Source organism: Pan paniscus, chromosome 4 (assembly GCF_029289425.2).
Source record: "Pan paniscus chromosome 4, NHGRI_mPanPan1-v2.0_pri, whole genome shotgun sequence".
Taxonomy (NCBI): domain Eukaryota; kingdom Metazoa; phylum Chordata; class Mammalia; order Primates; family Hominidae; genus Pan; species Pan paniscus.
Genome location: NC_073253.2, coordinates 152,215,418 through 152,269,060, shown reverse-complemented (window position 1 = coordinate 152,269,060; position 53,643 = coordinate 152,215,418). Strand labels below are relative to the sequence as shown.

Genomic DNA, 53,643 nt, shown 5'->3' with positions numbered 1-53,643 from the left:
GATGTCTTTAAATAAAAATTTGAAGACATTTAAATTTTATTTAAATAAAAAAATAAAAATTTAAAGACATTAAAGGACATTAAAGGACATAAAAGACATTAAAGGACCAAAAAGCCCTTTTCTGTATCATTCAGAATAAAAATTTCTGGAAATACAAATCCTTAGCTTTACCACTTGCCTAACTTAACTCTGTAAAACTCCAAATGAGTCTCATAGAATAAGGTTGCCTGGCACATAGCAAGTGCTCAGTAAATATAAATGGGCGAATGCATAAAGTGACAGAAGTGACGCAGATTCTAACAGCAGTCCCTCAAATAAATATATATAGTTGACTCTTGAACAATATGGGGGCTAGTGGCACTGATCCCCTGTGCAGTTGAAAATATGCATATAACTTTTCTCTCTCTCTCTCTTTTTTTTTTTTTTTCTTTTTTTGAGACGGTCTCACTCTGTTGCTCAGGCTGGAGTGTGGTGGCATGATCACTGCTTACTGCAGGCTTGACCTTCTGTAAGCAATTTTCCCATCTCACCCTCTTTAGTAGCTGGAACTATACGTGTGTGCCACTATGCCTGGCTAATTTTAGCATTTTTTGTAGAGATAGGGTTTTGCCATGTTGCTGAGGCTGGTGTTAAAACACCTAGGCTCAAGTGATCCTCCTGCCTTGGCCTCCCAAAGTGCTGGGACTACAGGCATGAACCATCGTGCCCGGGCTGCATATAATTTTTGACTCTCCAAAAAATTTGCTAACAGCCTACTGTTGACAGGAAGCCTTACTGATAATGTGAACAGTCTATTAAAACACATTTTTGTATACTATATATATATGCTATATTCTTAAAGTAAGCTGGAGAAAAGAAAATGTTACTAAGAAATCCTATGGAAGACAAAATATATTTACTGCTCATTATAAGGATCATCCTCATCGTCTTTCCATTGAGTGAGCTCAATGTGAAGGAGGAGGAGGGAGAGGAGGGGTTGGTCTTGCTGTCCCAGGGGGAGTAGAGGTGAAAGAAGTGGAGATGGAGGTGAGGCAGGAAAAGCAGGCACACTTGGTATAACTTTTACTGAAAAAAATCTGCGAATAAGTGGACCCTTGCAGTTCAAAGCCATGTTGTTCAAGGGTGAACTATAGTGACCAGATGTATTTTCTTCGTAGAAGAACATGTGCTTTGTGGTGTAGCGCTTTTACGTTTATTAAAGCATTATTTCATAATCTTCCATCTTTCTAGATGCTTGGTGATGTCCGAGTCTAGCTTTTGGCAACTTCAGTTGCTATCTTTTCTCTCTGTCTTTCTGGGTTAAAGAAAAGGATGATTGTAATTAGGCTGTGAAAAATGAAGTACATTATGTGAATGTAAAAGAACTTCCACTTATGGCTGGGCGAGGTAGCTCACACCTGTAATCCCAGCACTTTAGGAAGCCAAGACAGGAGGACTTCTTGAGCCCGGGAGTTTCAGAACAGCCTGGGCAACATAGTGGGACCTTGTCTCCACAAAATATAAAAAATATTAGCAGGGTGTGGTGGCTGGTGGCATGTGCCTGTCGTTCCACCTACTCAGGAGGTTGAGGTGGGAGAATTGATTGAGCCCAGGAGGTCGAGGTTACAGTGAGTCATGTTTGTGTCACTGCACTCCACCCTGGGTGACAGACAAACACTCTGTCTCAAAATAAAAAAAAAAAAAAGAACTTTACTTTTGCAAGAATGTACAGTTTTGGGATTGGGTTTTGCTTTTTGTCGTTGTTGTTAAAACACTTTGCGTGCATTATGTTATGTAAACAGTATATTGGTACATTCTTGTAAAATACTGAAATGATACATAAATGGCTGGGCACAGTGGCTCACACCTGTAATCCCAGCACTTTGAGAAGCCAAGGTGGGCAGATCACCTGAGGTCGGGAGTTCGAGACCAGCCTGACCATATGGAGAAACCCCGTCTCTACTAAAAATACAAAATTAGCCAGGCGTGGCGGTGCATGCCTGTAATCCCAGCTACTCGGGAGGCTGAGGCTGGAGAATCGCTTGAACCTGGGAGGCAGAGGTTGCGGTGAGGTGAGATAATGCTATTGCACTCCAGTCTAGGCAACAGGAGCGAAACTCCCTCTCAAAACAAACAAACAGACAAATGATACATAAATATATAGCCTCAAACTGAAAGTTCCTCTTGTCTCAGCTGGCTTCGCTACCAGGTAGGATACTCTGACCTGACTAGTTTCGTAGATTCTTTCCTGTAACTTTTCCGTATAGGTACATATGCATATATACATACATATGTGTCATTTTGTTGTAGTGTTTTTGCAAAAATGGATTCCTATAAACTAGGTGGTGGTTGTTGTTGTGTGTGTGTGTGTGTGTGTGTGTTTTAAATTGTGTTTTCCTCTCACCTCAGCCTCTCAAGTATCTGGGACTATAGGCACACGCCACCACACTCAGCTATTTTTGTTTGTTGTTCGTAGATGCAAGGTCTCACTGCATTGCCCCGGTTGGTCTCAAACTCCTGGACTCAGTGATCTTCCCACCTCAGCCTCCTAAAGTGCTGAGATAACAGGCATGAGCCACCGTGGTGTTGTTTTTTTGATCTAATATTTCTTTTTTGTTTGTTTTTGTATTTTTTTGAGACAGCGTCTCCCTCTGTCACCCAGGCTGGAGTGCAGTGTTGCAATCACAGCTCACTGCAGCCTCGACCTCTGGGCTCAAGCGATCCTCCTGCCTCAGCCTCTCTAGTAGCTGGGACTACAGACACCTGCCACCATGCCTGGCCTAATTTAATATTTCCTGGAAATACTTCTTTTCTTTTTATTTTTAAACAGAGTCTCATTCTGTCACCCAGGCTGTAGTGCAGTGGTGCCGTCTTGGCTCATTGCAACCTCTGCCTCCTGGGTTCAAGCAATTCTTGTGGCTCAGCGTTCAGAGTAACTGGAATTACAGGCATGTGCTACAACTGCCAGTTAATTTTTTTCTTTTTTTAGTAGTGTCTAAAATACTAAATGCTGGCCGGGCCCAGTGGCTCACACTTGTAATCCCAGCACTTTGGGAGGCTGAGGTGGGTGGAACACTTGAGGTTAGGAATTAGAGACCAGCCTGGCCAACATGGTGAAACCCCATCTCTACTAAAAATATAAAAATTAGCCGGGTGTGGTGGCAAAAGCCTGTAGTTCTAGCTACTAGGGAGGCTGAGGCAGGAGAATCACTTGAACCTGGGAGGCGGAGGTTGCAGTGAGCCGAAATTGTGTCACTGCACTCCAGCCTAGGCAACAGAGCGAGACTTTGTCTCAAGAATAAATAAAATACAATAAAATACTAAATACTAAGTTCACCATGTCGGCCAGGCTGGACTAGAACTCTTGGCTTCCAGTGATCCTCCCACCTCAGCCTCCAAAGTTCTGGGATTATAGGTGTGAACCACCACACCCAGCCATCCCAGCCATATTTCTTGAAAATATTTCCATGTCATAGTTCCCAATAAAAAGTTGGCATTTTATCAACATATATCATTATTAAGCAGAGTCAACATTTTTTAAAGCCACAATGCCCACCACTAGCACAACGTTTTGATAAAGGTTTTGATAGAACTCAGCATACGTTTTACATAGTCGTTACTTACTGTCATGAGCAGTTCAATTTGGTGTCCAGGTCCTGTGGTGGTCTTGGTTTGGGAGTGTACAGAGTTCTTTAAAAACTTCTCTAATCCCATCTGGTAAAAGCCCCATGCCACACCTATGGTGAACTCATTTTCGACAAAGGTGCCAAGAACGTACACCTTGTTCTTGGGGGTGAGAATGCTTAATGGGTTAAAAAAAAAAAAATAGAAAGAATGAATAAGAAGGCTGGGCATAGTGGCTCACATGCATAATCCCAGAACTTTAGCAGGCCAAGGCGGGATGAGTGCTTGAGCTACTCAGGAGGCTGAGGCAGAAGGATTGCTTGAACCCAGGAAGTCAAGGCTGCAGTGAACCATGAATGTGCTACTGCACTCCAGCCTGGGCAACAGAACAAGACCTTGTCTTAAAAAAAAAAGAAAGAAAGAAAGAAAGAAAAATCTAAGTGTTCCATTCTTAGCATGGGGTGCTCAATAAATATTTATTGAAGTAATGTTTGTTGCGTAACAAGAACAGTGGAATAGGAAAAGTTAACCTGGCTTTTATTTCTGCCTCTGCCCCCAGTGGCTTCTGTGGGTCCCACACTCTATTCCACTGTTTGGACCCTGGTTTATTCACTATAAATTGAGAAACTTGGCCCCAGGTATTTTAAAGTCCTTTCCGGCACCAGCGTTCACAAAGTCTGTATAGTTTTTCAAGCCTGGAGTCTGACCTAACATCCAGATCTTGGCTGAATCTTTAAAAATAGCCCAGCAGAGCGTGGTGTCTCCCGCCTGTAATCACAGCACTTTAGGAGGTCAGGGAGGGGTGGATCACTGGAGGTCAGGAGTTAGAGACCAGCCTGGCCAACATGGTGAAACCCCGACTCTACTAAAAATACAAAAATTAGCCAGGCATGGTAGCGAGTGCTTTAGTTCCAGCTACTCAGGAGGCTGAGGCAGGAGAATCGCTTAAACGCGGGAGGCGGAGGTTGCAGTGAGCCGAGATTGGGCCACTGCACTCCAACCTGGGCGACGGAGCAGGACTCCATCTCAAAACAAAAACAAAAACAAAACAAAACAAAACAAATGCCCAGTAGAGAACAAGTACTGTAACAATCTCCCTGTAATCTGTTTAAATTTGTAAGTGGATCAAATCCAGTAAAAAGATCAGCCAACTGGAGAAATGTAATGTTCAAACGTGCTTCCCCGTATTCTTATGTAAAGGTGTGGCAAAGAGATAAAGAATGGAATTCTGGGAGAAAGTAGTCTTAATCTATAAAGATCTTTGGAGGAGGGCTACAAACAGACCAGGAGGAGGGAGGAGAAGCTGGAAAACCACCTTCTAACTAGCCGGTAAGTGCGGTCCTCTGGAAACTTATGACAAAGAGAAAATCAGGATATAGTTGCTTGGACTTTCGTAGTTTTATATGAGATATAAGGACAATAATGATTGAGCCAAGAAATTTAGGGGAAATTTACATAAAACAGAGTTTTTTGGATTTCCTGAGAAATTGGCTTTTATTTAAACGGAATCATGGACTGCCATAGTGGCCTTATTTAAACTTTGCCTGGGCAAGTTTAGTGTGAGAAATAGGAGGAAAAACTAAAACTGCAGAAAATTGTGTGGTACATTTGTGTTAAGCCGTATTTATTCAGGCTGGCTTGAAACTGTGACTTTAGGCGCAATACATACTTTTGGTGAGCTTCTCCTTATCTGTAAGATGGGTATTGTGTAATAATATGGAAATGTGTTGAGGGCATAGCTCTGTTAGTAGTTTTATGATTTGTAAAGTAAAAATATTAGGGGGCGTGGTGGCTCATGCCTATAATCCCAATGCTCTGGGAGTCTGAAGCAGGGGGATTGCTTGAGCCCAGGAATCTGAGACCAGCCTAGGCGACATAGTGAGATCCGCCTGAAAAATAATAGAAAAATTTGCTGAGTGTGGTGGCACATGCTTGCAGTCTCAGTTACTGGGGAGGCTGAGGCAGGAGGACGGATTGAGCCTGGGAGGTGGAGGATGAAGTGAGCCAGAAAACTCTGTCTCAAAAAAAAAAAAAATGTAAAAAAAAAGCCCATATAAAGATAATGTGCAGTAAAGCAGAAGCCTAGTACTGGCTGCTGACTTTTATGACAGAGTCTTGCTTTGTTACACAGGCTGGAGTGCAGTGGCTCAATCATAGCTCACTGTAACCTTGAACTCCTGGGCCCAAGCGATCCTCCCACCCCAGCCTCCTGAGTAGCTGGGACTACAGGAGTGCATCACCATGCCCGGCTAATTAAAAAAATTTTTTTTGTAGAGATACGGTTTCGCTATGTTGCCCAGGCTGGTCTCAAACTTCTGGGCTCAAGCAATCCACTTGCATCGGCCTCCCAAAGGGCTGGGCCTACAGGTATAAGCCACAGCACCCAGCCTTGCTGCTGACTTTTTGTTTTGTTTTTTTTTGAGACAGAATCTTGCTCTGTCACCCAGGCTGGGGTGCAGTGGCTCCATCTCAGCTCACTGCAACCTCCACCTCCTGAGTTCAAGCAATTCTCCTGCCTCAGCCTCCTGAGTAGTTGGGACTAGAAGCACCCGCAACCATGCCTGGCTAATTTTTTTGTATTTTTAGTACAGTTGGGGTTTCACCATGTTGGCCAGGCTGGTCTGGAACTCCTGACCTCAAGTGATCTGTCTACCTTGGCCTCCCAAAGTGCTGGGATTATACATCCGGCTGTTTTGTTTTGAGAACGGGTCTTGCTCACCGGGAGTGGTGGCTCACGCTTGTAATCCCAGCACTTTGGGAGGCCGAGGCAGGCAGATCACCTCAGGTTGGGAGATGGAGACCATCCTTGCTAACATGGTGAAACCCTGTCTCTACTAAAAATACAAAAAATTAGCTGGGTGTGGTGGCATATGCCTGTAATTCCAGCTGACACAGGAGAATCGCTTTAACCCGGGAGGCGGAGGTTGCAGTGGGCCGAGATCGAGCCATTGCACTCCAGCCTGGGCAACAAAAGTGAAACTTTGTCTCAAAAAATAAAAATAAAAATAAAGAAAGAGAGAGAGAGAGAGAGAGAGAAAGGGTCTGGTTTTGCTGCCCAGGCTGGAATGCAGGGGTGCAATCACAGCTCCTTGCAGCCTTGACCCCTGCTCAATTGATCCTTCAACCTCAGCCTTCCAGGTAGTTGGGACCACACACTTGTGCAACCATGCACAGCTAATTTTTTTATTTTTATTTTTTGTAGAGATGGGGACTCACTCTGTTGCTCAGGCTGGGCTGCTGATTTTTGAAGGTTTGTAGTAGTCTCGTGTTAGAAATTATTGAGCTTGCAAAGATTAGTGAGTATAAGCAATTTGGTTTGTTTGGAACTTTGTGAAGCTTAGAGTGATAGGGTGTGACCAGCCTGGGAAGGTGGGCAGCTTTTAGAGTTTGGACTTTGCCTTAAAGGCACTGGCAAGCCATTAAATGCCTTTGAAGTGGAAATGATTTTAGAGAAATACATGGGAAGATTAAGAAGTTATCTGCTGATGTGAGTCCTCTTCCTCCCCCATAGCCTGCACCTGCAGGTAGCTGCAGAGCATCAACCTCATGACCTCCTACTTCCAGTGATACCTGAGTGCTGCCAGATGGTGGAACATTTGTCCTTCCTTCATTTGCTCTCCTAAAGCTCTCTTCAAATTCCCCAAACCTCTTCCCCATCCTTACTGCTAACCACAATCTCCGCCTCCCAGGTTCAAGTGATTCTCATGCCTCAGCCTCCCGAGTAGCTGGGATTACAGGCATGTACCACCACGCCCGGCTAATTTTGTATTTTTAGTACAGACAGGGTTTCTCTGTGTTGGTCAGGCTGGTCTCGAACTCCCGACCTCCAGTGATCCGCCTGCCTCAGCCTCCCAAAGTGCTGGGATTACAGGCATGAGCCACCGTGCCCGGCCCTTACTGCTAACTTTTAACTGTTTCCTTTTTCACTGAGGAAGCAATCAACCTGGAGTTTCCCCAGACATATGTGCTCACTTAGTGTTTGCACCAACAGGCTATCCCTGGTTGTGAATTAGAACCTTCTACTTGGGCAAAGGATCACACTCCTCTGTTTACTTGTTGCCCCAGCAAATTTTCCCTTTCTTCCCCTTGATTGTCTCCAGATCATACAAACATGCTGTTATTTTTATCACTTAAAAAAAAAACACCCAGGATTTTCTCCTTCCATTTTGCAAAACTTTTTTTTTTTTTGGAAGATGGGGACTCACTCTGTCACCCAGGCTGGAATGCAGTAGTACTACCATATCTCACTGCAGCCTCAAACTCCTGGGCTCAAGTGATCCCTCCCCCTTAGCCTCCCAAATGGCTGGTACTATAGGCACTCAAGTCCAACTACTTTTCTCCATGCAAACTCCTTGAAAGTGTTTCCTGTATTCAATTATCTCCTGATTTTCCTCCTTGTAAACTTTTTACTGCAGTATAAAGTACTGGGCTCACTGATAATCTCCAGCTTGCTCAGTCTATGACAAATCTTATTCCTTTCCTTTGCAGCATTTGACTCATGATTGCTGCCTGTTCTTTGATGCGTTTGCTTCACTTGGCTTCTAGGACCTTTTTGCTTTTTCTCTTACCTCCTTGGGCTGCTTCCATTTCTGTGTTGGTGTCTCTTCCACCTCAGCATTTTTTTTTTTTTTTTTTTTTTTTTTTTTTTTTTTTTAAGACGGAGTCTCGCTCTCTCGCCCAGGCTGGAGTGCAGTGGTGCGATCTCGGCTCACTGCAAGCTCCGCCTCCCAGGTTCACGCCATTCTCCTGCCTCAGCCTCCTGAGTAGCTGGGACTATAGGTGCCCGCCACCACGCCCGGCTAATTTCCACCTCAGCTTTAACAAATTTTTTTAAAATTAATTAATTTTTTTTTTTTTTTGAGACGGAGTCTTGCTCTGTCACTCAAGCTGGAGTGCAGTGGCATGATCTCGGCTCACTGCGACCTCTGCCTCCCAGGTTCAAGCAATTCTCCTGCCTCAGCCTCCTGAGTAGCTGGGATTACAGGCATGCGCCATCACACCTGGCCAATTTTTGTGTTTTTAGTAGAGACGGGGTTTCACCATGTTGGCCAGGCTGGCCTGGAACTCCTGACCTCAAGTGATCAGCCTGCCTTGGTCTCCTAAAGTGCTAAGACTGCAGGTGTGAGTCGCCACACCCAGCCTTAAAATTTATTCTTATGTAGAGATGGTGTTTCACCATGTTGGCCAGGCTGACCTGGAACTCCTGACCTTAAGTTATCAGCCTGCCCCGGTCTCCCAAAGTGTTGGGATTACCTGCATGAGTCAACATGCTTGTCCCCATTTTAACCTTTTGATGCTGGAAGGCCCCAGGACCTAGTCCTTAGCATCAGGCATTCCTTTGAATCACATCCTTTGAATTCCTACCTCATTCAGGCTCCTGGCTTTAAAATACCATTTCTTTTTTTTTTTTTTTTTTTTTTTTGAGGCGGAGTCTCGCTCTGTCGCACAGTGGCGCGATCTCAACTCACTGCAAGCTCCGCCTCCCAGGTTCACACTATTCTCCTGCCTCAGCCTCCCGAGTAGCTGGGACTACAGGCACCTGCCACCACGCCCGGCTAATTTTTTGTATTTTCAGTAGAGACGGGGTTTCATCGTGTTACCCAGCACAGTCTCGATCTCGTGATCCGCCCACCTCGGCCTCCCAAAGTGCTGGAATTACAGGCGTGAGCCACCGCACCCAGCCAATACCATTTCTAAGCCAGTAACTTGTAACTGTATCTTTAGCTCAGACCTCCCTCCTGAACTCCAGCAGTCTCCACACGAGTCTAAGACATGTCAAACTCAACATACTTAAAACCCTGAATATTTCCTCTAAAACCTGTGGTCATGCAGGTTTTTGTTTTTTGTTTTTTGTTTTTTTTGAGATGGAGTCTTGCTCTGTTGCCCAGACTAGAGTGCAGTGTCACGATCTTGGCTCACTCCAACCTCTGCCTCCTGGGTTCAAGCAATTCTCCTGGCTCAGCCTCCTGAGTAGCTCAGATTACAGGCACCCACGACCATGCCTGGCTAAATTTTTGTATTTTTAGTAGAGACAGGGTTTTGCCATGTTGGCCAGGTTGGTCTTGGACTCCTGACCTCAGGTGATCCACCCGCCTTGGCTTCCCAAGGTGTTAGGATTACAGGTGTGAGCCACTGAGCCCAGCCTTTGCAGCTCTCCTTGTCTTAATTGGCTGGAACCTCCAGCTCTTCCCGTGGCTCAGGCCGAAATCCTTGGAGTCATCTTAGGCCCTTTCTCCTCATATCCTACAGGAAATCCTGTTTACTCCACCTTCTCCACCTCCTTGTCTCAAGCCATTCTCCTGCCTCAGCCTCTTTAGTAGCTGGGACTACAAGTTGCATGCCAGCATGCCTGGCTAATTTTTCTTTTTCTTTCTTTCTTTTTTTTTTTTTTTTTTGTAGAGACAGGGTCTCACTATGTTGCCCTGAGCTCCTGGGCTCAAGCAGTCCTCCCGCCTTGGCCTCCCAAAGTCCAGGGATTACAGCTGTGAGCCATCACATCTGGCTACTCTAGGTTGAGTGAGGAAAGTTCATTGACCACTTCCACTGCTAACCCATCTCTTCTGGAATCTTTCCATAGTCTCCTGACAGGTCTCCCTGCTTCTCAATCTAGCAGCCACAGTGGTCCTTCTCAAAGGAAGTTAGATACTATCACCCTATGCCCTTGCAGTGGTGCTTCTTTTCATGTGGGGTGAAAGCCTATGTCCTCAGAATATGGCTCCTAAGCCCCATGTGTCTGTCCTCTGCCCTCACTCCTCTGTGATCCCTGTCCCTCGCTCTGTTGCAGTCACGCTGGCCTCTCTTGCCCTGTAAACACACCAGGCACCCTCCTGCCTTAGGGCCTTTGCCCTTCCTGTCTGTCTCCATGGAAAGCTTTTGCTGTCTTGGCTAACTTCCTTGTCCTTTTTCTTAGTTCAAATAATCACCTTCTTGGTGAAAGTAATAGAGACTATTCAAACCTGACCACCGTGTTTAAAATTGCAACTCAGTGCCTCCTCAACCCTCCACTCCCAGCCGCCTTCACCCTGCTCTTGCGTATCCTTTTGCTTTTTTTGCATTAGCATTCCTCAACTTGTAATATGCTGATAAATTACATTTTAGTGATGTTTTAAAAATCTGTATATTTATTTTTCAGTTAAATGTTAGTTACATGAGGCCAGGCGTGGTGGCTCACGCCTATAATCCCAGCACTTTGGGAGGCCAAGGCGGGCAGATCACTTGAGGTCAGGAGTTCGTGACCAGCCTAACCAACATGGTGAAACCCCGTCTCTGCTAAAATTACAAAAATTAGCCGGTGTGGTGATGCATGCCTGTAATCCCAGCTTCTTGGGAGGCTGAGGTAGGAGAATCGCTTGAACCCAGGAGGCAGAGGTTGCAGTGAGCTGAGATCGTGCCATTGCCCTCCAGCCTGGGCAAAAAAAGCGAAGCTCCATCTCAAAAAAAAAAAAAAAAATGTAAGTTACATGAGGCCAGGGGTCTTTGGTTCATTGGTACATTCCAGATGAATAGGATCATTTCTAACATATTGCAGATCATCAACAAATAATTGTTAAATGAGTACACTTTTGGTATTTTTATATATTTTCTTTTTTTTTTTTTTTGAGACAGAATCTCACTCTGTCACCCAGGCTGGAGTGCAGTGGTGTGTGATCTCAGCTCACTGCAACCTCCACCTCCCAGGTTCAAGCGATTCTCTTGCCTCAGCCTCCCTAGTATCTGAGACTACAGGCACGCGCCACCACGCCTGGCTAATTTTTGTAGTTTTAGTAGAGACAGGGGTTTGCCATATTGGCCAGGCTGGTCTTGAACTCCTAACCTCAAGTGATCCTCCTGCCTTGGCCTCCCAAAGTGCTGGGATTACAGGTGTGAGCCACCATACTTGGGCTTTTATGTATTTTCTATGGTAAACATAGGTGGTACCCTGTAATTTTTATATCTTTGTAAAAGATATAAAAAAAGAAGCATTATATTACTTGTTATGAAATCAGAGGAGTAAGTGAAGGAAAATAACTAGCTTAGGGCAGTGGGCAGGGCAGGAAGAGAACTGAAAGGTAGGAAGACAGTTTTGGAGGGAATTGCAGAAGTCTGGATTATAGAGGCCTAATATAAAGTGATGGGGATGAGGGAGAGACTGACAGGTACAATGATGTGGAGTTGGTGAGTCCCTAGTTGTGGAGGGGGCCTAAGAAGATCTTGCTGTGGTGAAAGCATGGGGAATATGAACAGCTGAACTGTTTTGCAGGAGGCTGGAGCTGGAGGTATGATGTGCGCTGAGATAGCAGGGAAGTAAGTGGTGATTGCAAGAAAGAACAGTGAATTATTTTCTTTTCTGAATTCTTTCTTTTTTTTGAGACAGGGTGTCAGTCTGTTGTCCAGGCTGGAGTGCAGTGGCATGATCTCAGCTCACTGCAACCTCCACCTCCCGGGTTCGAGCAATTCTCCTGCCTCAGCCTCCCAAGTAGCTGGGATTACAGGCACCCACCACCGTGCCCGGCCCATGTTCTGAATCATTTCAATTCACTGCCGTTAATCTTGGTTTATACAGATGCAGCTCCCTAGTGAGCAGCTGGAAATTCAGCTTTGGTGCCCAAGTATTGTCACTTCCAGCTTTACCCCACAACCGGGATGCATCCTTCAGGGGGTCATGAAGTTTGCCCTAAAGAGTAGTGATCCATGGAGGTTGTATAGCTCATTAAAAAAATTCACTGTGCTATATTGTTTGGGAGTCTTTAGAACACAGGCGTCTCTCATGGGAGATGGTCCTGTGTCAGAAAATTCAACCCTATGGAATTGTACAGTTATGTAACATCTCAGAGCCTTGGCTCCACGTCCCTGTCTTGGCTCTCTCTGGCTCATCATTTCCTCCACTTGAAACACCCTCCACTCATTCTTCTCACGTGTCACTTTTTAAGAAATTCTTCCCACCCCCCACATTCCGTCATCAAAATGAATGGTCTTTCCCTATGGGTTTGTGTTTCCATTTGTTTATTCAATTAATAACTTTTTTTTTTTTTTTGAGAAGTCTCACTCTGTGGCCCAGGCCAGAGTGCAGTGGCATGATCTCGGCTCAGGGTAAATTCTGCCTCCTGGGTTCAGGCGATTCTCTTGCCTCAGCCTCCTGAGTAGCTGGTGTTACAGGCACCTGCCACCACGCCTGGCTAATTTTTGCATTTTTGGTAGAGTTGGGTTTCACCATGTTGTCCAGGCTGGTTTGGAACCCCTGACCTCAAGTGATCCTCCCACCTCGGCCTCCTTTGGATTACAGGTGTGAGCAACCATGCCTGGCTTCAACACTTAAATTGCCTTAAAGGAGTTTATGGTCTGGAGTTGGGTGCCACACAACACAGTCGCTATGTGTGACAATTTAAATTTTATTTTTTTATATTTAATTTATTTTTTTGAAAGCTCTGTCATCTAAGGCTTGAGTGCAGTGGTGCCATCTCAACTCCCCGAAGACTGTCTCCTGGGCTCAAGCAATCTGAAATTTTAATTAAAATGAAATTAAATAAAAATTTTTAGGCCAGGCATGGTGGCTCACACCTGTAATTCCAGCACTTTTGGAAGTTGGGATGAGCGCATCACTTGAGGCCAGGAGTTCCAGCCCAGTCTGGCCAACATGGAGAAACTCTGCCTCTGCTAAAAATACAAAAATTATCCAGGCATGGTGGCGCGTGTCTGTAGTCCCAGCTACTCAGGAGACTGCGGCAAGAGAATCACTTAAACCCAGGAGATGGAGGTTGCACTGAGCTGAGATTGTGACACTGCACTCCAGCCTGGGTGACAGAGTCAGGCTCTGTCTTGGAAAAAAAAAAAAATTAAAAATGCCTTGGTTGCCCTAGCCACATTTCAAGTGCTCAATAGTCATATGTGGCTAGTGGCTGCTGTAGTGCACGACACTCACACAGAATAACTCCGTAACCAATATTCTACTGGAGACAGAATCGATCCTATGGAATTCAAATTCAAATCCTATGGAATTGTGCAGTTATGTAACATCTCAGAGCACTGGCTCCACATCCCTGTCTTGGCTCTCTCTGGCTCATCAGTTCCAGAATAACTCCGTTACCAGAATAACTCCGTTACCAGAATAACTCCATTACTAAAATTCTACCGGGCAGCACTCTATAGGAGGGAATAGAGACAGACACCACATATATTGCACACACAGATAAAATGGATTAAGGAAAACAAGATAATAATATTGAGAGGGACTGGTTGGCTACTTTAGATTGAAGGACCAGTGAAAAATGTCCAGGGAGGTAATATTTAAGCCAGGATAAAAATGAAAAGGAAAAAAGTGAAAATGGTGGGGCTGGGGAGCTAGATGGAGAACACAGCCACGGAAAAGGCCTTAGGGTTGAGGCAAGTTGGAAAGAAAGCTCTAGTAGCTGGGGCTGAGTCAGCAGGGGAGAGAGTGGTAGAAGAAATCTATGGGGTAGGTCAGGGCCAGATCACCAGGGCTTCAGTAATTTGAGTAAAGATTTAGGAATTATTATTATTATTATTATTATTTTTCTGAGAGAGTTATGAGAGGGTTATAAGTGGGGGAATGACGTAGTCTGATTATATATTTACCTTTACCTCACTTATCCTGATTTCATTAGTTGCTTACTTACCCATGTCCCTGCCCAATTGCACAATTCTGGATTTTTGACGTCCTTAGTATATTGAGTCATGTCCCATCAGCTCAATATGTTAGTAATAACTGGTTGAATTGAATTAGCTTTTTTTTTTCAATCTTTTTTTTCCTTAAGAAACAGGGTCTTGCTCTGTCACCCAGGCTGGTGTGCAGTGGCACAATCATAGCCTCCAACTGCTGGGCTCAAGCAACACTCCTGCCTCAGCCTCCTGAGTAGCTGGGACTACAGTCAGGTACACAAGGCCTGACTATTTTTTTTGTTCGTTTTTTTGCAGAGAGGGAGTCTTGCTATGTTGCCCAGGTTGGTCTCAAACTCCTTACCTCAGGTGATCCACTTGCCTTGGCCTCCCAAAGTGTTGGGATTACAGGCGTGAGCCACTGTGCCTGGCAAGAAATGAATTTTTATTTTTATTTTTGAGATGGAGTTTTGCTCTTGTTGTCCAGGCTAGAGTGCAATGGCTTGATCTCGGCTCACTGCAACCTCCACCTTCCAGGTTCAAGCAATTCTTCTGCCTCAGCCTCCTAAGTAACTGGGATTACAGGCGCCCGCCACCACCCCCAGCTAATTTTTGTATTTTTAGTAGAGTCGGGGTTTCACCATGTTAGCCAGGCTGGTCTTGAACTCCCGACCTCAGGTGACTGGCCTACTCGGCCTCCAAAAGTGCTGGGGTTACAGGCACGAGCCACCACGCCCGGTCAAGAAATGAATTTTTAAACGCTGCCATACAAAACACTATGCTAAGATCATCCACTTCCCCATGAACCCTGTCATGAGCTGCAAGATACAGACCACCACTGCCTCCTTGGAAGTTACTGAATTCTTAGATCGGAAGAGGAGTTAATGAAGTACTAGGCAAGCTTACTCATGTTTGCATGGTTTAATGATTAAGAGCAGAAGTCAACAGCCCGATTTAACGCATGTGGGTGCTTGACACAGAGCCTGCTATATAGTATTCTCCAAAAACCTTAGCTAGTGCTATTAGTGCATATGATGTAGGTTTAGTTTTCCAAGTTCTTCCGTGGCCCTTTTTGCTTATTATATCAATCCTTGGTGGGAGATAGAGGAAGCATTTTTAGTGCTATTTTACAACTGAGGAAATAGAGGTTTGAAGAGAACTCAGGAACTCTCAGGGTTACCCGGCATTGTGAGTGACAGAGCTTGGATCTGAACGTAAGTCTGCTCCAGACTTCTGTTTCCTGAAGCATTCTCTTGAAATCCCTTGGTAAGGAGGTATAGTCTGAAGCATGTTGTCCAGGAGCATGAAAGGTTAGGCACAGTGATTCACATTCACTCTCAATTTCTCTTGCTAATGGCAAACTTGGCAATATGACTGTTAAGGCTAGGGATAAGTCGTTGTGGCCACTGAGTAGGAAAAGCTCCACGTCCACCAGAGGCCCAGTTTACTCTGAAAAGCAAGTGCATCTCTGCCACTGGAATGCTGGCATTTGCTCTCGTGCTGCCATTGAGCCACGCTGGTTCTCTGCTTCCAGTTTCCTTTTCTTTTTTTTTTTTGTTTTGTTTTTTGAGACGGAGTCTTGCTCTGTCGCCCAGGCTGGAGTGCAGTGGCGCGATCTCGGCTCACTGCAAGGTCCGCCTCCCACGGGTTCACGCCATTCTCCTGCCTCAGCCTCCCGAGTAGCTGGGACTACAGGCGCCAGTGACCACGCCCGGCTAATTTTTTGTATTTTTAGTAGAGACGGGGTTTCACCCTTTTAGCCAGGATGGTCTCGATCTCCTGACTTCGTGATCTGCCCGCCTTGGCCTCCCAAAGTGCTAGGATTACAGGTGTGAGCCACCGCGCCCGGCCCTGTTTCCTTTTTGTTTGTTCCCTGATACCCTGTATCAGGACCAGGAGTCAGTTTGGCGGCTATGTGTGGGGAAGAAGCTGGGAAGTCAGGGGCTGTTTCTGTGGACAGCTTTCCCTGTCCTTTGGAAGGCACAGAGCTCTCAGCTGCAGGGAACTAACAGAGCTCTGAAGCCGTTATATGTGGTCTTCTCTCATTTCCAGCAGAGCAGGCTCATATGAATCAACCAACTGGGTGAAAAGATAAGTTGCAATCTGAGATTTAAGACTTGATCAGATACCATCTGGTGGAGGGTACCAACCAGCCTGTCTGCTCATTTTCCTTCAGGCTGATCCCATAATGCATCCTCAAGTGGTCATCTTAAGCCTCATCCTACATCTGGCAGGTAAGTGAGTAGGTGCCCTGGGCGGGAAGAAGGGAGTAGAGGGGGGTTAGAAGCCAGAGAATGGGGTAGGGGAAGGGGAGGGGATGGTGGTGGTGGATTAATGTAGATGTTCTTTGGGCACCGTTGTATGGCTATGAGTTAACTAGTGAGCAGGACCAGAATAAAGTTTTAGGCCAAAGAAATTGCTTAACTGCTGTGAATTACAACATTCATGGCTAAATGAACAAGGCAAGATGCAGCACAGTGTGTCACATGCTGCCGTTTGTGTTTAAACAAAAAGGGAGTGGTTAGATGTATATGCATAGACACATGTATATAGGAAATAGTGACAGTGGGTAATGTGGGATGGGGGCAGAGGGTGGGAGGTGGAGGGAGGGTTAATCCTTATTGTATTTTTTTGTGCCTTCCAATTTTTTTCAGCCACATTCAATTCTCTTTCTTTCTTTCTTTCCTTCTTTCTTTCTTTCTTTCTTTCTTTCTTTCTTTCTTTCTTTCTTTCTTTTCTTTCTCTCTCTCTCTCTCTCTCTCTTCATGAGGTCTCACTCTGGAGTGCAGTAGGGCAATCTTTTTTTTTTTGAGACAGAGTCTCACTCTGTCGCCCAGGCTAGAGTTCAGTGGTGTGATCTCGGCTCACTGCAGCCTCCGCCTCCTGGGTTCAAGCAATTCTCTGCCTCAGTCTCCCAAATAGCTGGGATTACAGGTACCTGCCACCACTACCAGCTAATTTTTTTGTATTTTTAGTAGAGACAAGGTTTCCCCATCTTGGCCAAGCTGATCTTGAACTCCTGACCTTGTGATCCACCTGCCTTGGCCTCCCAAAGTGCTGGAATTATAGGCGTGAGTCACCGCGCCTGGCCTAGTTGGGCAATCTTGATTCACTGCAACCTAGACCTCCTGGGCTCAAGTGATCCTCCCACCTCAGTCTCCCAAAGTGCTGGGATTATAGGCGTTAGCCACCACACCTGGCCTAAGTATTTTATTTTGAAATAAACACTTTAATTCAAAACATTCTATGAGATAAGGAAAGAGTAAAATAGACATATCCTAATTTTTAAACACAAATTTCTGGAGTGATATATGCCTTTGGGATTATGGGGGAAAAATAATCTCTCATTATATACTTCTATAACCAAATTGTAATAGCATGCATTATATGTGTAATCCAAAAAAATGATACTAGTATTAGGCAAAATTAAACAAGAATTTCTTGGTGGCCGGGCGTGGTGGCTCACACCTGTAATCCCAGCACTTTGGGAGGCCAAGGCGGGCAGATCACGAGGTCAGGAAATCGAGACCATCCTGGCTAACATGGTGAAACCCCGTCTCTACTAAAAATACAAAAAAATTAGCCGGGCGTGGCGGCGTGTGCCTATAGTCTCAGCTGCTGGGGAGGCTGAGGCGGGACAATGGCGTGAACCTGGGAGGCGGAGCTTGCAGTGAGCCGAGATCACACCACTGCACTCCAGCCTGGGCGACAGAGCGAGACTCTGTCTCAAAAAAAAAAAAAGAAGAAATTCTTTTTAGAAAGACTTTGTCTAAAAAAAAAAATTAAAAGAATGCTAGCATAGAAAAATGCTTATAATCTCAAATTTTAAAGATTCCAGCTATATCAGCTAACTTGGAAAAAGGGGAAAAACCTTCCAGCTATAATGTCTATTTACAAGGCCGGGCATGGTGGCTCATGCCTGTAATCCCAGCACTTTGGGATGCTCAGGTGGGTGGATCCCTTGAGGTCAGGAGTTCAAGACCAGCCTGTCTCTACTAAAAATACAAAAATTAGCCGGGCGTGGTGGCATGTGCCTGTAATCCCAGCTACTTGGGAGGCTGATGCATGAGAATTGCTTGAACCCAGGAGGCGGGGGTAGCAGTGAGCCAAGATCTTTGCACCACTGCACTACAGCCTGGGTGACAGAGCAAGACTCTGTCTCAAAAAAATAAAAAATAAACAATTAAAAAATGAATAACATATTTTTTTAAAGAAAGTAAAACAAGTAAAAAAAATTAAAAGAATTTTTTTTGGGGGGAGGGGGAGACAGAGTCTGCTCTGTCACCCAGGCTGGAGTGTAGTGGCACGAGCTCAGCTTGCTGCAACCTCCGCCTCCCAGATTCAAGCACTTCTCCCTGCCTTAGCCTCCTGAGTAGCTGGGATTACACCACTACACCCCGCTAATTTTTGTATTTTTTTTTTTAGTAGAGATCGGGTTTTGCCATGTTGGCTAGGCTGGTCTTGAACTCCTGACCTGGGTTGATCTGCCTGCCTTGGTCTCCCAAAGTTCTTGGATTACAGGTGTGAGCCACTGTGCCCAGCCAAGATGAAATAGTGAGGGCTCATTCTCAGTTTGTCTTTTCTTCTTTGCAGATTCTGTAGCTGGTTCTGTAAAGGTTGGTGGAGAGGCAGGTCCGTCTGTCACACTACCCTGCCACTACAGTGGAGCTGTCACATCCATGTGCTGGAATAGAGGCTCATGTTCTCTATTCACATGCCAAAATGGCATTGTCTGGACCAATGGAACCCACGTCACCTATCGGAAGGACACACGCTATAAGCTATTGGGGGACCTTTCAAGAAGGGATGTCTCTTTGACCATAGAAAATACAGCTGTGTCTGACAGTGGCGTATATTGTTGCCGTGTTGAGCACCGTGGGTGGTTCAATGACATGAAAATCACCGTATCATTGGAGATTGTGCCACGTAAGTTTTTCTTTGATATTTCTTGCTAGTTAATTGAATTTTCTGTTTGGTAGTAATTTTCTTTTTTCTTAATAGGGAAAGAGGAGGTTCCCGTAAGTCCTGTTTTTAAATAAACTCTTGTTCTTGGGAAATAGAATAACTTTTGTGTAGATGAAGTTACAAGGCCAAGCATAATTCAAGGTCAGGCTAGAATCAGCAAACTAGCTCCTACAGCAGTACAATTGTTCCTTGATATCCATGGGAAATTGTTTCCAGGACCCCCTTGATACCAAAATCTGCAGATGCTCAAGTCCCTTATATAAAATGGTGTAGTATTTGCATGTAAACTATGCACATAGTCCCATATGCTTTAAATCATCTCTAGATTACTTATAACACCGAATACAATGTAAATACTATGCAATTGGTTGTTTTACTGAAATATTTAGGGAATAATGACAAACAAAAAAGTCTGTATTTGTTCAGTACAGCAGACAACATATCCTTCTTTTTCCACCATACATTTTCCATCCAAAATCTTGGTTATATCTACAGATATAGAACCCACAAATATGGAGGGCCAATGTACTTCAAACATAGTAGTTGGCCCAAGAAATAGCATTTACTGTTCCATAGTAAAATACAGTGAATATTTTTATCAAGCTGAATGTATTCACCTTGAGGAACTGTCGTTTTTTATTTTTTTATTTACTTTTTTTGAGACAGAGTCTCGCTGTTGCCCAGGCTGAAGTGCAATGGCACAATTGTGGCTCACTGCAACCCTCTGCCTCCCAGGTTCAAGCAATTCTCCTGCCTCAGCCTCCCGAGTAGCTGGAACTATAGGCAGGCGCCACCATACCCAGCTAGTTTTTGTATTTTGTGTTAGTAGAGATGGGGTTTCACCATGTTGGCCAGGCTGGTCTTGAACTCCTGACCTCAGATGATCTGCCTGCCTCAGTCTCCCAAAGTGCTGGGATTACAGGTGTAAGCCACCACGCAGGGCCTTTTTTTTTTTTTTTTTTTTTTTTTGAGATGGAGTCTCACTCCGTTGCCCAGGTAGCAGGCTGGAGTGCGGTGGTGTGATTGCTACTCACTGCAACCCCTGCCTCCTGGGTTCAAGTGATTGTCCTGCCTCAACCTCCTGAGTAGCTGGGACTACAGGAGTGCATCACCATGCCCGGCTAATTTTTAAAATTTTTTTTGTAGAGATATGGTTTCGCTATGTTGCCCAGGCTGGTCTCAAACTTCTGGGCTCAAGTGATCCACTTGCCTCGGCCTCCCAAAGGGCTTGGCCTACAGACATGAGCCACAGCACCCAGCCTTGCTGCTGACTTTTTGTTTTGTTTTTTTGAGACAGAGTCTTTCTCTGTAGCCCAGGCTGGGGTGCAGTGATGCGATCTCAGCTCACTGCAACCTCTGCCTCCTGGGTTCAAGCAATTCTCCTGCCTCGGCCTCCTGAGTAGCTGGGACTACAGGTGCGCACCACCATGCCTGGCTAATTTTTGTATTTTTAGTAAAGATGGGGTTTCATCATGTTGGCCAAGCTGGTCTCAAACTCCTGACCTCAGGCAGTCTACCCGCCTCGGCCTCCCAAAGTGCTGGGATTATAGGCGTGAGCTGCCGCGCCCGGCCGTTGCTGTTTCTTAATGAATCTTCTTCCACTAAGGTCTTACAATGATAACAGAACCCAATACCTATGACCTTAATAAGCTATGTCTCTATTTTCGTTTTAATTAAGAGGAATTTTAATTTGCAGTCTCTTAGCTTTTGGACTTGGATTGTTTCCCTTATAAGGGTGAGCAAGATTAGGTCAATTCTTTTTTTTTTTTTTTTTTAAGACAGGGTCTCGCTCTGTTTCTCAGGCTGGAGTGCAGTGGCCCAGTCTCTACTCACTGCAACCTCCACCTCTGGGGTTCATCAATCCTTATGCCTCAGCCTTTCAAGTAGCTGAGATTTCAGGCATGTGTCATCACACTTGACTATTTTTTGTAGAGATGGGGTTTCGCCCTGTTGCCCAGGCTGGTCTCGAACTCTGAACTCCTGAGCTGAAGTAGTCCACCCACCTTGGCCCCATAAAGTGCTGGGATTACAGGCGTGAGCCACCACGCCCAGTCTCTACAAAAAACGTTTTTTTAAAAATTAGCCAGGTGTGGTGATGCCTGCATGTAGTCCCAGCTACTTGGGAAGCTGACACAGGAGGATTGCTTGAGCCTGGGAGTTCGAGGCAGCAGTGAGTTGATCATGCCACTGCAGTCCGGCCTGGATGACAGAGTGAGACCCTGACCCCAAAAAAGTGCTTCAGTGCAAATATGAGGCATCTGTTCTTATTTGCTGAATATGCATGCACCTTTCAATACATCTGCTTTTCTTTTGGAAGGAGGGGTATGTCTCCAAGGCCCTCTCCTGTCACAGTTTCTAGCTGGGCAATGACCAAGATTGACAGTTCAGGAAGTTAACTCCACCTAGGGACAGTCTGTCATTGGTGTGCTAGGGTACAGTTCCAGCCTGAGGCTCTTGTTTCTTGTTTGACTTATGCTCACTCTCATGTTGATTTCTGACTCCAGCCAAGGTCACGACTACTCCAATTGTCACAACTGTTCCAACCGTCATGACTGTTCGAACGAGCACCACTGTTCCAATGACAACGACTGTTCCAACGACAACTGTTCCAACGACAATGAGCATTCCAACGACAACGACTGTTCCGACGACAATGACTGTTTCAACGACAACGAGCGTTCCAACGACAACGAGCATTCCAACAACAAGTGTTCCAGTGACAACAACGGTTGTTCCGCCAATGCCTTTGCCCAGGCAGAACCATGAACCAGGTAAAACAGATGTGTTTGGAAGCCCAAAGGCCTTCTAATGAGGAGCTGCAGACCATCCAGGGCATTGTATCAAGGTAGAAGGACAGTCTAGAGTGAGGGGTCTTACCTGAGTTTCAATCAGGGTCTCCTCAGGGTTTGTGATCCTCCCCAACTCCCAAGTTATATGCATCTTTTGCACCAATAAGCATTTTTGGAGTGAGGGGACCCATTGCTTTTTGTCAGATTCTCAAAGAAATTGATTATTAACCAAAAATAGCTGGACCACTGATGTAGAACATCTAACAGGGATACTGTGGATCTGACTCAGCTAGGTATGACTTTATGATGAAAACACAGGGAATGCCAGAGAACCAAGGTCAGATAAATGAGATTGTGTCCTCACGAAGAGCTCTGAAGAGAGATCATTTAGCCCATTCTGAAAGCAGACCTTGATTTCAGAGAAGTTAACATTTACTGTTTTCTATCTACCAGGCACCATGCTTCATGCATTTAATTCTTAGGGTAATTATATCCACTGTAGGTGTGGTTTATAATTGTGAGAACTGAGACAGAGTCTAAAAGTTCATTGTTGAAAGTTACACAGATAGAAGCCAGGTGTGGTGGCTCATGACTGTAATTTTAGCCGAGGAGTTCAAAACCAGCCTGGGCAACATAGTGAGAGACCTTGTCTCTACATGGTGGTGCATGCCTCTAGTCCCAGTCACTTGGGAGGCTGAGGTGGAGGAATCGCTTGGGGCCGGGAGGTCAAGGCTACAGTGAGCCATGATTGCACCACTGCACTCTAGCCTGGGTAACAGAGTGAAAAAGAAAGAAAAGAGAAAGAAAAAAGAAATTTACACAGATAGAAAGTGGTTGAGTCAGGTTTTGATCTCTGTTAGCTTGAAATAGGGCCAGTACTTTTAACTACTGGATCATGCCTCCTATTATCAGCACTGAGTTTTATGTTTAGATGAGTTTGCCCTGATCTAACATTTTTACTGAAAAAAACCCTTAAACAACCACACTGTCTTTTCAGGGTAGTCAATGACTTACACATTTTTACTTCAAAGTTCCTTTAATTTGTTTATGTACAGTGGAAATTGCAAAAGGTGTGATTTATACTTAGGAAAAAGTAACATTGGATTTAAGGGCTTTAGGGATTTAGAATGTACAGTTTATTTTTTTCAGTTCAGGCCATATAGTTGATACTTCAAATTCCCTGTAAATAAGACATTAGATTTAATACAAATGGAGGATAACTTGACTGATAGGTAGGGAAATAGCTTGTCATTCTGAGGACAAGTATAGGTTCAAATCTTCCATTTCCGGGATTTAAAAGATAACTTTTAGTGGAGATTCTCAAAGCCCTCAGAAATCCATTGACCCCTTAGGGTGGCTCTGGATTCTGAGGAGTAACAAATGTCACAGCCTCTTAGCTGGAAAAATCTGATGGAACGTATTGATTTCCCTTGACTCCCATTGAATTGTGTGTTTAACCAGGAGAGATCTGAAGGGTTGGGCTAGTAGCTCAGTTTGAAAGAGAGGGTGTTAATTAGGTCATACCTGGGATTTTAGAGCCATAAAAGTTTTGTAAGAAAAACAGTTTTGTTCCAGGCAGCCGCACACACTAGAGAGTCTGTTAGACTTTCTCAATGTTGATTTCACTTTTTAATACTTAGCTTGTGTCTGCTAAGGTGGATGGATTAGTGGACTTGTTTTGGAGAACATCCCCAAGTCACTGATTTCATTTAAAGCCGAGATTTGGGAGAAAGTTGCCTTTCTCCTAAGAGTTGGTTTATATGGCTATAACTTGGAGGATGGTATCACTTGAGGTTATTCTTATCTGGATAGTTTTCTAAAGAGTTTGCATGAGTTGAACATTACAGTCCAGGAATGAGAGAACCCTGGAGCAAATAGAACGCAGGGACATTTATCTTTGCATCCAATCCTCCCTGCTCAGTGCCCTTAGTACCTGCTCGCTGCCTAAAACATCCATGGAACAATTGTATGTATGGTTGTAGGAGCAGTGGAGAAAAGAAAGATGCCATAAGGAACTTAGGAAAGAAGTTAAGCTCAAGAGATCTTTTGCACAGAACTCAACTGGGTACAGACTGCCCACGTGACTCTCCTGTGTTGTTCTGTTTTTCGTTCCGAAAGAGAGCCACATCCTCTTACAGGTTTGAGCACTAGAGGAAAACAGGAAAAAGTTGAGAACAGGAGAAAGAGTGATGTTGAAAAGTGAAGTTATTGAGACTGTGGTGGAGAAAGAGAAACAGACCAGTGAGAGGCAATAAGGAAAGCCAGGTTTGGGAATTCATCCAGTCACCGTCACTAATTGTCTCTAAATTTCTGTGGTGCTCTAAGAGAAGGGAATCATGTAAATGCTTTGTGAAGAGGCAAGTGATCAACTTTGCAAATAAGGTGAGATATCTGATAGGAAATAAAGGAGGGATTTCAGGAAAGGAAAGGGGAATGTAGCCCTATGCTGGAGAATTCCTAATGGAAGCTTTACCGTGAGAAGTGTAAGATGAGTCAGAAAACACAGGAAATCACCCCTAAAGGAATGACTAGAATGCAGATGCAGAAGGAGCTGGGGTCAGGTCCTGCCAGGAACCTTACCTTTAGGGTTGTAAATCATTACTAAGGCTGACATTGGGCAATATTGTCAGCTTTAAGAGACCTCAAGGAATTAATATTGTATCTATTCTCTGTTAGTTATTAGATGTGTGGGTAATTGAACTTGAGTAAGGCCAGGAAACCCAGAATGGGGCTGTTGTGAAGGGGGTAGGGCATGTTAGTGCAAATTCCTAAGCCCCCATTTTCTGAAAGTGAAATATCACTTGTATGAATAAAATAAAGCTTAACTGGGTATTCTACATAAAATGCCCTGTTGTTGGCTTTGTCTATTTAGAGGGAACCTGGGAGTATAGAAAGCTTGAGATAATCGTATATATTGACTATGTGGAACATTATCTAGATCGCATTTCCTCGTGTTAATGAGATAATTAGATAGCAGGGCAATGCCTGAAGGCCATCTCTGAATACATTTCTAAGAGGAGCCGAAAGGTTCAGAAGTGGGTCGGTAGAAGCCCTGCATGCCCACTGTGGAAGGCCAGGAGAAGGGCCCATGGAAAGGTGATGGTAATTCCTGATTCTAGTTTTGTTCTTTATTTTTCTTGGGGTGCACATTTTCCTCCACAAATGGAACAATTCTTCCATTCTTTTCATTCCAGTAGCCACTTCACCATCTTCACCTCAGCCAGCAGAAACCCACCCTATGACACTGCAGGGAGCAATAAGGACAGAACCCACCAGCTCATCATTGTACTCTTACACAACAGGTAACTGCGTTCTCTTTCCTGAAGACCTGGGATCATTCAAACCTTGATAACCATTGACTTTGTTGAGAGCACATGCTCTGGAATACTACTGATCTGACTTGAGTGCCAACACCAGCCACACAGATCAGTCATTTGACTTGTACAAATATCTACCCTTTCTGAATGTTTTGTCATTGGTGTGTGTGTGTGTGTTTTTTTTCTTTTTTTTTCTGAGATGGAGTCTCGCATGGTTGCCCAGGCTGGAGTGCAGTGGCACGATCTCGGCTCACTGCAAGCTCCGCCTCCCAGGTTCACGCCATTCTCCTGCCTCAGCCTCCCGAGTAGCTGGGACTACAGGCGCCCGCCACCACACCCGGCTAATTTTTTGTAATTTTAGTAGAGTCGGGGTTTCACCATCTTAGTCACGATTGTCTCGATCTCCTGACCTCGTGATCTGCCCGCCTCCACCTCCCAAAGTGCTGGGATTACAGGCATCAGCCACCGTGCCCAGCTGTTTTGTCATTTGTAAAAAGGATGTAATACCGAGATCTTGCAGAATGCTTGTGAGGATCAAATGGGATGAAAGATTTGGGACATGGTTACTGGGGGTAAGTGATAAATATAATAGCAGCTATTATTATTATTCCTTAGAACATCAAGAATCCAAATGCCTGACTGCACAGATAGCTTATGTGATTTGGAAACATCCACATGCATATTACCTTGTTTTTAGAAATCAAATCAACCAGTCTTGAATCTGAACATATTATTTTGACTTGATTCCTTGGGCCAGGGCCTTAAAACAATTAAATCCAGCCCTCTGATGTTTAGCTCAAACACCAGACCCTATGCTTCTGACAAGTCCCAGACCCCAAAAAGTACCAGGAGGCTTCCACTGACTCATCAAATTTGCATTTACATGAGCATTCTCAGATGGGGCTATGATTTGAATGTTTGTGTCCTCGCTATTAAGGGAAACTCCCAAACTGGGTTTTCTGTCTCTTCTCACACCACGTCAACAACAATCATCAACTCAGATGAAGACTTCTGTGACCGAATGTGTGGAGTTTTTTCCCCATACATCAAGCAGTGGACACCGGCTGTGTCTTTAATTCAGTTCTTACACTGTCTACCCGGAAAGAGGGTCATATCCCACAGGTAAGGGGCTCAGTCCCCAAGACTGCCCCTCCCAACCCCACCACACACACCAGTCACAAGTTCGGGTCTCTGGAACTTCTGAGTGGCCAGTTTCAAGTTGGGGTTCCCACAACCCTCTCTTTGGGTTCTATTAATTTCCTGGAGTGGCTTCCAGAACTCAGGGAAACACTTATGTTTACCAGATAATTCTAAAGGATATTGCAAAGGATACTGATGATGAGATGCACAGGATGAGGTATATGGGAAAGGGTTCCATGCTCTTCCTTGGGAACTTCACCTTCTAGGAACCTCCAAGTGTTTGACTATCTAGAAGCTCTCAAAACCTAGTCTTCTTGTACTTTTTTTTTTTTTTTTTTTTTGAGACGGAGTCTTGCTCTGTCATCGCCCAGGCTAGAGGGCAGTGGCATGATCTTGGCTCACTGCAACCTCTGCTCCCAAGTTCAAGCAATTCTCCTGCCTCAGCTTTCCAAGTAGCTGGGATTACACGTATGCGTCATCCTGCCCGGCTAATTTTGTATTTTTAGTAGAGATGGGGTTTCATCATGTTGTCCAGGCTGGTCTTGAACTCCTGACCTCAGGTGATCTGCCCACCTCAGCCTTCCAAAGTGTTGAGATTACAGGCATGAGCCACCGCACCCAGGCCTTTTGAGTTTTTATGGAAACTTCAAGACATCAACATTCCATCCCCCAGGGGCACAGGGAAGGACTCTCTCTGGGAAGTGTCTTATGACCCACAATCAGAAGGGCAGGGGAAATTAAAGTTCTGCCTTGTCAGGTGAAAGGAGAGCAGGAGAAAATCCAATATTGTTTCCTGAGGTCAAACATACTTACCATGATAAGAAAAGACTATAATCAGGGATATGGGAGTTATGAGCCAGGAACCATGCACAGACCTCTATCTATCTATATATGTATGTATAATCTCATAACACCACACCCTTAAATTCATGTTGATAGCTAATTCCCAATGCAAGCATTAAGAGCTGGGGCCTTCGGAGCATGATTAGGTCATGAGAGCCCCGCCTTCATGAATGGAATTAATGCTCTTATAAAAGGCCCAAGTTACATTTTCTGGATGGGAGAGAAACAATAAATTAATTAGTTAAACAAAAAGAGGCCCAAGGGAACTTGTTGGACCCTTCCTCCATATGAGAACAAATAGAAGACACCATCTATAGGAAAGAGGACCCTCACTAGATTGAGTATTCAGCCTGTGCCTTGATCTTGGACTACCGAGCCTCGAACTGTGAGCAATAAATTTCTGTTTAAATTACCCAATCTAAGCTATCTTATCATAGCAGCCTCAACAGACTAAGACAGATAAGTTGAGGACACCCACACCAACATCAAAGAGGCATGCCCCTCTGAGATCCTGCTACTCTGCTCCAAACAATCCTTACTATTCTTTCAAGTCTGAACAGGCCTCTTAGAGTCTCTGCTCCTTGGAAGTGTGGAATTGACCTGTCTTTCCTTGTGTTGGAGAAAGGTGATGCTGAAACCTGTCATCTTTCCCAGCTAACTCTCCTTGTTTCCCTTAGTGGTAAGCTCTGGAAGTGCCCTGTGCTGAGCTCCTCTGTGATGCTGAGCTGGCTCTGTGTCCTTGTGTGGCATCCAAGCAAGGTCACGTCTTGCAGGCCTCCTTGTGTGTATGACTCATTGTACTCAGCTGTTGCCAATCTGTAGGCAGCTGCTCCCCAGCCTGCATGGCCTACCTTTTTTGCCAATCATTCCTGGTAGCTGGTTAATTTAAAATGGACCTGCAGTGTGATTCACAGAGGGACTCATTCAGCTGGGATTAGATAATGGTGACATTTCATTTTGAAAGTGTAATCCTTAGCACAAACTGTTTCCAGGCACAAAAGCAAAATGAAAATAGATAAAAACACAAGGTAACAGTGGTAGGAGCAGCTGCACCCCACTCTTTGAGAGTGTAAGGAGGAAGAAAGTAGGAGTGGGGAATCATTCTCTGAAATACTATGTCAGTGAAACCTGGTCAAAGTAGAGTTTTCCAGGGTGGAACAGACAGTGGAGCAGCTGTATCCCCAGGATTTGTGTGGTTGCTGCCATTTTGGCCATAGATCCAAGGCTCTTGGGCCAAGTTCTTACTGTGCCTGGGTTGGCCCTCAGTTGCCTAAAGGCTCATGGAAGCAAGGAATATTAGATCTGGAAAGGATTGGAGCTGTCATATGGCCCACTACCCACCTTTGACAGATGTATGTGCCAGGAAATGGATATATTATCTTGTTTAATTCTTTCAAGGCAGGCCATATTTAATGCTATTGCCAGATTGAGGAGGCGCTATAAATCTGCTTTGGAGACACACAACTCCCATTTCAGCTAGAAGTTACTAGTTCTGTGCCCACAGGAAAATTGTTGAACATTCCTCTTCGAATGATTAGAGTATATGATATTTGGAAAGTGCGTTGCATAGTATCTATCCCTCCCTCCTCCCCACTCCTCTTCCCATTATATAATAATAATAGCCTAGTGCCAACCACTTTACATGCATCATCTAATTTAATTGTAACAACTTGATGGGCTGTGTACTATTAATAGGTTGTAGTTCATGCGTACTGTAGCTAGAAATATATATATAGTAGTTTTCCCCTTATCTGCAGTTTTGCTTTTCTGTAGCAGTCAACTATGTTCCTCAAATACTAAGATATTTTGAGAGAGACTAAATTCCCATAGCTTTTATTACAGTTTATTTCTATAATTTTTCTATTATACTATTTATTGCTGTTAATATCTTTCTGTGCCTAATTTGTAAATTGAACTTTTATCATAGGTATGTATATCTAGGAAAAACATGGTCTCTATAGGGTTTGGTACTATCCTTGGTTTCATGCATCTACTTGAGGGCCTTGGAACATATCCCCTGTGGATAAGGGGGCACTACTGTATACACACACACACACACACACATACACACACACCCCTTTATATACCTATACATACATACATAACTGTGTGTATGAAAAGGACCTTGAGTATCAAAGTTACATTGCTAACAGACATTGTCAGCATTGAACTCAAATTTTACCTGACTCCGGTCCATGCTGTTTTTCTGCATCACCCCATCCTCTTCCTGAGACTGTTACTTAAGGTCATAATACCTGTCACAAACAGGGCTGAGATTCTATATATTGCGTAAACCTACATATTGCTTTTGGCTTTCTTTTTTCCTTCCTTCCTTCCTCCCTCCCTCCCTCCCTCCCTCCCTTCTTCCTTCCTTCCTTCCTTCCTTCCTTCCTTTCTTTCTTTCTTTCTTTTTCTTTCTTTCTTTCCTTCTTTCTTTGTCTTTCTTTCTCTCTCCTTCCTTCCTTCCTCCTTTCCTCTTTCCTTTCTTTCCTTCCTTCCTCCTTCCTTCCTTCCTTCCTTCCTTCCTTCCTTCCTTCCTTCCTTTCTTTCTCTCTTTCTTCCTTCCTTCCTTCCTTCCTTCCTTCCTTCCTTCCTTCCTTCCTTCCTTCTTTCCTTCCTTCCTTCCTTTGTCCTTTCTTTCTCCCTTCCCTTCCCTTCCCTTCCCTTCTCTTTCCTTCCTTCTTTCTCAGTCTCACTCTGTTGCCCAGGCTGGAGTGCAGTGGCACAATCTTGGCTCACTGTAATCTCCACCCCCTGAGTTCAAGCAATTCTTGTGTCTCAGCCTCCCAAGTAGCTGGAATTACAGATGTGCAGCATCATGCTGGCTAACTTTTTATATTTTTAGTAGAGATGGGGTTTCACCACGTTGGCCAGGCTGGTCTTGAACTCCTGACTTCAAGGGATCTGCCTGCCTCAGCCTCCCTAAGTGCTGGGATTACAGGCATGAGCCACTGCGCCTGGCCTTGCCTTTGGCTTTCTAGGAAGCCTCAGAAGCAGTAAAATGTAAACACAGTAATGTAAATGTTGGGGAGATATTAGTCCAAGTTTATTCATGTTGAGCCCTATAGCATTGTCACCAGTTACAGAATTTCATAGACCTAAGTATTTCCATTTCATAGAAGTGCAATGTGTTGTGTAGGTTATCAGCAGAGGCTCTTGTCACTTAATTAGAAATCATCATTTAACCATTTCCTGTGTATTTCTTTATCCATAAAAATGGGATTAAGGAACTAACTGGTTGTTAGAATGTAAAGTGTTCACTACATGGTAGATGCTCAGTAAAAAGACAGTTCTGTATTTGACCTATAGTTGTCTAGGAAGGCCAACAGAATATACTCTTTTTTTGGGACAGGGTCTTACTCTGTTGCCGAGCCTGGAGTGCAGTGGTGCCATCTCAGCTCACTGAAACCTCTGCCTCCAAGGTTCAGGGCTTCTCCTACCTCAGCCATCCGAGTAGCTAAGTCTACAGGCATGTGCCACCATGCCCAGCTAATTTTTTGTATTTTTTGTTAGAGATGGGATTTCACCATGTTGGCCAGGCTGGTCTTGAACTCCTGACCTCAAGTGATCCGCCTGCCTTGGACTCCCAAAGTGCTTGGGTTTATAGGCATGAGCCACCCATGCCTGGCTGAGAATATACTGTCTATTACAAAGCAGATATTTTAAGACATGTTGAAATTTTTAAATGTTCAACTCTAAGAGAAACGTATCTTATATAATACATAAAATCTTAATCCTTATATGGCATAATATGCTTGATCTGGTGGCTGCTATATTTTCTAAAGCACTTCTAGATCAAAATGTAAGCACATCGGCAACAACACAGGAGTTATATGCCACCTGTTTTTGATATTACGGCATATTTTACTCCTTCTGAATATAAAACCAATATGATGTCCATTCTGAAAAGGGTGGTTCTGGTTTTTGGATGTACATGCCTCTGACCATTCATTTACAGCTGTTTAGATAGCATAAAAGTATTGATTGCCTTTAAATGGCATTCTTAACCTGGTTCCATGAATGGGCTTCTGTGATGACCCTAAAATAGTAGATAAAATTCATGTGTGTGCACATGCATTATTTTTTTAATAAAGAAAAAAAAGAGTCCATTTTCAAAGAGCCTGTGACAGAAAGGTTAAGAAATACAACTTTACAGGAGAAATTAATATAACATTAATAACTTGGTATGACTCTTGCAGTGCCTGCAGAATTTGATCATATTATCATTCAACTTTTCATCGCCAGAAGGTAATGTGAATATATTTAGTGTCTGCAGTGAAAATTTAATATTTTTTGTAATTCTAATTAAATTTCCTTCTTGTTGAGTAGATGGGAATGACACCGTGACAGAGTCTTCAGATGGCCTTTGGAATAACAATCAAACTGTAAGCATATTCCCCCCTATTTGATTAGCCGGATTCACTTGTATATCTCCTTGGAAGCAAGTTACATTTAAAGACTATGTCTGTAAGACTAGCCCACAGAATTTTTTTTTCTTCTTAAAAAAAAGTTGAAGAAAATAATTTGACTATTAAATAGGATGCTTTAATTTTTTTATTTTTTTTTTTGAGACAGAGTCTTGCTCTGTTGCCCAGGCTGGAGTGCAGTGGCGCAATCTCTGCTCACTGCAAGCTCCGCCTCCCGGGTTCAGGCCATTCTCCTGCCTCAGCCTCCCGAATAGCTGGGACTACAGGCGCCCGCAACCATGCCCGGCTAATTTTTTGTATTTTTACTAGAGCCGGGGTTTCACCGTGTTAGCCAGGATAGTCTCGATCTCCTGACCTCGTGATCTGCCCGCCTCGGGATGCTTTAATTTGGAAAGTTCATTTAGGTGACCCAGTTTGTCAGAGATGCCCAAAGAGAATATGTTACTGAATAGCGTACTTAGATACATAGTACACAGACTTTCTGCTGGGAGAAAATAGGGGAAGAAAGAATGAGCTAATTTTTTGAGACAGAACATCACTCTGTCTCCTAGGCTGGAGTGTAGTGATGCGATCTCAGCTCACTGCAACCTCCGCCTCCTGGGTTCAAGCAATTCTCCTGCCTCGGCCTCCAGAGTAGTTGGGACTATAGGCGCACACCACCACGCCTGGCTAATTTTTGTATTTTTAGTAGAGGTGGGGTTTCACAATGTTGGCCAGGCTGGTCTCAAACTCCTGACCTCAGGCAATCTACCCGCCTCGGCCTCCCAAAGTGCTGGGATTACAGGTGTGAGCCACCGCGCCCGGCCCGAATGAGCTAATTTAAGGAGAACAAGTTAAGATAACACACCAAGGAGGAATTCAATTATCAATAGGGAAACAGCATGCTTTGATGGGGTGGAGTAGAGGCTGCCCCAAACAAAAGTAAAATGTAAGTGAAACTAACATAATATGTTTATTTTCCTAATATATTTCCCCTACCTAATGACCATTTTATGTAGAAATTTTAAAACGTCTATTGATTTTTTTCTATACATAAACCTCCCCATGGGATGACTTTTTTTTCTTTCTTTTTTTTTTTTTTTTTTTTGAGACAGAGTCTTGTTCTGTCACCCAGGCTGGAGTGCACTGGCGGGATCCCAGCTCACTGCAACCTCCTCTTCTTGGGTTCAAGTGATTCCCCTGCCTCAGCCTTCCAAGTAGCTAGGATTACAGGTGCATACCACCATACTTGGCTAATTTTTGTGTTTTTAGTAGAGATGAGGTTTCGTCATGTTGACCAGGCTGGTCTTGAACTTCTAATCTCAAGTGATCCTCCCACCTCGGCCTCCCAAAGTGCTGGAATTATAGGCGTGAGCCACCGTACCCGGCCCAGGATGATTTTTTAAGATAACAAAGTTCTAGATAATAACTTTGATTCTGTAAAATGTTCCCATACTTTTTGTCTCAGTGAACTTGGGAAAAATTTAAGGGACCTAGTCTTATGATGCTCATCAAAGTCTTCTACCTCCATGTAAGTTAGATAGATTTACTAATAAGATCTTTTCTTTTGGCTCCTGTAAGAAACAATCTGCCTTTTAGTATGTGCAAGTAACTTTTTGAAGTAACAAACAAAAAAAATCTGAGGTTATGAGAATAATCCTTCTGAGGTTTTTATTTTTTATTATTTATTTATTTATTTATTTATTTTTGAGACAGGGTTTTACTTTCATCGCCCAGGCTGGAGTACAGTTTCACAATCTCAGCTCACTGCAACCTCCACCTTCCGGGTTCAAGTGATTCTTGTGCCTCAGCCTCTCCAGTAGCTGGGATTATAGGCACCCACCACCATGCCTGGCTAATTTTTGTGTTTTTAGTAGAGATGGAATTTCACCACGTTAACCATGCTGGTCTGGAACTCTTGACCTCAAGTGATCTGCCTGCCTTGGCCTCCCACAAGTGCTGGGATTACAGGCATGAGCCACCGCAGCTGGCCCGAGAATAATCCTTCTGATAGCCAGTTGTAAGAAATGACAATGTGGCCATTGTATAAAAAATTCAAAATGATCAAAGTGGGGCTATTTAGTGTAGAGCCAAATACCTTACTGACATTGTGAATGCCATTACATGGCGTAACATTTAAACATTTAGCAACTTGTATGGCATGCACTGATTGATCTGACATACTGGCTAAATATCAGAACTACCACCATATATATGTTCAATGTGTTGATGTATGGCTAGATTTGTGCTGGATTTAAAAAAAACTCCTCAGGATAGTGAGGTTATTCTTTTCTTTTCTTTTTTTTTTTTGAGACAGAGTTTCACTCTTGTTACCCAGGCTGGAGGGCAATGGTGCGATCTTGGCTCACTGCAACCTCTGCCTCCCAGGTTCAAGCAATTCTCCTGCCTCAGCCTCCCGAGTAGCTGGGATTACAGGCACCTGCCACCACGCCTGGCTAATTTTGTATTTTTAGTAGAGACGGGGTTTTTCCATGTTGGTCAGGCTGGTCTCCAACTCCCGACCTCAGGTGATCCACCCGCCTTGGCCTTCCAAAGTGCTGGGATTACAGACGTGAGCTACCGCGCCTGGCCGGTGAGGTTATTCTTGGTCTCAGTTACCTACAGAATAGGTATGTTTAGAAGTAAGGGAAAACAATTTAGAGGCAGGTTCAAGGTTGGCAGTAGCAGAAACTTGGGCTTTCTGTGCCTTGACTGAAGATGTCAAGATGTCTTCTCCCAGGTATCTTGAAAACATGCAGAATACATTTTGACCCAGTAGGTCACTTTCCTGGGCTCTATCTTAAGGAAAAAATTGAACTAATAAATAAAAATGTATGAGGAGGATGTTCATTGTTAACAGTTATAGCCATGAAAATATTATAAACAACCTAAATGTTTAATAGTAAGGGATTACTTAGTTAAGCATGTGCACGTATTGCTGTAAAGAATGTAGTCATTGGCAGGGCACGCTGGCTCACGCCTGTAATTCCAGCACTTTGGGAGGCTGAGGCAGGTGGATCACCTGAGGTCAGGAGTTTGAGGCTAGCCTGACCAATATGATGAAACTTTGTCTGTACTAAAAATAGAAAAATTAGCTGGGTGTGGTGGCGGGTGCCTGTAATCCCAGCTACTTGGGAGGCTGAGGCAGGAGAATCGCTTCAACCCAGGAGGTGGAGATTGCAGTGAGCCGAGATTGCACCACTGTACTCCAGCCTGGGCAACAGAGCATAAGAATGTAGTCATTGCAGTGCATTTACTGACATAGGTTATAGAATGTTATAATATGTTGGTTATAACACATTATTAAGTGAAAGAAGCTACTTTTAAAATAGTATACAATTAGGATATACTATAGTTCATATAGAATATAGTAATTATTTCTGTTAAGAAAAAATCCTAGAAGGATAAAATTCTATAAAAGTATATAAAGCAAAATGGCAAAAGTGCTCATTTCTGGATGTTAAAGTTATGGTTTATTTATTTATTCGAGACAGAGTCTCACTCCATTGCTCAGGCTGGAGTGCAGTGGCACGACCACAGCTCACTGCAGACTCATCCTCCCAGGCTCAAGTGATCCTCCCACCCCAAGCCTCCCAAGTAGCTGGGACCACAGGCACGCATCACCACGCCTGGCCAGTTTTATTTTTTTCTGGAGACAGAGTCTCACCAAACTGGTCTCAAACTCCTGGGCTCAGGCTATCCTCCTGCCTTAGCCTCCCAAAGTGCTAGGATTATGGGTGTGAGCCACTGTCCCTGACCTGGTTGTGGTTTTTTTAGTTTTCCTTTTCTATGCTTAGCTGCACATTCTAAAATGAGCATGCAGTATTTGTGTGTTGTAATTAAAAAATGAAAGCAAAGCCTGCCTCCTGAAACCCCATTCTCCATCTACCCACATTACACTTCCCTCCCACCCTGTAGGTAAAGTAATAACAACATAGTTTTGCACTCCCAGACACTGGCTATGCCGCTTCTAAGCAAGCATGGCTCAAATGCTGTTACTCCACTATATTCATAGTGTTTATCAGGAAGGACCTGAAAGTACCTTTGCAAAGAACCCTATTGAATCTACTGTTGCTAGACATAGAAATAGATTCAGAGAGGCTGAATAGCTTGTCCATGGTCACATAGTGACTAAGTAGAAGACCTGGGATTCTGACTCCAGGGATTAAGATTTTACAAATGAGAAGATTTGTCCTTCACTCAGATTCTCCCCCTTCCTTCTATTAAAATACCTTCCCGGTGGGCTCTCTTTAGGATTAGAACTAAGCCATGAAATGGGGACCAGCAGGAAGCCAGGCACATTTCAGGCCTATTCCAGGAGGTGATGATCTCTTGTGATAGGCACCAGAAGACTTAAACAATTTTACATTTCTTCATGATTGCATAGCGTTGAATTGTTAATCATGGCCATGTCTGTGTGCAGCTACTCTCAAATCTATTTATTTAGATAGAGACAGAATCTTCTATTACAGGTAAAAAGACAAGTAAGGACTGTAACCAAGGACAAAATTCAATAACTGAGCACATTAAGGTAACATCACATCAAGTCAATTTATATAAACAATTTTTTTTCTTTTTTTCTTTTTTTCTTTCTGAGATGGAGTCTCACTCTGTTGCCCAGGCTGGGGTGCAGTGGCGAAATCTTGGCTCACTGCAACCTCCCGGGTTCAAGCAATTTTTTGCCTCCGCCTCCCAAGTAGCTGGGATTACAGGCGTGCAGCACCACACCCAGCTGATTTTTGTATTTTTAGTAGAGATGGGGTTTCACCATGTTGCCCAGGCTGGTCTCGAACACCTGACCTCAGGATGTCTGGGCTCCCAAAGTGCTGGGATTAGAGATGTGAGCTACCATACCTGACATTTTTTCTTTTTTAATATCACAAGAGGATGTATTTGTGGAAATAGCCTATTGACTTTTAAAACAGTAAATTAAAAAATTTACATACAAACCCATTTTAAGCATACAGTTTTAGTTTTGACAAATGTGTACACCTATGTAAATACAACCTCAAGCAAGCTAGAAAACACCTCCGTCATTGTAAAATATGTTTTGCGTTTCAAGTTGTCCTAGATTTTCACCATATGGTTATAAACTGAGATCATTTGGTCTTACCTTTATGTTCCAGAAGTCCCCAAGCACCAATACAGGTAAATGTGGCTGGGTAAGTGATTCTGGGAAATGTTTTCTCTTCATAACTTTCTAACAAGATGCTTTTTTGATCTGTTGTTGTTTCCTCAGCAACTGTTCCCAGAACATAGTCTACGGACGGCCAACACCACTAAAGGAATCTATGCTGGAGTCTGTATTTCTGTCTTGGTGCTTCTTGCTCTTTTGGGTGTCATCATTGCCAAAAGTAAGTCATTTCGAGATTGTTCCTAAGGGACAAGGGATGTACAGCCAAATTGCCTGGGTTCACTAGTTTCATAAGTCACATGATTTTGATTTCACACGACTTCCCTTTGTCTCCCCAAATCCTCATTTGTAAAAGTCACATGGTAATACCATCTACCTCAAGGGGGAAGGGAAATGAAGTTTAAATGCATTGGTACCTACAAAGCACTAAGAATGGGAGCTGGGTGTGGGGTCTTATGCCTGTAATCCTAGCTACTTGGGAGGCTGAGTGAGGCAGGAGGATTGCTTGAGCCCAGGAGTTCAAGACTAGCCTGAACAACATGGTGGGACACCATTTCTTAAAAAAAAAAAAACAAAAACAAAACAAAAAAGCAAAACAAAACAAACAAACAAAAAAACCATTAAAAAAAGCACCAGCCAGGAGCAGTGGCTCATGTCTGTAATCCCAGCACTTTGGGAGGCTGAGGCAGGAGGATTGCTTGAGCCCAGGAGTTCAAAACCAGCCTGGGCAACATAGTGAGACATTGTCTCTAAAATAAAAGGAAAAGAACAAAAAGAAAAAGCACTGAGAATGGTTCCTGGCACATGACAAGTGCACAGCAATCTTAAACTGTAATTGTAGTTAGAAAGATCCTTTTGCCATAAATCTCTGTAAATCTCATGGAAGTTACATTCTAGTGGAGTTTTCACTTAAAACCACTATTTTTTAAACTTGTTATTTTTCAATTATTATTCCCCTATGGAAAAAATTTAATTCTATAAGAATTTTTTTGAGACAGAGTTTCTCTCTTGTCTCACAGGCTGGAGTGCAATGGCACGATCATGGCTCACTGCAACCTCCACCTCCTGAGTTCAAGCCATTCTCCTGCCTCAGCCTCCTGAGTAGCTGGGACTACAGGCGCCTGCCACCACGCCCGGCTAATTTTTTGTATTTTTTAGTAGAGATGGGGTTTCACCGCATTAGTCAGGATGGTCTCGATCTCCTGACCTCGTGATCCGCCTGCCTTGGCCTCCCAAAGTGCTGGGATTACAGGCATGAGCCACCACGCCCGGCCGAATTTTTGTGTTTTTAGTAGAGACGGGGTTTTGCCACGTTGGCTAGGCTGGTCTCAAACTCCTAACCTCAGGTGATCCACCTGCCTCGGCCTCCCAAAGTGCTACGATTACAGGCATGAGCCACAATGCCAGGCCAAGAAAAATTAAATACAGGTGTTCCTCAGTACCCTTGGGGGATTGGTTCCAGAGCCCCTTGATTCCAAAATCTGCAGATGCTCAAGTCCCTTATAAAATGGTGTAGTATTTGCACATAGCCTACTCACTTCCTCCAGTATACTTTAAATCTTCCCTAGATTACTTAGAACACCTAATATACAATGTAAATGCCATGTAAATAGTTGTTATATTGTATTGTTTTTATCTGTATTATTATTGTTGTGTATTAGTTTTATTTTTTTTTAATTTTCAATTTGCGAGTGGTTGAAACTGAGGATGCCAAACCTGTGGATATCGAGGGCCAACTGTATCAAGAAATAGGAGTTTGTTGGGTAGTGTTGCGATCTGGAAGTCAACACACCATTGTGATATATAAGATTTATTTTCTCCGCCCTACAAGATCTAATTTTTTTCCCTGTGGGGGTGATATTGTTAAAATTTTGCAACACTCATTTAGCAGAAGAGGCACATGAGACACTGGGAGGGGAAACTGATAGCAAGACACAGACTAAAAAAGTAAAACAAAAGTCTTCAAAAAGCAACCACCCCAGGCTTCATGTCTCCCTTCTGCTAACTGTGTGTGTGTGTTTGTCTCAGTATAACCTGCCTCCCATAAAAGAACCCTAGTTAGCTATTTTGCAAGATGTGGTATTTGAAGCCATGACTGATTTAGTTCATGGGTCTGGGCAGAGGAGAATCAGAAAATTAAGAGTATGTTTGGCAAATTTGAGGAAGTTTTTATGTAATTATTTTGGAGCTTGGTTAGTCAAAGTTATTTAGAAATTGGGTAAAATACCTTGCAGGGAAGTTCAGACTTTCCCTCTGAAATTTCAATACTTGAGTACGCCAAAAAAAAAAAAAAAAGATTATTAGGAGATTAACAGGAGAAAATGAATACATATTTATTATGTGTACAGAAGCCACACAAAATATGAGATGGAAGAAAGGGCCAGATGACTGGAGCTTAAATACCCTTTTCTTTCTTTTTTTTTGGAGACAGAGTCTCTTGCTCTGTCACCCAGACTGGAATGCTGTGGTGTGATCTCAGCTCTGTGGGGGAAAAGAAAGAGAGATCAGACTGTTACTGTGTCTATGTAGAAAGAAGAAGACATAAGGAACTCCAGTTTGTTCTGTACTAAGAAAAGTTCTTCTGCCTTGAGATGCTGTTAATCTGTAACCCTAACCCCAACCCTGTGCTTACAGAAACATGTGCTGTGTTGACTCAAGGTTTAATGGATTAGGGCTGTGCAGGAGGTGCTTTGTTAAAAATGTGTTTGCAGGCAGTATGCTTGGTAAAAGTCATCGCCATTCTCCAGTCTCGAGTACCCAGGGACACAATGCACTGCGGAAGGCCGCAGGGACCTCTGCCCAAGAAAGCCTGGGTATTGTCCAAGGTTTCTCCCCACTGAGACAGCCCGAGATATGGCCTCATGGGAAGGGAAAGACCTGACCATCCCCCAGCCCAACACCGGTAAATGGTCTGTGCTGAGGATTAGTGACAGAGGAAGGCCTCTTTGCAGTTGAGATAAGAGGAAGGCATCTGTCTCCTGCTTGTCCCTGGGAATGGAATGTCTCGATGTAAAACCCGATCATACATTCTATTTACTGAGATAGAAGAAAACTGCCTTATGGCTGGAAGTGGGACATGCTGGCAGCAATACTGCTCTTTACTGCACTGAGATGCTTGTGTAAAGTCAAACATAAACCTGGCCTACGTGCACATCGAGGCACAGCACCTTTCCTTAAACTTATTTATGACACAGAGACCTTTGCTCACAAGTTTTCCTGCTGACCCTCTCCCCACCATCACCCTATAGTCCTGCCACATCCCCCTCACTGAGACAGTAGAGATAGAGATCAATAAATACTGAGGGAACTCAGAGACAAGTGCCGGCGTGGGTCCTCCGTATGCTGAGCGCCGGTCCCTTGGGCCCACTGCTCTTTCTCTATACTTTGTCTCCGTGTCTTATTTCTTTTCTCAGTCTCTTGTCCCACCTGATGAGAAATACCCACAGGTGTGGAGGGGCTGGCCCCCTTAAAGCTCACTGCAACCTCTGCCTCCCAGGTTCAAGCAATTCTCCTGCCTCAGCCTCCTGAGTAGCTGGGATTACAGGCTCGTGCCACCACACCAGGATAATTTTCGTGTTTTTAGTAGAGATGGGGTTTTCACCATGTTGGTCAGGCTGGTCTTGAACTCCTGACCACCTGTCTCTGCCTCCCAAAGTGTTGGGATTACAGGCATGAGCCACTGCACCTGGCCTTAAATACCCTTTTCTTAGGGGAGAGAAAAGTGATAGATGTAGGCAATTTTAGAGGAAGAGTAAATGATTTTTAGGGGAGATGAATGGGCCCAAAGAACAGACTATAGGGCAGGACAAATTCCTCTGGACTCTGGTTGTGTTGTCAGCTCTAGTCTCCTTCCTGTGATTTGCATCAGTTCCCCCACCACCCCCACCTGCCCCCGCCCCCGCCCCCGCCCTGCCATTGATGAGATATCCAGATATCTGGGGAAAGGATTGACAACAACAGAATATCTTCTGGAGGATCTGGCCTTTAGCTAGATAGGGGAGCTTCAGAGAAAGCCCTTTCCTAAATATGCTCCTCCCCAGGTGCTCTCACTTTGAATTCCAAAGAAGCCTATTTGAGGGTATTGTATTCTGAGCCCTAACAACCTCAAAATATACTTTACTCCTTAAGCAAAAATAACTCATTATTTCCTTCTTTAGGAGAGAGATGACTGGTAGTACAAACTCTTGCAAAAGTATCCTTTGATAGAGGTGACTCTTAAAGTATCTTTATGACCCAGTTCATCTAAAACAAATCTTGGTTGACGCCTGTTGTTCAGTAGCCTATCAGAAGGATCTTGGACTTACTCATTTTTTTAAAAAAATGAAAGATAATTTAAGAATTGCATTAAAGTTAGGGAGGATATGTGGATGAATACACCAAACCATTAATGAAATTGAGATACTGGACAGTAAATGGCTTGTTTGGGTCGTGCAGAATCAAAAGGGACATGGGAAGGAGACACCTCAAGGTACCAGGGAAAAATCTAAGTAATAACAGAAATAATACACTTGATTGAAAAAAAGATTAAAACTCTTGCTGAGATGTTTAATTTTCTCTTCAACTCCTCTCTCCCCACCCCTTCAATTTAGAGTATTTCTTCAAAAAGGAGGTTCAACAACTAAGGTAAGCTCGAAAATATTTCTATCAATACTTTTGAGGTTCCTACTCTGGTAAAATAAAAATTGATTTCTGTCTCTCTCCTAAACTCTCCATCGTATACCTTGGATCCTGACAGTCCACTTTAATGAGCAATTCTATTATTTACATCTTCCAGTGATATTTGTAGCTTTGTGTATTTCCCTGGAGTTGTGGCAGAGCTGGTACAGAGGGAGCACCTCAATCCTAAGCAAACCCCATAGGGCAAGATAACTAAATTGCAAGATTTGCTCGATGGAAGTAAACATTGAATGATTTGCTTTAGTTTGTTCTTTTATTTCGTTTAACGCTTTGTTTTTTTGAGACTGAGTTTCACTCTTGCTGCCCTGGCTGGAGTGCAATGGCACCATCTCGGCTCACCACAACCTCCACCTCCTGGGTTCAAGCGATTCTCCTGCCTCAGCCTCCCCAGTAGCTGGGATTACAGACATGTGCCACCATACCCAGCTAATTTTGTATTTTTAGTAGAGACGGGGTTTCTCCATGTTGGTTAGGCTGGTTTCAAACTCCTGACCTCCGGTGATCTGCCTGCCTCGGCCTCCCAAAGTGCTGGAATTACAGACATGAGCCACCGCGCCCGGCCATTTTTTCGTACTTTTAGTAGAGACAGGGTTTCACCATATTCGATGCTTTGTCTTACTGAGTGTTATTGGCTATTATATTCCAAAGAGATGAATAAAACAGACAAAAACCATGTAAGCAAATAAGCATGGTTCTTTTACATGCTTACAGATAAACACCATGGGGACTATAGAACAGGATAAGGATCTGTTTGATTGAGTGCCAAGAAAGCAGCTAATTTGGAGGAAGATAATTCCTGGCTGCAGGGGCAGGGAGTGCAAAGGCACTGAGGTAGGGCAAGTGCCTCCAGTTTTCCACAGCTTCCATCATTCCCTGCTGCTCCCTACCCAGCCTGCTCCACTGATCTATATTAGCTGTCTAGCCTTGCAGGCACTTGAATTTGCCTTTAAAGACCTTTCAGTCTACCCTGCTGCCTAGTTACTTTTTTTTTTTTTTTTTTTTTTTTTTTGAGACACCCAGGCTGGAATGCAATGGTGCGATCTGCAACCTCCACCTCCTGGATTCAAGCAATTCTCCAGCCTCAGCCTGCTGAGTAGCTGGGATCACAGGCACCTGCCACCATGCCTGGCTAATTTTTGTATTTTTAATAGAGACGGGGTTCTGCCATGTTAGGCTGGTCTCAAACTCCTCACCTCAGGTGATCCGCCTACCTTGGCCTCCCAAAGTGCTGGGATTATAGGCGTGAGGGACCGCACCTGGCCCCAGGTACAATTTAAATCCCCTTTACTGCATCTATGCCCCAAGGCCATCTGCCCCACTGCCCGTAGTGGTAAGAGACAACTACCTAATTCTAAAGCCAGCCAGCCTGCTTCATTTGGTTCAGGCTGAGTTTTAAGCAAGGACTTTCTCTGATTCAGAATCTATCCCTCTTACTTAGGCTGCCATCTATTAAGTCTAGTTCTCCTTCATTGGATGCTTGTACACAGACTTTCCAGAGTCTGAGTTAATTACCTGAGCCAATCCACAGAACCTGTCTGAACAGTGCCCAGCATATTGTAAGTGCTCAATACACATCGACTTTTGTTATTGCATTCAAGCCCTTCACAGCAATAAACTGCGAGAGAGGCACTATTCTCATTTTACAGATTGGAAAACAGTTTCAGAAATGTTGAGTGACATGTAAGGTCACATCACATAGCATATAAAGGACTCAATCTCACGAATCTGTGCTCATAAATATTTCTGGAATGGAAGAGAAATGTGTAAAGTATAAAAAAAGCCAAAAAAAAAAAAAAACCCACACTAACAAATTATGAACACTTCTTCATGACATTATCTTCTCGGCAGTTATATCACACTGAGTCATTTGAGCTCATTGACACTTAAACTAAGTGTCTTCACACATGTCTGACTGACCTGTTTAGGGACCATAGTGGAGCTTTGTTTTTCACAGTTCTTTAAATGTGTGGACATGTGTTTCATCTGCAGCTGAATGAAGACAAGTTCCATATTTTGGGGGCAGGCTTTGGTAACAAATAGTCACTATATACAAATATATAAAAATAACCAGTTACATCAAAATCCTACACATAAGTTAAAACTAAGTCTACTTTCTTCCCTCACTTGTATTTCCACTGTTTCTACTGATTTCTTTTTTTGAGACAGAGTCTCCAGCCCAGGCTGGAGTGCAGTGGTGTGATCTCGGCTCACTGCAACCTCTACCTCCTGGGTTCAAGTGATTCTCCTGTCTCAGCCTCCCAAGTAGCCAGGATTATGGGCACAAGCCACCACACCTGGCTAATTAAAAAAAAAATCTGTAGAGACGGGGTCTCGCTATGTTGCTCACGCTGGCCTCAAGGGATCCTCCTGCCATGGCCTCCCAAAATGCTGGGATTAGAGGCATGAGCTACTGCACCCAGCACAGGAAGATTTTTAACACTATGATCCAGTGTACACTTGTGAAACAGTACTATTTAACTATATTCAATGTTTCTCTGTTCTGTTTTTATCTTGAATATAGGATGTAGATGGCTAAGTAGATTTAACAACCCTCTCTAAAGGATCACAAGCTACAGTTGGAAAAGCACCAGTCATCCAATTCTTAGCCACATTTGAAAATATGCATCTTGATTCAGCCACTTAGTTTGATGTCAGAGCTCTGTATTTTTAGATTTTCCATTTTTGTGTTCTATTATGCGAGTTTCAAAGAGACCAGTCTGAGTTTTTGAATACTTCTTAGATTGTCTACATGCTTATTAAACAGACTTTTCTTCAACTTAATAATAAGAGCCACACCTTTTACAACTCTGGAAGGCACTATTTATTTTATACTTTGTGTGAACGGGGCTCCTGGAGTCTCAAATACCTGGTATTGCCTGATCATAAACAAAAGTGCAGCTTATATGTGAGAAGTGGTCTGCTTTTTTTCTTACTCATGTTATTCTTCAACAACTCTTTCTACAGTGTTTCATTTAGCAGCCTTCAAATTAAAGCTTTGCAAAATGCAGTTGAAAAGGAAGTCCAAGCAGAAGACAATATCTACATTGAGAATAGTCTTTATGCCACGGACTAACACCCAGTGGTGCTCTTTGAGAGTTTACGCCCATGAGTGCAGAAGATTGAACAGACATCAGCACATCAGACGTCTTTTAGACCCCAAGACAATTTTTCTGTTTCAGTTTCATCTGGCATTCCAACATGTCAGTGATACTGGGTAGAGTAACTCTCTCACTCCAAACTGTGTATAGTCAACCTCATCATTAATGTAGTCCTAATTTTTTATGCTAAAACTGGCTCAATCCTTCTGATCATTGCAGTTTTCTCTCAAATATGAACACTTTATAATTGTATGTTCTTTTTAGACCCCATAAATCCTGTATACATCAAAGAGAATAGTCCCTGGAAACATAGCAAATGAACTTCTATCTTGGCCATCAGAGCTGTCCAGAAGAGGGGAATCTGTCTTAAAAACCAGCAAATCCAACGTGAGACTTCATTTGGAAGCATTGTATGATTATCTCGTTTCTATGTTATACTTCCAAATGTTGCATTTCCTATGTTTTCCAAAGGTTTCAAATCGTGGGTTTTTATTTCCTCCGTGGGGAAACAAAGTGAGTCTAACTCACAGGTTTAGCTGTTTTCTCATAACTCTGGAAATGTGATGCATTAAGTACTGGATCTCTGAATTGGGGTAGCTATTTTACCAGTTAAAGAGGCTACAATAGTATGGAACACATAGACACCAGGGGAAGAAAATCATTTGCCAGGTGATTTAACATATTTATGCAATTTTTTTTTTTTTTTTTTTGAGATGGAGCTTTGCTCTTGTTGCCCAGGCTGGAGTGCGATGGTGAAATCTCGGCTCACTGTAACCTCCACCTTCCGGGTTCAAGCAATTCTCCCGCCTCAGCCTCACGAGTAGCTGGGATTACAGGTGTCCGCCACTATGCTCAGCTAATTTTTTGTATTTTTTTTAGTAGAGACAGGGTTTCATCATGTTGGCCAGAATGATCTCAAACTCCTGACCTCAGAGGATCCAGCCTCCTTGGCCTTCCAAAGTGCTGGGATTGCAGGCATGAGCCACCGTGCCTGGTTCATTTATGCAATTTGTATTACACGTGTGTCATGGTGCTAAGCATTTAAACAACCATCAGGCTTTCTGAACAAATTTTTAGAACCAAGAAGATCAGCAATAAAAGAAAAAAAAAAGGCGGGAGTAGGGAAAAGTCTGCCTTTTCTGCCTTATAAGTTACATTGCAGATATAAGTGTTTGAAACTCACTGGTTTTGACCCAAATTCTAAATCGCCTCCAAACCACTTTCATGTTTAAAATTGTTTAGGAGGCTAGCGCCGTGGCTCATGCCTGTAATCCCAGCACTTTGTGAAGCCAAGGTGGGCAGGTAGCTTGAGCCCAGAAGTTTGAGACCAGCCTGGGCAACATGGCAAGACCCCATCTCTATTAAGAAAAAAATTTAAGGAAAAAAAAAAAGATAAAATTGTTTTGGAAAGGCAAAGTGTCTTTCTCATATCTAATCAATTCCTGTATTTTTTTTTTTTTTTTTACAATTCAATTAGGCTTATTGTAAGGATATCTTTAGTCAGTATAAAAATATATAAAAAACAATTATACTAAGCCAGTATAATTGTTTAGAAGTATATATTTGCCGGCCGGGCATGGTGGCTCATGCCTGTAATCCCAGCACTTTGGAAGGCTGAGGCAGGCGGATCACTAGAGGTCGGGAGTTTGAGACCAGCCTGACCAACATGGAGAAACCCTGTTCTCTACTAAGTATAGATTTGCAAGGGCTAGATTTGTCAGAAAAGAAACATTTCTACATGAACAGTTAAGGCTGGGTATTAATTTCAATTTCAGTTTGAGTAAACTCTGAAATAATTCATGGTTGAGGTTCAGAGCTACGCATACCATAGTTGTCTGGGGCAACAGGATGCTTGCTTTCAGAGGAAACTTTTTGTTTTTGTTTTTGTTTTTTTGAGATGGAGTTTTGCTCTTGTCACCCAGGCTGAAATGCAATGGCACAATCTTGGCTCACTGCAACCTCCACCTCCCAGGTTCAAGTGATTCTCCTGCCTCAGCCTCCTGAGTAGCTGGGATTACAGATGCCCGACACAACGCCCAGCTTATTATTTTTAGTAGAGACAGGGTTTCACCATATTGGCCAGGCTGGCCTCCAACTCCTGACCTCAGGTGAGCCACCCGCCTTGGCCTCCCAAAAGTGTTGGGATTACAGGCATGAGCCACCACGCCCAGCCAGAGGCAACATTTTTTAATACAGTTATCGTTCTAGGAAATTTATAGGTCCTTTGAAGGAAAATTCTGTGGGCAAATAAGATTGTGATACATGGTATTTCAGTTTTCCCAAATGTGGCCAGCCCGATCTGGTCAAAAATTTTATTTTTTAAAAACTATAGTGTCTTTTTTTCTTAAATTTGAGGCAACATACACAAAATTGGAGATTTGAAATTAAAGCCAAGATTTGTCGTTTCTCTGGAAAGACCTGGCAAGATTGCACTGGATTGCTATGTGACCAGGGTCCCACTAGATGGGGCTGCATCCTCTAATCCCCAAATCCTTACGTTCCCTGCATGCTCACCTTTGTTACCTGCCTGACACCTGTGGGGCTTTTAACTTTATGGCAACTGCCCTATTCTCTGGATCCTTCCTGGGGATTTATGATGCATAATACTCCGGGAATCTGGTTAGCTTTGCTTAACACATTTCCAAAACTTGTTTGAATGCATAAGTACAGTCACTAGTAGCATTCTGTGAAGTGCAATGTATGGGGGCTTAGGAGTTTAGGGTAGTATACAGGATTAGGGATAGGACTTGAGTCTAATCCTAACTCTTAGCAGTTACACTGGATGACATTAGAGCAAATGGTTCTTTACGTCTACATTTTCTTCATCTGTAGATGTAATAATTTCCATATCAACTATGATGTACAGTGCTAATTCCAATGAAATGTTACATGTGAGAAGTCTTTGAAATGTAAAAAACACTACAGATACTGAAGCAGTTTGGAGAATTAAAAAACATTACGAAAACACAGCTTGGTAAATAATTTTTTTTTCTTTTGAGACAGAGTCTGGCTCTGTCATCCAGGCTAGAGTGTAGTGGCACAATCTTGGCTCACTGCAACCTCTGCCTCTCAGGCTCAAGCAATTCTCCTGCCTCAGCCACCTGAGTAGCTGGGATAGCCACCATGTCCACTTAATTTTTGTATTTTTAGTAGAGACAGGGTTCCACCATATTGGCCAGGGTGGTCTTGAACTCCTGATGTCAAGTGATCTGCCTGCTCAGCCTCCCAAAGTATTGGAATTGCAGGTGTGAGCCACCGTGCCTGGCCAGGGCTTAGCAAATAATTCCAATGGTGTTACACCTATAAGTCTCTTGCTGTATGGTATCTTTTAAAATAACATTTCTTTTTTGAGACAGTTGATATTGGGTAATTTGGCCATCAACATATACTGTAGAAAAAAATTGTCAAGTGAGAGGGAGAATAGGTAAGAAGGAAGAAAGGGGAGGAATTTAGTGAATATGAATTATTTTCCTTTAGATACATTAGTCTTGTAGATCACATTGAATTTTTTAAATTACTATTTAAGATATTGTTAAGATTCCATTACCTCCATTTTTAAATTACTGTTTAAGATATTGTTGAGATTCCATTACCTCCAATCAGTCTTGGGACATTAGAACACTGGTATAATTAAGACTGTATGTTTAAGTTGAGAAATTTTGCACAACTTTAACAAGTAGCAGAACTAATTGTTCACTGATGGCTTTAAAGATGAAATAATTCTGTGAATACATGAAACTGTGAGGGACTCTTCGTGGTTGTCTAGGTTTATTTATATGCATACTCATTAATAAAAGTTTTTTTTTGTTTGTCTCTTGAAAACAAAACAGCTTTGTTTTAACAAAACAGCAATGGAACAAATTTGAAAACCGACTCGATATTTTCTCTGGCTCATCATTTAGTTTGGGTCAGCCATCTTCAACTTGCTGTGAGCTCTAGTCAAAGTGGATCAAATTTGTGGCAAGTCACACAGGTGTCAGGTGCTCTTCAGGAAACAACCCTGAACTCCAGGTTCTAAGGAGCTTAGTAGGGAAGAAATACAAAACCTATCACTTCTGATACTGATTATTACTAAGAGAAAGAATCTTGTGATAGAGACTGGCTTCTCAACTATGGCATTTGGGGACAGAAATCTCTGTTGTAGGGGGCTGTCCTGTGCATAGTAAGGTATTTGGCGTCATCCCTGTCCTCCACCCACTAGATGCCAGTCACATCCTCCAGTGGTGACAACTGACAATGTCCCCGCGGGCACAGTTGAGAACCACTGAGGTAGAGGGTGTTTGTTGGGGGGTAGGAAGTGGTGTAGCTTTAGCTGGTTGGTCAGCGGCTGCTTCTAGGAAAGAGGTGACATTTAAGTTGAAACCAAGAAAAATGTGTAGGTGGCAGCCACATGAAAATCTAGTGGAAGGAAAACAAATGCAAAGGCTGTGGGGCAGCAGGAAGCTTGTGTATTAAAAGAGAGGATGTTGTGTTCCAATGAGTAAAAAACTAGTGAGTGAGGAGAGATGAAGAGAAGCAAGGCTGAAGAGATGCGCAAGGGGTCTGGCCAGGTGCTGGATGAAAAGGAATCTACAGGCCAGGCACAGTGGCTCACACCTGTAATCCCAGCACTTTAGCGGGCCAAGGCTGGAGGATCACTTGAGCCCAGGAGTTCAAGGCCAGCCTGGGCAACAAAGTGAGCCTCCATCTTATTAAAAATTTAAAAAAGAAAGGAAAAGGGCTCTATGAAGATGTCTGTTTGGAAAAGAGTCCCAATCTTAGAAAACCACTTTTGCATATTAAAAGCTAAACCTGCTACCCATCACCAAATTCTATGTTAACATTCACTAACATGCTTCAGTGACACTATTCTAAGTCAGGTATAGCTCGAGAGTCAGGTTTGTTGGGATGACAGAAGGATATAGGCAGGGGAAAAAGAGGGGGAGAAGGGAACCTCTTGGCAGCAAGGGGCTTTCCACAGGGCTGTGAGACACCCCCAGGCCTTGCAAGAGGGTTTGTGAAAAAAGAGGGAACTGGCACCAACGTTTGGCTGTAATTGGTTTGGGCCCAAAATTGCTGCTTTGGGAGGCAGTAGTGGGGTGGTACAGGAGCTGATTTTATCCAGTCCACAAATGGATTTTTAAAATAGTTTTTTGATGTATATTTTTTAAGATGCATCAAACCCATGATTTAATGGGTATTGATTAGGATGAGTAAAATGTTCAAGTTAATTAATCTAAAATAATTTGAGTGAGTAATAGCAAAAAAGCAATGTGAATACGGCAAAGGTTATGTAGATGCCTGAAGTCGGAGAGTCGATAGATCAAAATCAGCTGGGAGCTTGTTAAAATACACATTTCTTGGCCCTATTTCTAGACATTCTGGTTTAGCAATACAGATGTGACCTGAGAATTTTTGTTTGTTTAAATGACAGAATACAAGCTACTATAAAATATTTTACATTTCAATAAAAGCATTCAGACTTCATGAAAGAACATGTGGAAATAAGAGCATACGATCATCCTTTACTTCTACTTATTTCAGATGTAAATCTCAGGAAATGAACCCAAAGTCTTTCTTGCAGGGGACTTTGGGTATTGCACTGCCACTTTTGTTTATTTAGTTACTTTTTGAGACGGAGTTTTTCTCTTGTCACCCAGGCTGAAGTGCAATGGCTCAATCTCATCTCACTGCAACCTCTGCCTCCTGGGTTCAAGCCATTCTCCTGCCTCAGCCTCCCAAGTAGCTGGGATTACAGGTGCCTGCCACCACGCCTGGCGAATTTTTGTATTTTTAGTAGAGATGGGGTTTCACCATGTTGGCCAGGCTGGTCTTGAACTCCTGACCTCAGGTGATCCACCCACCTCGGCCTCCCAAAGTGCTGGGATTACAGGCGTGAGCTACCACGCCCAGCTTTGCACTGTCACTTCTGAGGCTAAATAAAATTACCTGGAGTCTCCAAAATATAGGAAGACCCAAAAAATGTAGGGGAAGCTTATTTACACTCTGGTTTTCATGGTCTAGTTTGTGGATGTTTGTTACAGGTTCGTAGTGCTCTCTGGAAGGAAAGGAATGACAATTAGTCATTTGATCTCCCTCTGATTAAGGTTTTCTTTTGTTGTTGATTTCCTTTCGCTTTTTTTTTTTTTTTTCCTTTGAGACAGGGTCTTGCTCTGTCACCCAGGCTGGAGTGCAGTGGTGTGATCACGGCTCACTGCAGCCTTGAAGTCCTGGGCTCAAGTATCCTCCCACCTCAGCCTCCTGAGTAGCTGGGACCACAGGTGTGCACCACCTTGCCCGGCTAATTTTTGTGATTTTTGTAGAGATGTATTTTCACCATGTTACCCAGGCTGGTCTCAAACTCCTGGGTCCAAGCAATCTGCCCACCTTGGCCTCCCAAAGTGCTGGGATTGCAGGCATGAGCCACCACACCCGGCCCTTTTGCCATTAATTGTAAACAGTTTTGGAGGGTCTCAGAAGTCATATCCTCTTAAAGCCACCATGCCTGGCTAATTTTTTTTTTTTAAGTAGAGATTAGGTCTTGCTATGTTGCCAGGCTGGAGTGCAGTGGTGTGATCATGGCTAACCCTAAGTGCAGCCTCAAACTCTTAAGCTCAAGTGATCCTCTTACCTCAGCCTCCTGGGTAGCTGGGATTACAGGCATGTGCCACGATGCCTGGCTCATTTTTGTATTTTTTGTAGAGACAGAGTCTCCCTATGTTGCCCAGGCTCTCTCAAAACTTTATTTCTTCTTTGACTGTTGATCGCATTAGATTTTCTAAGGATATATACACAAAGGCTGTTGCTCTACCCACTGCAAAAGTAATGATAGCCAACCAGAAAACCTGAGGGTGCCCTTGGTAGCCTTGACACAGAATGTGAGCATGGTGTACATGGGGCTGAGAGAGAAACAGTCTATAACTCAGAACTCCTGGGAATCGAATTCTAATGTTCCCTTGGGGATTCTCATGGACACTAAGGACCTTTCCAACTCTTACTTAGAGTCTTGGGTGGCTACTTGTGCCTTACCCCAGTCATTCCTGAGTCCTTCCTCTGCAGGGCCACCAGCATAACCTCAAAGCTAAGATCTGTTTGTGTTACATCTTAGCTGGAAATCCTGCAACTACTCCCAATTTGGTGAAATTCTCAACTCCACAGCAAGCCCTCCACTGCTTATCCCCAACTCACTTTGCCTGCTTCATGGAGTCCCTTCCTGCTATGTTCCAAAGGCTATAAATGCCTCAGATATCCACTCTCTACTCCATGGGTCATCCCACCTGCCAGGAATGCTTGTTCCCTGTTTCTCCAAGGGGCATGTCATTCCTCAAAGTCCTGCTCCAGCGTCACTGCTTCAGCCCTTCTGGTCCTAATCCTCCTGGACAGAATTAATTCTCTCTTCTGAATACTTCTGGGCAGCCCTTTTTAATTACTCAATAAACATGGAAAAATAGAGTACCTCCCATATTCTAGGCATGGTGCTAGTACCTAGCTGAGATTATTCTGCATGAGGCCAGGGTTCCGCCTAGCCTGTGGGGCACCTTAGGGTAAATTACAAAGAGGCCTTCCTCTTCTTTCTGGCTGACACAGCCCTGAGTCAGGACAGAGCTTGTAAAAAGGAGTGTGACTTAGGATTTTTGTGCTGTGCAAACTAAAACCATAAATGGTGATCCTATAACTTTGTCCCTTGTATTAGAGATATTTACATTGATGGTGCTTTTTTTACTCAACACTTCGAGGGAAGTGTCTGTATTTTCTCAGCACCTAGCTTATACTTAGTAGGTGTTCGATATATATCTATTAAAATTAGTTAATAAATGGATAGGGCCAGGTGCAGCGGCTCACCCATGTAATCCCAGCACTTTGGGAGGCTAAGATGGGGTGGATCACTTGAGGTCAGAAGTTAAAGACCAGCATGACCAACATGGTGAAACCCCATCTCTACTGAAAATACAAAAATTTGCCAGGTGTCTTGGTGCATGCCTGTAATCCCAGCTAGTCTCAGGAGGCTGAGGCAGGAGAATCGCTTGAACCCAGGAGGCTGAGGTTGCAGTGAGCCGAGATTGTGACACTGCACTCTATCCTGGGTGAGAGTGAGAGACTGTCTCAAACAAACAAACAAATAAATAAATAAATAAAAATAAAAAATAAATTGATAAAAGAATGTTTCTTAGAACCTTCCTGTGTACTCTAGGGATGGGATAGAGCAAGGAAGATTGTCTCTTTTACAAGTCCATTTATATTACTGGCTGGAGCCGGTGTGAATCTCAGTGACTCTCTGAGATCAGTAATTTGCAACCTTAGCCGCGTGTTAGAATCATCTGGGAAGGTTGAGAAACTACCCATGCCTAGATCAATTAAATCAGAATTTCAGGAGGGGGTCGCAGATATTATAATTTTTTCAGTCTCCCCAGATTTTTTATGTTTTTGAGACAGATTCTTGCTGTGTTGTCCAGGCTGGAGGGCAGCAGTGTGATCAAGGCTCACTGCAGCCTCAACACCTGGGCTCAAGCAATCCTGCTGTCTCTGCCTTCGAGTAGCTAGGACTACAGGCACACCACCATGCCCATCTAATTTTTTTATTTGTAGAGACTGGGTCTCGTTATGTTGCCCAGGCTGTTCTTGAACTCGTGGGCTCAAGAGATCCTCCGATCTCAGCCTTTCAAAGTGCTGGGATTCCAGGCATGAGCCCTGTGACCAGCCTTCCCCAGGAGATTTGAGTGTGTAGCTGAGACTGAGAACCACTGACCTTGAGAGACTTGGGAAGGGGAGATGACAGCATGTTTCTATGTTGTGTGTGTCAAGTGCTCTGGAAGGACATAAAAGACACAAAATGAAACAGGAAAATGTCCACAATAGGCTAGAGCAGGGGAAAAACCAAGTAAGAAAAATGGCAAGAGGCTGGTGACCACAGATGTGTCCTATGTCTAGCACCCATTACAAGAGCATGATGTTGGTGGCACCCTTGGGAACAAGAAGGCTGAATGCTGCCATGCTTTTGGAAAGCTTCCCAGGAAGCTGGCTCACAGCTGTTCAGCTGACTTTGTCCCTGGGCCTCCTAGGAACTAAATGTTTCCCCTACAAACTGGTAAAAATAAATAA

At 43.5% G+C, this 53,643-nt stretch overlaps 1 protein-coding gene across 2 annotated transcripts; it reads left to right on the top strand.

The window, feature by feature from the left end:
* Nucleotides 1-11,602: 11,602 nt before the first annotated feature.
* On the top strand, nt 11,603-48,366 carry HAVCR1 (hepatitis A virus cellular receptor 1). Of its 2 annotated transcripts, XM_003828952.4 has the most exons (8): nt 11,603-16,430; nt 18,790-19,122; nt 21,666-21,932; nt 25,145-25,252; nt 31,580-31,635; nt 36,896-37,010; nt 41,380-41,413; nt 44,432-48,366. In XM_003828952.4, exons 1-8 carry the CDS (start codon nt 16,385-16,387, stop codon nt 44,538-44,540), a joined length of 1,068 nt encoding a protein of 355 aa, XP_003829000.1. In that variant the 5' UTR covers nt 11,603-16,384; the 3' UTR covers nt 44,541-48,366. The 2 variants fall into 2 exon arrangements, with proteins under 2 accessions (XP_003829000.1, XP_034816765.1); XM_034960874.2 differs by lacking the exon at nt 41,380-41,413.
* Nucleotides 48,367-53,643: the final 5,277 nt, after the last annotated feature.

What these genes read in the sequence shown, in the direction of transcription:
- HAVCR1 (XM_034960874.2), top strand. Translation starts at nt 16,385, where the DNA reads ATGCATCCTCAAGTGGTCATCTTAAGCCTCATCCTACATCTGGCAG. An exon ending in CAGGCAGAACCATGAACCAG is followed by an intron (nt 21,933 to 25,144) that starts GTAAAACAGATG and finishes TTTTCATTCCAG; the next exon opens with TAGCCACTTCACCATCTTCA. An exon ending in ATTGTACTCTTACACAACAG is followed by an intron (nt 25,253 to 31,579) that starts GTAACTGCGTTC and finishes CTTGTTGAGTAG; the next exon opens with ATGGGAATGACACCGTGACA.